The sequence below is a fragment of the Hippopotamus amphibius genome, chromosome 1 (assembly GCF_030028045.1).
Source record: "Hippopotamus amphibius kiboko isolate mHipAmp2 chromosome 1, mHipAmp2.hap2, whole genome shotgun sequence".
Classification (NCBI taxonomy): Eukaryota; Metazoa; Chordata; class Mammalia; order Artiodactyla; family Hippopotamidae; genus Hippopotamus; species Hippopotamus amphibius.
Window position 1 is genome coordinate 12,298,824 of NC_080186.1, and position 51,907 is coordinate 12,350,730.

Consider the following 51,907-nt stretch of genomic DNA (forward strand, 5'->3'; position numbering starts at 1 on the left):
TCGCAGGAGGGTCCTTAGCTTAGAAAGTTTGAGAGCTTAGCAAGACTGCTCCCTTGTCTCAAGATCTGTGACAGATCTGAGCCTGTCTGACTCCAAAGCCAAAGAAATTCCTTCCTTCCCTCACGATGCCAAGAGATAGCTTCTCTTTCTACTCCACCATGATAACTTCCTGTCCAGGGCAAGACACTGTCCCGGCTGTCCCTTGGGGGCAGGGATTAAAGGTACTGCAGGGTTCAAAGCGCCTGGCCAGTAGGCCCTGCCCTCTGACGCCATGCGATCAATTCCATAAACATTTATCAAGCACCTCTCTTAACCACCCTGAGCCTGTGTCTTCAGCTGCAAAACGAGGCTCATCTACCTGACGGCATTCATTCATTCATTCGCCCATCCATTCATTCAGGTAGTGGCTCCCATGTGCCAGTCAGGTAGTGTCTTGGAAAGATTGGGATTCGCATTCCTGTTCTGAGTCCTGGCTCTGTCACTGCCTTCCTGTGTGACCTTGGCCTCGGCCTTCCCATCTGTACTTTGACATCGTCTGTAAGGGTTTCTTCCAACTCCTCCCCCATCTCAGGGGGTGTTGCAGGGTCCCAGGAAAGGCTGTTGGTGAAAGCAACTGGAAGCCATGGTCCTTAGGATAGCGAGCCTGGCAGACACAAAGGCAGCAGCAGCTCACGCCCCAGAGACAAAACACCCGTGTAATTCACACCAGTAATGGTCCCTGTTTCCGTCTTCTTGAGTGGACAGTTCAGAGAGCAGGGAGGCGTGGGATACTCGGGCAATGGGGTAATAACACAGGAACAGGGAACATGTGATGAGCACTTACTGTGAGTCAGGGTCTGTGCTAAACACGCGCTCTAGGTCTCATTTAACCTTTACAGACTCGCAAGGTGGTTACTCGTGTGACACCCATTCTGTAGATAAGGAAGCTAAAGTCCAGAGCAGGGAGGTGACCAAGAGCACCCTTTTATTAAAAAAATATTTATGTATGGTGAGTTATTGTTTCATAGAGGGCAGAGTTTCAGTTTGGGATGATGAGAAAGTTCTGCAGATGAAGAGTGGTGATGGTTGCACAATGATGTGAATATACTTAATGCCACAGAGCTGAATACTTAAACATGATTGATGGTCAATTTTACATTATATGTGGTATATTTTACCACAATAAAAAATCAATTAAAAAAGTATTTATGGACTTCCCTGGTGGCACAGTGGTTAAGAATCTGCCTGCCAATTCAGGGGACATGGGTTCAATCCCTGGTCTGGGAAGATCCCACATGCCGTGGAGCAACTAAGCCCGTGAGCCACAACTACTGAAGCCTGTGCATCACAATTACTGAAGCCTGTGCATCACAATTACTGAAGCCCATGGGCTAGAACCCGTGCTCCGCAACAAGAGAAGCCACCACAATGATAAGCCCGCACACCGCAACGAAGAGTAGCCCTAGCTCACAGCAACTAGAGAAAGCCCTCACGCAGCAACAAAGACGCAACACAGCCAAAAAAAAAAAAAAAGTATTTATGGACGCCCAGCTATGTTCCAGGCACTGTGCTGTATGCCTTGGACAGCAGGAAATAAAGTAGATGATTATCTCTGCCTTCGTGGACCTGACATTCTAGAACAGTGCTGTCCAAGAGAACTTTCTGTGGATAGAGTGATGGATGGATGGCAGTGTTCTATATCTGCTTGGTCCCATGTGGTGGCCACTAAGCGCCATGGGGCTACTGAACACTGGAAATGTGGCCAAAGCCCCTGAGGAACTGGTTTTAATTTTATTTCATCTCAATTAATTTAAATGTAAATAGCCACCTGTGGCTAGTGCCAACTGAACTTGAAGGTACAGCTCTCGAAGGTCGATCATAGGACAGGTAAACGGTAGAGCTGGGGTTAGAACCCACGTTTGCCTAACCTGGCTTTGTCTTCTTCGAGCTTTTTTCACCACTGTGTCAGGAGTGTGGGCCTCCTGCACCTGGATTACCAGGGAAGCGTGCTCCAAACTCAGATCCCCAGGCTCTGCCTCAGATCTACTGAATCAGAAACTCAGAGGATGAAGTGCAGGAGTCTGTATTTTGTCAAGGTTCCTGAGTGATCTTGAGGCATGAGGGTTCAGTTTTGAGAGCCATCACCTAACTTCTTCAAGACTCCCAGCTGGGGAGAATTTGAATTAGATCTGACCTGTGCTGGGCCTCCTGGGCCAGGGCCAGGCCTGCCCAACCCGGCTAACGCAGCCTTGAAGATAACTTGTCCTGGCTACCAGCCTGTGATTCCCTGAAGAGCGAAAAGATTTGGCTTTTCCATACTCTCTGCAGAGGAGCTGAGGAGGGCTCCTGAGCTCCCTATCTCGTGCCCCAATCTCTGGGCTCCCTGGTCAGCCAACTCAAGACTCAGGCCCTCGCTGGTGGGCAGCAGGAGAGACAGGCTTGGCCCAGAGCCCCAGGGCAAACCAGCCTGGTCAAGCAAGGGGAGGAAGGAAGCAAAGCCAGGCTGGGGGCCAGTGGGGACGGGGTGGGAGGTGACGCAGCCCTCAGGAATTTGAAAACAAACATTTAGCCAGCAAAGGAAGAGGCTGCTGTCGGTTGCTGAGCTAGGGCGGGCCCAGTTCCCTCCCTCCCGGGGCAGGGGTGAATCCCACCCCTGCTGACCGTGCCCCCGTGGCCCGTGGCTGGAACCAGTGCCTGGGGAGTTTCCACTCACTGGGAGGGTGGGAAGGCCTTTGGGGGGGTGTGCCCAGACACCGGAGCATCCTGCCTGGAGTGAAGACAGGAAGCAGCAGAGAGCAGGGCACTGGCAGTACCCAGGAGGAGGCCCAGCAGCCACAGGGTGACTCATCATGCTTTTATTGAGCACCCATGGTATACCAAGAATTCCAAAACAAAAGCACTGCCCAGGTGGAGAGGGAAGCAGGCACAGGGGAAGATAGTACTGAGGGAAGCTCAGGTGCCCATGGGCCCTCTGCAGGAGAAATCAGAGAAGGCTTCCTGGAGGAGGCGGCACTTGAGCTGAGCCCTGAAGGACACATTTTGGCAGGGCAGAACAGAATCATTATTCTCACCCCTCCCTTTCCCAGAGCTAGCACCCAGTGAATGGATGCATGAGTACATGAGTGAGTGAGTGACCAGCAGCTGTGTGGAATGAATGACCGAGTGAATGAAGGGGTGACCCACCAGATAATGTGAAGTCTGAAGTCTCAGGGTCTAGACTGCAAAATCCAGCTTCCCACCACTCAGCTATGAACTCTCCTCCTGGCCCAGGGGCTGTGCTCCCATTTGGTACCCAGAGACTCTGGAGCCAGCCTGTACAGGTTCAAGTCCCGACTCAGTCACTCACCAGCTGTATGACTCGGGATCAGTTACCTAACTTCTCTGAGCCTCCGAGGGATGGAGGTAATAAAACAGCTTCCTTTTTGCGAACACTGAGTGAGTTCAGACAAGTGAAGGGCTTAGAACAACATCGGGCATGTAGCGAGAGCTACAAAAGTGTTTGCTAATACGGCTTAGGCGCTCGCTTACTCATCCATTAATTCACTCACTCATTCGTTCACTGATTCACTCCTTCATTCAGTCTGCCACTCACTTCCCACTCCTCCCTCTTCACCTGTCATTTGTTGAGCAATCCAGGTTCCCAATCCTTCCCAGCCCCTATACAGTCCTGGATGGTGCCCACCACGCTGCTAATTACATAACAATTTCATTAATTCCTCCCAGACCCGAAGCAAACAAGAAGACGCTGTCTGGAGCAGGGGTGACGTGCTACAACCAGGACCAGGGTGTGGGCGCCAAGCCTCCAGCATGGGCTCTTTGGCGGGGGGCCATTACCCGTAGCTGGCCCGGAGAGGACCAGGCCTTCCCTCCGGCTCTCCTGCAGGGCAGCCTTGCCCACTCCCCTCTCAGACAGGCTGGATTCTTCCAAGTCCTAGCCTGGCTCAGACGGTGGCCCCTGGCCCTGCCTACTCCCTACACACACCTCAGGCTCCGCTACTGCCCGGAGCCCAGAGCCGGCCGAGGTGGGAGACGGAAGCTCGAGCCCATTTCACCAGTGAACCATGGAGCTGTGTGATGGGCACGGTGATCACATGCTGATGGATGTGAGGTGGGCGTGTGGAAGATTCCACGGCTTCCTTCTTCCCCACAGGCCCTGGGAGAACAGGTCATGCTAGGGGAGAGTCTGTAAAAACCATTTCTTGAACACTTCCTGCCTGCCGGCACCCTCTGGACCCTTTCTATCCTTTGAACAGCAAGGCCCAGTGGGGTGACAACCTGCATGTCATCAATGAGGAAACTGAGGCTCAGAGAGGTAAAGGGACTTGCCCAAGGCCACAGAGCCGGTAAGTGTGGTCCTGAAATTCAAGCTCAGGTCTCCCAACACCCCTCCTACTCCAGGGCCAGCAAGTCTGGCATGTGGGAAACTGGAGCGAGGCTGCTTTGGGCCATGAGGTGATGTTTGGGCTAGAGGGTGGGGCAGGAGAGAGGGAGAGGGAGAGAGGGCCGCTTGCCAGGTAGGAACAATGGCACAGGGCAGGTAACAGGAACCTGGCCAGGTCCGGGGCTCCTGGGCAGGCCCTGCTGGGCCCTGCAAGCAGCAGGCTCATCTCGTAGAGCTGCCAGGGTGATACCAGCCTCAATCCGCCAACTCAGCAATTGCGTTGGCCTTTTCCTGGAAAACAGCAGACGTGGCGGGGGTGTCCGGGAGGGAGGTACCTGTTTGGGAAAAGGGAATGTGGGCACCCTGTCCTGTCCTGTGCTCCTCCCCTAGCCTGTCCCCATGTCCCCACCTCCGGGTGCTCTGACTGCATGCCAGGACCCCAAAACCACCCCATCCCATAGCCAGAGTGGCTGTGGGGCTGAGTACAGGATGACGCTGGGGCCCTGAGTGGTCAGTGCCACCGGCCACCACCTCAGCCAAGCAGTACAGCCTCCCAGGGCACATCTACCCCTGCCTTCCGCAAAGCCTTGCTTCACCCCACCCTGCAGCGGGCAGGAGTAGATGGGCGTTGAGGCAAGGTGGATGTGACACCATTTGGTGCCTTTCTTCTTTGGTGGATATCAGTGCCACTCTGCCATGGGTCGCAGCTTGAGGGGCATCAAAGTCGGGTCCGAGGCATCCCACTGCCCGCTGGGCACAAGACTTCACCTGCAGCCGAGAAGAGGGGTCAGGAGCACCCCCAGTCCACTGGCAGGAGGAGGGAGGGGCAGGGGGCCCAGCAGGGCCAGTCGCAGGCACTTGTCACGCCCTGGAGGGGATAATAGGATCAGGGCCGCAGCTGCTGCAGACTGCATGGTTCCCACACCCAGGCCGGGTGTGAGCAAAGAGTGGGAGGGCAGAGCCTCTGGGAGGGCCAGGCAGAGGGGCTGAAGCCCGGCTGGGAGGGGCCTGTGGGCATCTCAGCATCACCACTCTCCTCTCTAAGGCTCCATGTGCTCCTAGTCACACAGTGCTGTGCTGGTGAATGACGAACAACCAGCTCTGATGTAGGGTGGTGACAGGGGTGGGGGGCAGCTGGTATCTGTCGTGTAAATATGCCTAGCATGGCGAATTTCCAGCACCAGCTTGACCTCACTGAACGCAGAGCTGGAAAGAGCTGCTCTTGAGCACCAGTCTTTTTATTTATTTATTTGTTTATTGGCTGTGTTGGGTCTTTGTTGCTGCGTGCAGGCTTTTTCTAGTAGCGGTGAGCGGGGGCTCCTCTTCACTGCGGTGGCTTCTCTTGTGGAGCACGGACTCTAGGCATGCAGGCTTTAGTGGTTGTGGCACACGGGCTTAGTTGCCCTGCAGATGTGAGATCTTCCCGGACCAGGGATGGACCCGTGTCCCCTGCACTGGCAGGCGGATTCTTAAGCACTGCAACACCAGGGAAGTCCCTTGAATGCCAGTCTGAGTGAGCCCTGGTGTGACACTGGCTCATGCTTCCTGGCCCCTCCTGCCCACCTTGCAGAGCTGCTGTGAGAACTGTGGTGGCTGGTGGACGTGCATGGGCTTCCTGAGTTGGGAATTGCCGCAGAACTGGGAGGAAGTGGCTGTTATAGCAAAGGGCTTCAGGGAGTAGGCCCTGGGTCAGGCGAGTCTGTGTTCATAAAGGCTCTGACTCTTATTTGCTGTGTGACCTCAGGCAAGTCACTTCCTGTCTCTGAGCCTGGGTTTCCTCCTTTGGAAAATTTGAAAGGTATATGTAGAACCTGTTCAGAAAGTTGTTACAGGAGTTAAGGAGGCAATCAGTGCTGATAAAATGGCAAACAACATTTAGTACCTGGTGGTGGTGATTTTATTGTCCCATTATACAGCCAAGAACTTGGCATAAGGACTTGGACATCCCAGGGCCAAGGGGGTGGTCTCCAGAGCCTCTGGGGATAAGCATCTTTCAGTCTTAGGAATTCTCCCTTCCCCTTCACTCCATCCTCGGGGCAGTCTCAGAAGGAAGGGGCTCTGGATGCAGCTCGGACACCCCCTGCCCACATACATGTATTCAATAAGCCTTACGCACCCCTGAAGGAGCTGGAGAGCACTGCCCTCAAGGTGCTGACTGTCCAAAGGGAGCACGGAGAAAGTGGCATACGCTGTGATGCTGAGGCCCTCTGCTCCAGGGCTGTGGGGGCAAGAAGAGGGCTCCTGACCCAGCCCTGGCATCAGTGGGGAGCTTCCTGGAGAAGGATGCCACCATCGACCGCCATCTTGCTTGTCAGATGTTTTCCTCTCAGAGCTGAGGTCAGGACTGGGCATGTGCTCCGATTTTCCAAAGGCTGTGCCATCTCTTGCCCCCTGCCCAGCCCTCTGCCCTGCAGCACGCAACTGAGCATCAGGAGGGCTCAAGCCCCAGGGATGTGAGAAGTGGGCAGGGCCTCACCCTCAGGGCCCCAGGGTCCCAGTCCGGGGCTCTGCTGTCCCCTCGTGGCAGGACTGAGAAGTACACCGCTCCCACTGGAGGAAACTAACGAACAGCAATCACTTTAAAAAATAAAATGATTAAGAAATAATAAAATAAAATAAAATGATAATGATGATATTCATAACTTTACAATTTGGCAAGTACCTTCTCCGTCCATCATAGGCGGCAGGGGGAGGGTGCAGGGTACTGGACTGAAATTCAGTCCTGAGTCAGGTTCCAAGTGGTTATGTGACCTTGGACAAGTCACGTCACCTCTCTGAGCCTCAGGCTCCTCATCTGTAGAATGGGTGACAACAATAGGGTTGTTGTGGGAATTCCCTGGCCGTCCAGTGGCTAGGAAGCCATGCTCTCCCTGCTGAGGGCCTATGTTGGCGGGACACAGGCCAAAAAAAAAAAAAAAAGGTGTTTTAAAGGATTAAATGACCTTATGGGTGGCGCATAGTTTGAACTGAAAACAAAAACACCATTTTTGTTATCATCATACACTTGCCCAGTCTGCTATGGATCCTGCACCTATCGGTAATGCTCTTTGTAAAGTCCTTTTTCAAAATGTCACCTCCTTTAATCTGCATCATTCCAGTTTAACAGAAGAGGGAATGGAAGGTCAAAGAGGAGAAGTAACTTGCCTAGAGCATCATGGCTTATAGGTGGTGAAACAGGACGCAAAGCCAGGTCTGTCTGACTCCAGCTCCAGTGCTCACTTCCCCACACCCTGCTTTGTCAACTCTATAGCACCTTAAAATTCCCCGAGTCCTTATTGCCTCCTTTTTTAAAGATAATTAATTAATTTTATTTTTGGCTGTGCCAGTCTTAGTTGCTCAGGATCCTCACTGCAGCACGCGGGCTTCTCTCTAGTTGTGGCTCATGTGCTCAGTCGTTGCGGCGCACGGGCTTAGTTGCCCCATGGCATGTGGGATCTTAGTTCCCTAACCAGGGATCGAACCCGCGCCCCCTGCACTGGAAGGCAGATTCTTAATCACTGGACCACCAGGAAAGTCCCCTTATTGCCTCATTTAAATAAACAAGCACAGCCTCTGCCCTCTTCAGCCTCTTTCTCCACCTTCTTCCACACCCACACCAGCTTCCAGAATGCCGGGCCTAACAGCTGAACCCTCCTCTCCTTCCTGACCAGGTCCCCAGCCCTCAAGGCAGCTCATGAGCCAAGAGCTTGAGAGTGGCTTCCAAAGTTCATCGTGCCCGCACTCCTCCACTCCACCCAAACAAATGACTGTGCATCCTGTTCTTCATGCTGCTCAGGGGAGGAGATTCCGTAACTCCACTTCCTCCACCAGCCCAGCTGTTTGTTACAGGTCCCACAGTTGGGAAGTTCCCACTTTATGTCTAACCAGAGTCCTCCCTGCTGCAGTTTCAGCCCATTTCCTTTTGTTCTTTCTCTGAGGAGTGTCAGAAATGTAATCTTGGGAGGACACCTGAGGCCCAGAGAGAAGGACCCTGGAATGGGGAAGAGTCACTCGGGGACAGGAAGTGAGAGCTGAGCCCAGGTTCAAATCCAGGTCAGGGCAGTAAGAGTGGCCGCACTGGTCTCCTGGTGCCCAGGGCAGTCTCGCCCAGGCTGAGGTGGGGCAGCCTGAGGGCACCTGGGCCCAGCCCCCACCACACTGCCACCACGTGGCTCCTGGCGAGGGGTGGGCTGGCGTGGGAACTGAGGGGCAGAGCTGGTCCAAGGGGACACGAAGAGCTCAGGCTCAGGAGTCGTGCGGAGCTGTGTTCGCATCCCCTGGAGCCCTTCAACAAGCATTTGCCGAGTGTCACCTCTGTGCCAGGCGCTGCATGCAGCACTGAGGCCGCAGCCAGGGTCCCTGCCCTTGTGGAGCTCACAGTCTGATGAGGGAATCCCAGAGTGGCAAGAGAGGAGGTGGGGAGACCACGTGGGCAAGGGTGATCACCGAAGGTCTCCTGAGGAGGTGGCATTTGAGTCAAGGCCTGAATAACAAAAAGGGGCCAAACTCTACTCAATACTCTTTACTGGCCTATGTGGGAAGAGAATCTAAAATAGAGTGGATGTATGTATAGGTATAACTGATTCACTTTGCTGTACACCTGACACTAACACAACATTGTGAATCAACTACATTCCAATAAAAGTTTAAAAAGGGGACTTCCCTGGTGGTCTAGCGGTTAAGACGCTGTGCTCCCAATGCAGGGGGCACAGGTTTGTTCCCTGATCGGCGAACTAAGATCCCACATGCTGCATGGTGCAGCCAAAAAAGAAAAAAATTTAAAAAATTAAAAAAAAAAAAAAAAAAGGCACCAGACCTGAATATCTGAAGGGAGAACATGCCAGAAGGAGTGAGCTGCCGGGGCAAAAGCCCTGAGGTTGGAATGAGCTTAGAGTCTAAAGATCAACTAGAAAGATGGCCAGGGTAGCGAGCCTACATGGGGCTCTTGTGTGTGGACTCACATGGTGCCATTGTCTTTGAGTGTCAGTCTTCTTATCTGTAAAATGGATCAACAATACCCACTTAACACAAAGATGGACATACAGGCCTTATCCCAGGGCCTGGTAAGTGAGTAAATGGTACCTGGTATTTTATCATTGCTCTAATAACAGGTCCATCAGCGGCATCCTTCAGGGTTTAATTTCTTTTTCTTTTTGTTTTGTTTTGTTTTTTAAATAATTAGTTAATGTATTTATTTTATTGGCTGCATGTGTCTTTGTTGCTGCACACGGGCTTTCTCTAGTTGTGGCAAGCGGGGGCTACTCTTCGTTGTGGTATGTGGGCTCCTCATTGTGGTGGCCTCTCTTGTTGTGGAGCACGGGCTCTAGGCTTCAGTAGTTGTGGCACATGGGCTCAATAGTTTTGGCTCACGGGCTCTAGAGAGCAGGCTCAATAGTTGTGGCACACGGGCTTAGTTGCTCTGTGGCATCTTCCTGGGGCAGGGATTGAACCTGTGTCCCCTGCATTGGCAGGCAGATTCTTAACCACTGCGCCACCTAGGAAGTCCAGGGTTTAATTTCAACACCATGCCCCAGCCCTAGCCTATCCCCACCACGCACACATGCTGCCCAAGAGTGATGTATTGAAGTGTTTTAGGTCTGTCCAAGTGCACTGCACCTCACAGTTTATAAAGCATATCCTCCCATCCTTCCATTGCCCTGCAGAGTTAGGTGGCTGTGGAAATCTTTGGAGTCACTGGATGGCAGGGTGTCTGACTGTCCCTGGCCCACAGCAGATGCTCAAAGAATTTCAGGTCCAGGTCCTGCCACCCCTGTCTCCATGATGAACTTTCAAATTCCAAAGGCCCTTCTTACCAAACTTCCTTCATCTGCAGAAAGGATCACTTTCCAGCCATATAGATTCTTAATCCTGGGAGGGTCTGGCTCACAGCTAAGCTCTGTTGGAATCAGAAGCCGAGCCTCCATGTGAACCCAGAAAAAACACTGGAGCAAGAAGAATCCTTGGACCCTCTCACATGGAAGCAAAGCAGGAGCAGGCCAAAGGCAAGGTCAGGTCAAGGACTCCTTCTCTCTTCCTGAAGGGAAAGAGCTTCTCCTCAAGCTGCTGGTTCCCAGAGGAGGGCAAATCCTGGGTCTCTCTGCTCTGCTGTGTCCTTGTCCTGTCACCTCCATTTCGGCTTTCAGGTTGTCGCTTGGTTGACACCACTTCCAGGAAGCCTTCCCTGATCCCTTGTAAGAGCTGCCTGCTCCCTTATCTGTCCACCCACAGCCCCAGGGTTCCTCCTACCAGGGTAAAGGTTCTGTTGAGGTTTAACTCATGGGTATAAAGTACACAGATCTTAAGTGGGCAGCTGAACGGGTTGTCCCCAGATGGACCGCCTGTGTAAACAGCATCAGCAGACTCCTGCCCCACCAGTTACTAGTCCTGCCCCAGGGCGTTCCCACCCTGACCGCTACCCCGCAGTTCGTTTTGCCTGTGTTTGTACTTTGTGCAAATACAATCATCTAAAAAGTCCTCTTTTGTGTCTGGCTTCTCTCTCTCCTTACGCAGAGTTGCAGATGATTTATTCTCATTACTATACAGCGTTCCCATGTGGGAATAGACCATATTTTATCCATTTACCATTAATGAGCATTTGGGTTATTTCTAGTATTTTTGCCAATTAATGAATAGTACTGCTGAGAACACTCTAAATAGTTCATGTCTTTTGGGGCACATGTATACACATTTCTATTGGGTGTATATACAACACGTTTCTATCGGGCGCATATACAAAGAAAGAAGTGAAATTAGTGGATCGTAGGGTGGGCATGTACTCGGCTTTAGCAGATGCGGCCAAACTGTTTTCCAAAGTAGTTGTGCCAATTTACACCCTGCCAGTAGAGTAGCAGAGTTCCCACTGCCCAGCATCCTCACCTACTCTCAAAACTGTCTGGAAAAAAACAACAAAAAAAACTGTCTGGAAGTCCCCGCATTTCATCTGTTCACTTGTCTGTCTCCCTGATTAGAGTGAGAAGATGCTGTCCAAGCCCCCCCAGCCCACAGGAGACACAAATGAGAGAGAGGAGAAGGAAGGGGATTAGAAAGAAGCATAGAGAGGGAGTTCCCTGGCTATCCAGTGGTTAGGACTCTGTGCTTCCACTCCTGGGGACCCAGGTTTGATCCCTGGTTGGGGAACTAAGATCCCGCAAGCCGTGTGGTATGGCCAAAAATAACATGAACTCTGAACAGACTGCAATAAGTTAAAATACATTAAAAAAAAAAAAAAAAAGGCACAGAGAAAGAAAGAGGGAGAAAGGGAGAGAGGGAAGGAGGAAGGGAATGAACAAAGAAAGGTGAATATTTCTGTGCTGTAGGCTCCAAGCTGGCTGCCCCAGAGGTAAGTGCCTGCTGGGGCTGAAGCTTTGGCTCCTGGTTCACCCTGAAACCTCACTGGGCCCTATAAATGAACGATTGAATAAGTTTCTCATTTCAGGATAAAGTCTTCTAAACAATAGGTTCAGAGTTTGGGAACTATTGGGAGGTGGGGAGAACAGCAGGACCCCCTCAGTCCCTGCAGAAGGGGCTTGGCACTGGGTGGGAAGCCTCTGAGATGAGCTCCTGGAGGCCCACGGCTTGGAGACTGGCTGAGCAGACAGCCTCAGGGGGCAAAACCCCTGCCCCAGACATGCCCACCCATCTCCTGTCCTGGCCAGCACCACCTCCAACTCCCTCTGTCTCCTGTAGCAAGCAGGGGCAGGGCCCTGGGTCCTTGGCCAAAGCCAGATACCAGGGCAGAGCCTACTGCGCAGAGGTACCACTGAGAGAGGGGCTCCCCCAAGGTGCCTTGCCCGGATATACCTCCTGAAGTAGACCCCATGGGACCCTGTGCAGCCTGGTCTCCCTGCCCAGAAGCACTGCCCCAAAGAGAGCCACCCCTCCACCCCAGACCCCAGCAGCCTAGCCCAGACTCAGGTGCCAGCCAGAATCCAGATCTGTCAGGGCAGGTGGAATGAGGAGAGCTTGTTTCCTCTGCTTTGCCAACCTGGTGCCAACCTTGGCTCTCTCCATGCAGATTCAGCACTGGAAGAAGCAGAGAGACCGTTTGGTCTTTACTCAGTGCAGCAATCCCACTCCTGGGCTTTCTGAGTTCCTTAAATCCTCAAGAAACAGAGGCCTCACCACCTCACAAGGGCCCCCATGTTTTGGCTATGCAGCTTTGACAATAAAAGCCACCATTTCTTGCAGTTTCTTAGGGACCAGGCACTGTGTTGACCTTACATACTTTATTTCACAGTGGCTCCATGAAGTAGGTACTTTTATCATCATTCCCATTTTGCAGAGGTGGGAACTGAGGTTTCGAGCCATTATGCATCTTGCCTAAAATCACATTTTGTGTGTGTGTGTGTGTGTGTGTGTATTTTTTTCCTACCGCTGTCTGATGGGAGGGCCTAGAAACAATGACATCTCAGTAGCAATGAGCATATCCAATGCCCAGATCTTAGTTTCTAAACATCACTCTCTAATGAAAGGAACCATGCTCTTTAGAGAAATGGCTGATTCTGGTGCTGAAAGAGGGAAAATACAAGATGAGCCTGGCGCATCGTGTTGTGCCAGAAAATAAGAAAATGCTCAAAAGTAACAAAAGGATGGGAGATGTTACAGACACAGGAGCTAATCTGAAAGAGTTCCCAATGGCCAAAGCTGGAACAATGTGAACAATCAAATAAATAACTTAGTATTGAATTATAGGGACTTCCCTTGTGGTCCAGTGGCTAAGACTCTGCTCTCCCAATGCAGGGGGCCTGGGTTCCATCCCTGGTCAGGGATCTAGATCCCGCATTCTGCAATTAAGAGCCCACATGCCGCAGCTAAGACCTGGCACAGCCAAATAAATAAATAAAATGAATATTTTTTTAAAGTATTGAATTATAACCCAAAGAATAAGATAGATAAAGGCATGGGTCCATGCTGATAGAAATAAATGGGGGGAGGGGGGAATATCTTCCTTACAGAAGAATTCAAAATAATACATGTAGATATAGCTTCCAGGAGGTGGAGTATGCCTTCCCCCCAACTTGAGTGTGGGCTCCACTTGCTTCAAATAACAGAGTATGAAAAGGAGAAAATAGTAACTTCCCAGTGGAAAAGCCTGGCAGACACCAGCCCAACCATGTAATCAAGGTTAACATAACCAGTAATAAGTCATGTGGACATCATGTGCCTCCCGGGATGATGTGACAAGAAGGGTACTTCACCTCTGTGGTCTTCCTCCCCCAAACCCACAACTCCTGCCTAGTCATAAGCAAAACATCATACAAACCCAAACGGAGGGACAGGCTCACAAAATACTGACCAGAACTCCTCAAAATTGTCAAGGTCATGAAAAACAAGGAAAGACTAAGAAATTGTCATAGACCAGAGGAGTCTAGGGAGATGTGACACTTACATGCAATGTGGGATCCTGGATTGGCTCGTGGAACAAAAAAAAAAAGGACATTAGTGGAAAAACTGGTGAAATCTGAATAAAATTTAGAGTTCAGTTAATAGTCATGTACCAGCGGTTTCTTAGTTTCGACAACTGTTCCACGGTCATGTAATATGTTACCATAAGGGGAAACTGGGGAAAGGAGTGTACAGAACTCTCTGTACAATCCTACAACTTTTCTGTAAACCTAAAATTATTCCAAAGTAAAAGCTTTATTTTTAAAAAAATCATACAGGGGACTTTGCTGGCAGTTCAGTGGTTAAGACTCTGTGCTCCCACTGCAGGGGGCGCGGGTTCGATCCCAGGGGAACTAAAATTCTGCGTGCTGCTGACATGGCAAAAAAAGCAACAACAATCATACAGGGTATAAATGTATGAACCAGAATTCAAAAACAAATATGTCGAGCTTCCCTGGTGGTGCAGTGGTTAAGAATCCACCTGCCAATGCAGGGGACACGTGTTTGATCCCTGGTCCAGGAAGATCCCACATGCTGCGGAGCAACTAAGCCTGTGCCCCACAACTACTGAGCCTGCACTCTAGAGCCCGAGAGCCACAACTACTGGCCCACAAACTGCAACTACTGAAGCCCGCACCTAGAGCCTGTGCTTCACCGCAATAAGAAGCCCGGGCACCGCAGTGAAGAGCGCCGGCTCTCTGCGACTACAGAAACGTAGCAGTGAAAGACCCAATGCAGCCAATAAATTAATTAATCCAAAAACAAAAATAAAAAACACACATGTGTTTGTCTCCTTAGCCCATATACTCCACCCTCCCCACACCATCTCATGTTAGAAAGTCATTCCCAAAGCCTTCTTTGTGGGTCTGAGCTTCTTCCCATCTGCCCATATTTGCCCTCTCAAACCACTCTAATTCATCTGTTTTCTTTGCCCCATGACCTCCTCTTGAGAGATGAAGGATGCTCCCATCCCCTCAGGTGTGCACACATCTCCAAGCTCATTATTCCCAGGTCCTTCCACTCTCTTGGGTGACTTGGGTTTCAGTGAACATTGGCTTCCCTAGCACCAACCCGTCCTCTGCAGCAGCCATCAGGTTCCACTTGGGGATCCATGGGGTTCCAGAGAATATTACCTGGTTCCAGAAATAATAAAGTACCTGACTTAGGCTAGGTCTATTAGCACACACCATCATCTGGCCACTGTGATCAGCCCAGAGGTAGCCATGTGACACAAGCAGGTCTAAAACATTCCAGAACTTTGACAGGGAATGCTAGGACAAAGACAATTCTCTTCTTCCACGTTGGATGTAAATTAAGAAGGCCCTGGAAGCCTTAGGATGAAGCCAATCTTAAAGACAACAGAGTACAAAAATGGAAAAAGCTGGGTTGTGAGTGACATCGATGAGCCACTGGATCAGGCCTTACCTGAAGCCCAGTCTGCCACTACACTTCTCAGTTGGCTGAGAAATGCTTCCCCCTTGCCCCCCACCAAGATACCCACATCCTAATCCCTGGAACCTGTGAATATTATCTTATAGGACAAAGGCAGGGGAGGGGGGTTCTTTGCAGATGGGTTAAAATTAAGGATTATGGGATGGGGAGATTATCTGGGCGGGCCCCAAATGCAACCTTAAATGCAGAGTATCCTTATAAGAGGGAGGCAGAGGGAGATTAGACAGACACACGAAGAAGGCAATGTGACCACAGAGGCAGAGATTAGAGTGGTGCGGCCACAAGCCATAGAATGCTGGCAGCCACCAGAAGCTGGAAGAGGCCAGGAACAATTCTCCCCTAGAGCACATCTCCTCCACAAGACAGAGCACAGCCCTGCCAACAGCTGGATTTTGGCTCAATGATACCGATTTCAGACTTCTGGTCTCCAGAATTGTGATAGAATAAATTTTTGTTGCCTTAAGTCACCTAGTGTGTGAAAATTTGTTAAAGAAGCTGTGAGAAACAAATCCAAGAACTAATACATTCTCTTTAATAGTTCAGCCTATTTGAATCTGATATTTCGTTAACTGCAGCCAAAAGCAGTCTGATATACAGCCCCTCTCACCTTCTTCTGGTTAAGAGGTGAACTCTACAGAAGGGCCAATCTCCGGTGGGAGGGATCCAGAGACCCTCCTGATCTTTAGCTGGGGAAATGGGGCTCGGGTGGAGGCTGCACCAAAAGGCTCACAGACGCTAAGCAAAGGAATCATGGGAGTTTATTTACAGACAAGTCACAGCAACCAGGGCCCACACAGGCTCAGGCCAGAAGGCTCCAGATGCATGTACATATATAGGTCCCAGCACCCATCAGCACTGGAGTAATTGCCAGCCAGGTCCCTGCCAGAGGGGCTAAGAGTCAGGACAGGGTCAAGGGCAGGAAAGGGAGAAGGCTCCAGTCCTTGCCAGATATCAGAAGTCACAAGTTGTGGCCCCGAAGCCAGAGGAAGAAACTACCCTCGTCCCTGAACTGTGGACACTGAGGAGTATGAGGACAGGGGAGACTCTTTGGAGGCAACCCCCTCCCGTGTCCAGCCTCTACCCTCGATGCCAGCCCTCGGAACAAAAGTCCCAGCAGCAGCAGCTTGGGGCATGGAGACACTGCAGGCCCCCTCCAGACCTGTCCAGGAACCGGGCGTGGAGCTGGTGTCCCAGGCCATGGCTGCCCATCACATGGGGGGCTCCCCCAGTTTGCTGGTGGCACTTGTGATCCGCTTATTTTCCCGGAGGTTTCGGAGGCGGGCACTGAGACTGCTGATCTCTTCCACGTAGGCCTGGGGCACCCACCCCTTCTCACCATCTGCCAGGCGGACCCCCTCCAGCCAGCCTAAGGGCACATAGGCCAGGAGCAGCATCAGTGGCATCAAAGGAACACCTGGGCTAGGTCTGCGAGGGAGCACCTAGGCCCTGATACAAGCCTCATCTGCACCCCTGGGGCCGAGGTGACATCATCTCAGCATCCCCCAGGTCCAGGAAGGAGCATAGCTCAAGCAGACTTGCAAATGAGCTTCTGACCTGTTTTCCCTGACATCCTCTGAGAAGGGATTTCCCACTCTCCCATCATTTACTTTCAATCCTACATCTTTGCAAGCAGGAAGTTCCTCCTCTGGTCTAACTTGATCCTTGCATGCTGTGGTTGATCAACACTTGCACAACCTTTTCCCTGTGAAGTCTTAGCTATCTAGCTACTTCCTGCCCACCGAAGCCCCATCAGGGCGGCCTTCCCAGGAGGCCCCTCTCACCATCACTGGTCCGGGTCCTCACTGCCAGGATGTCAGTCTTCTCCAAGGTCAGCTCATCTGGCTGCAGTGCCTTGTATGTCCTGACACACTGAACCTGGGGGCGGTCTGAGAGCCCAAGGCAGAGTGAGGGAGGCCCCAGGGTAGGATGGGGCAGGGGGAGGCAGGGAGAGGCAGCAGGAGGAAATAAGGGGTGGGGGGGTAGCCTCTGCTACTGCTCTTCCTCTGTTCACCCTGGCCACTCTTCTTTCTGACCCTAAACACAAGTTCTAGGTGAATCCAGTCCCTCCTGGCTTCAATTACTCCCTCTCTGCCTGGGCTCTCAGCTCCCCAGCTCAAGTCATTACTCTGCTCCTGACCTCCTGGTCTAAGTGCCCCCAGACAGTCCCCACAAAACAGTAATGGTCCCTTTGTACGCCCCCTCATGCTACTCTGGTGCTCCCTCCAGCCCATCCTTCTCAACTGGGATTCAAGCCACATCGCACCCCCATTTAGAACCCTCCAGGGCCTTCCCCCCGTCTTAGAAAAAAATATGAAGTCTCCCCCACAGCCTACAAAGCCCTACACAGTCTAGAGTTGCCCCTTTGCTAACCTCCTCGCGTCCCTCATCTTCCTCTCTCCTCCTCGCTCATGAAGTTCAGCAACACTTGTCACCCTGCTGTTCCATAAACACCCTAAGCTCCCTCTTGCCTCAGGGCCTTTGCACTGGCTGTTCCCCTTCCCAAGAATGTTTTTCCCCAGATCTTTTCATAGCTGCCCCTCTCCATCCTTCAGGGGCCTTCCCTGACCACCTCCTAGGGGTGGGAAATTTACCCTCCAACCCAAAGGGGACCTCTAGCTCAAGTCAGAGAATCAGCTCCAGTCCAGGCCCTCAGCCCCTTCTACCACACTAGGTAGGCTGGGAGTATCAGGAAAACCACAGGCCTTGGGGCCAGACCAGCTTATTGGCTGTGTGACCTCAGGCAAGTTACCTAACATATTGGGCCTCAGTGTTCTCAGATATGAAAAATGAATCTAACTAATAGGGATGTTATGAGGATTAAATAAAATGAAGGCATATATACACAAAGCCCCCAGCACCCTGGCACATGGAAGGTGCTGGGTAGAAATGAGTTCCCTAACTTCTGCTTCCTTAGCTCAGCCCTAACACCCACCCCCCCAAAACCTTCCCTAGCTACCTGGTACCCACCTTACCAAGATGCTCTCTGATTGGGCTCCATTCTGGCTTACCAGCCTCATTTCACACCCAGAGAAGCCTCTGGATGAACAGCACAGATCCCCCATCCTGCCGCCACCACCCCACACCCCGGCCACTCTGGTTCCTGTCCTCTTTGCAACTGATGCAAAGCTAGAGGCAGATCTGGGTTCCAGTCCCAGCTCTGCTGCTTACTAGCTGAACTTGGACAAGTCACTTTACCTCTCTGAATCTGTTTTCTAACTTGCAAAATGGGCTTCTGTGGGGATGAAATGGAAGGATGTAAAAGGCTATGTCATCTCCAGGGTGCTGCCTGTGCACGTGGAGGTTGGTCCGTCCTACGTCAAGCCTGCCCATCCTTCAAGCTTTCACAGAGCTGCCCTCGCCAGCCCCAGGCCAGTTGATCTCTCTCCCCACTAGCCCTGCTGGCAATACAGCACCCAGGATTTGAAGAAAGGGGAGGGCAGCGAGGTACCCAGCCCAGTGAATGTGCCCCTAGTGGGGGTCGGGGGCAGGCTGCTACCTTTCCCCTCGCTGATGACCTCCTTGTCCTCCTGAGGGCTGGAGGGGCACATGGCTGAGATCCATCGCTGCTTCTCACTTCTAGGGAGAGGGAGGCTGAGCTGTCACACCCAGGGCCAGGGTGGTGCAACCGGGGCTGGGAGAACTGAGTATGATGCCCAGACCTGGGACCCAGGTCAGGTCTTTTCCACCCCAGGGCCCACCCACAGCCCTGTTCCCAAGCCGGTGCCTCACCCAGCTCTGAGCATAAGAACTGAACAGATCCAGGACACCCTGGATTCCAGCTCTGCCCAAGGCCAGCCTTAGGCCACCACCTTGAAGCCAGAGATAAAAGGCCTTGTGCCTGCCGGGGGGTGGGGCCCTCTCCCCATACCCCAGCCCACTCACTCTGTCCGCGCCCTCAGTAGGAACTGGTGCTTCATGTGCTGCCCGTGGAGGAGCTGAAGGAGGAACACATGGCCAGGGATGCCCTGGAGCTTCAGGCTCAAGTCCTTCACCTGCAGCTCGGCCATCTTGGCATGGACAAAGACGGCGAACTTCCCCAGCCTGCAGGACCAGGGCAGGCGAGATCAGCCTGGCCCCCACCCTCAGGACGAGGTGAGTTCTGATTGAAAGAGAGGAGAAGGGGTCATCTGTCCCTCTAGGACCCTCCTGAAGGAATCTTGGCTGTACAGGGCACCGCTTCGCTGGCACCCAGCAAAGTCCCTAAAAGGAACAGGGGCTCCATTCACGCTGGCTCCCTAACAGATGCGGAGGTGATGGAGACCAGTCCCTGTCCCCTAGGCACACTTTCCACTTCTCTCTGAACCTCTTTCTAGAGCCTCTGTTCCAAAGAACCAACTGGGCAGCTCCCCTGATGAGATCTATGGACTGTTTCGTGTCTGACTCTCTAACCGGTATAGAAGCTGAACTTTGTCTCGTTGCCTGCTGTATTCCAGCACCCAACACTGCCAGGCCCACTGTTTGGGTCTGATAAACCCTTGTGGGAAGGATGGGTGGGTGGGTGGGCCGAGGATATTCCATAAGTTCCTTCATCTCAACCCATCTAAACAAAACCAGTATCTCCCACCCCAAACCAGGTCCCTTTACTGTTCCCCATTCCAGTGAAAGAGGCCACCAAGTTGCTCAAGAGGAAACAGTCCCCATTCTCACCTCTTTCCTCCCTCTCCCCCAACACCCAACCAGCAGCTGTGTCCTATCTATCTCCTTATTGTCTCCAGAATCCACTTATTCCCAAGCTCATTACCACTTCTGGAGCATCTACTCTCATCTGGCAATTACAAGAGTTTCTGCTCTCTCCCTTTCCAGCCCATTCTCCACATTGGCCAGGAGTAAATATCACTCCTCTGCCTAACTTTCCATGTTCCCTACTGCTCTCAGAAAGTCCAACCTCTCTGCCATGACTTCAACATCCCAAATTCCTTCTCCTGCCCTTCCCCCCTACAAATCCAGCTGTACTAGGCTCCATCATCTCCCAAACTGACTCTGCTCTTATACCCCTCTGAGACTTGGCTATATCCCCCCCAAACTCTTCTACCTGGAAAACTCCTACTTATTCTTCAAAACCTAACTCAAATGTTCCTTCCTCAGTGAAACTTTACTGATTCTCTTCTCACACCAGGGGATACTACAGTACAGTACACCCTTCCATCAAAACCCTGAACAGGTGGTTACCAGGATGTATTCTCACTGCTCTGAGAGCTCCTGTGAGCAGGGAACAAATCTCATTCATCTCTATGTCCCCAACAACATTTGGAGGGCCCAGTACAGGACAGGGATTCAGTGATGCTTCATTGAGTGAATGAAGAAATCAGAAATGAATTCATCCCATCCAGCCTTAAGGCTTACTTCATTCAGGAAGTCTCTCCCTCATCCCAAACTTATAATAATCACAGCTAATACTGTGTGAGTGTTCACTATGTACCAGGCACTGTGCTAAACTCTTCAAGTATTCCTAGCACATTAAATCTCCCTACATGGTAGGCTCTATTTTACAAATGAAAGACGGATAGCACTATAGTTAAGAGCCTGGGATCGGACCGACCTGGCCTCCTCCTGGCTCCTGCACTTACTAGCTCCATGATCTTGCGAATAACAAGGGAGGGTACTTCTCAGAAAGATGTTTAGAGGATTAAAAGGAACAATCCCCATAGCATGCCTGGCACAGGCTAGGTGCTCAGTAAGTGTTGGTTATTACCATTATGAGTCAGGGGAGGTGAGGACGCTAGGGGTGTGCTTTTCATCTCTGCTCCTTTTGGCTTAAGCTCAGAGCACCTTCAAAGTTCTTGGCACACAGTTCATCCCTTGATTCTCAGGTCCAGAAGATGGACTTGCCCTAGCTCTGCCTTTCCTAGGGGAGTCTCCAAGGCTCAGGGTGCCCTGGCAGCACAGCCTGGCAGATGGACTGGTTGTGAGCCCACTGGTGGGGAAGAAGAGGGCTCCACTCTCATCTACACCCTCACCCCCTGCCCCAACTCACTCCTTCCTCCGGGAGAGCAGTAGGCAGTCATTGAAAAGGTGCAGGTAGACTGCCTTGCTGGACAGCTTCAGCTTGGCAGGGGGTGCTGCGGGCAGGGGTGCCAGCTCTACCAGCTCCCCATGCCGAACCAGCCAGCGGGCCTGAGAGATCAGCGGGAAGATCTGGGAGGATGGAGGAGGCAAGGGGAAGCACAGGTCAGGCTGGGGGCAGCAGGGCAGAGAGCACAGGGCAGGGGATGGGAGGGTTGGACAGTGATGAACTGGCCTGCAGCCCCCAGGGAAGGAGGCGACAGGGCTGCCCCCTCCCATCAGCTGAGGGCGTGCACCTTGCCCTCAAAGTGGATCTTCTTGCTCAGGTGGATGAGCTCCTCTGTCCTCTTCATGGACTGCACACTGGCGTTGCACTCTTGCACCAGCTGGGGAGACCAGAGGTGCGTCACCTGCAGACCCCGCCTATCCCGGCTCCCAGAGCCCAGCCTCAGACTCCCACCTGGGGACCAGAAGCTCTGAAGGCTGGAGTTCCTTTAGATACACACAGGGATTCCAGGGAGGCCCTTGGGAGCCAGACATCCCCTGCCCTGCAAGGCTTACCTCCTTGAGGGCATTGAAGGCCTTGGTGGCCATGTCTTCATCTTCAGAGCCCTGTGCTGTCCGCTTCAGGATGTTCTGGATGGTGGAATAGGGCAACGAGGCTGGTTGTGACCTCTCCCAGTGACTCTGCCCAGCCCTGGGTGCCCAGAAGGGGCTGTGGAGGGCACAGAGACATCTCCCCCACCAAGCCCTCTCCAAAGCCTGGTGCCCTCTAGGTACCTCCACCAGCATCTTGAGGCGGGTGATCCTCTGAAATGGCAGGATGAGGAAGGAGGTGAGGGGCAGACGCTGGCACACGGGAGACTCCTCCAGGCGAGCCAGGATGCTGGGGAACTTGGGGTTCTCCAGGCTGGAAAATAGGGAGGGGGGGAGGGCCTGCGATCACAGGTGGCCCTGAACTCCTGGATCCACGACTCCAGCCACCCCATTGGTCCTTCAGGTGCCTTCTCAGGTCTAGCCTTCTCCTGGTCACAGAGCCATTTTCAAGTACCCCTCCCCTCCCAGGTCACCCTTCCTCACCCAGTCCTTTGCACCTACTGCTGCCTGAGACTCCCCTATCCTCCCCCATCTCCCCTTTCAGAGCCCCCAGCCCTACAGCAGGCGCTGGTAGGTGCGCTCCTGGTAGGCCTGGTTGGTAACATAGGGCAGGTAGACGCGACGGAAGGCTGGACAGTTGTGCAACACAACATCGCACACGCTGAAGCGCAGGACATCTGCCTCCAGCCGCTGCTCTAGGTCCTGGAGGAACCTGAAAAGTCAGCGAAGAGTCAGGACCAGGACCAGGACGAGACCCCAGACAGGAGAGCCCAGCAAACGGTAGCCTCGGTCCCTGACCCCCTGCGAGGCCAGACTACTCCCTCACCTCTCACTGGTGCTCTTGACCTCGGGCAGTTTGGAGAACAGCCACTGCTTGTCCTGCGCCCCAAGACACTCACTCAGCTCGGCCGAGCCTAAGAAGTGGCCCACGGCCACCGACAGGCTGTGGATGTATGAGGCCTCAGACGTGATCAGCTCGAACTTGGCCTAAGTGAGGGCGGATGCAGTGTTGAAAAGGCCGAACCAGCCCATCCTGAATGTCCTCGCCCCGCACACCGCGCACACCCCAAGCCCTGGACACCACCTCCTTACACTTAGCAGCGCTCACGTGTCTCCTCCCCTTCTCTAGCCCCCTGATCAGACGCCAGGTGGGGTTCGGAGACTCGCCTCCTCTGCTTTGCAAAAGCTATTGTTCAAAAGCTACTGCAGCCCTAGTTTGCGCCCCTAGCTCCGCCCTAGTCTCCACCCCTAGCTCCATCCCGCCGGGGCCTAGTCTTCTGATGGCCCTGCCCCTCCCTGGTGAGCCCTCCCATTAGCCCCGCCTTCCCGCCTTCCCGCCCCTGCTCTTGGCCTCTCCTGGTCCCGCGCGCACCTTGCACCTTGCGCTCCGCACGGCTCCCCATCCCAGTCCCTGCTTTCAGTGATCTTTGTCGTAGGGCCCAGTTCCTCTGGCCCTGCCCTATCCTAGGCCTTGTTCCCTTGACCCCGCCCCTGACCCCGCCCCTCCATCAAGCCTCCCCACTCGCCTTTGGCTCCAGGGCTCCTGCGTCCTCTTGCAGCCAGCCCCACCTTGTCATGTTCTAGAGCCACCTTCCTCATTGACAACCCCCCTTTTGTGGCTCCTCTTTCCTCGCTGGATCCCATGCCCACCTCCTTCAGTCTGTAGTCCGGCTGGCCGGGTACCCCTGGGGCCAGGGTCGCGGCAAAGTCCGCGGACCGCCTGCCTCTGACCCCGCCCACCACCTACCTCTGACTCCGCCCCTTCGGTTGCCCCGCCCGCTTCGGGCCCCAGGACCGCCTCTCACTGCCCGCAGTCCCGCCGGCCCCGCCCGCCGGCTCCCGGCGCCCACCTCCTGCAGTTTACAGTCGCGCAGGCTCAGCGTGGCCAGGACGCCGCTGCCGCGCACGTCGGGGATGTCCTGCCACAGCGAGAAGGTGGAGCCTCGTGCAGAGCGCTGCGCCCGGAAGGAGCTGCTCGGGGAGAGGTTGGCGCGCGGCGGCCCGGGCCCCTCCTCCGCGCCCTCGGCCTCGTCCCCCGCGCCCTCCTCCTCGCGCTGCTGCCGCCGCAGTTCGCGGGCGCTGGCCACGTCGCTGTATTCCTGGTAGAGGACGGCTGGGCGGGGAGAGGGACGGGGGAGGGCCGTGGGGCGCCCGCCAGCCAGGCCCGGCTCCTCCTCGGCTTCCCCGAGGGCCCGCCTCACTTAACCAGCCTTTCCGACGGTTTGGAGAGCGGGACTCAGTGAATTCATTCATTCATTCATTCACTCATTCCACAGACGCTGCTTGAGCACCAACTGCATGCTAACCCCGGGGCTGGATACTGAGAGTTCAGTTCTCTCGCTCTTACAAGAGCCCTACCTCTCAACTCTCCAAACCCCCGTTTCCCAGTACCCCAAAGCCCCCAGCCCCTTCCACGGTGACCCCCTCCCACGTACAGTTAAGGAGGAAGCGTGACTGGCGCCGCTCGCTGGTGCTGCTGGAACCCGGAGCCGGCTCTACCTGCGCATCCAGCCTAGGAAAGGGAGGGTCAGGGCCCTTCTTCGCCGGTACCCCGCCTCGGACCCAAGCCCGCAGTGGGAGGTGGTACCTGGGCTCCGGCCAGCTGCCATGGCTCAGGTCAACAGGAGCCGGCATCGCCATAGCGTCCACCCTCATCTCTACACTGCGTGACTCTCTTGCAGATGCTTTCCCTGGAGGGGGTGATAGCTGAAGGAGGGTGGCCCCAAGAGTGGCGCTGGGCACTGGGGCACCACACTCCAGTTGACCAGCCCCCAGTCTCAGCTGTCCAGTGAGCGTGAGCCGTGCCCCACCCCACGTCTGGCTCTTGGGCTGCTCTCAGGGCCGAGGGGAGGAGGCTGTACCTTCTCGGGCAGCTCCAGCGCCTGACCCTGGGTTCAGTGCCCTGGCTGCCGAATTCCGCCCCAGGCGCAGAGAAGAGTGCAGCCGGGTCATCAGTTCAGAGGCTGAGAAGCGCCTCCGCTCAGGTCCCTCGAGGCCCGCTCGGGTGGACCCAGGCAGCTCCAGCGGCCTAGGCTCCTCTGTACTCAGGGTCTGCTCTGTCGCCTGGCTTGGCTCCAGGAAGACAGCATGGGCCTCGGGGCTGCCAAGGGCCTCTTCTCGCTGGTACACCCGCATCTTGCGCCCTGAAGGGGGGTGGGGTGAGAGAGCATAGGCTGGCATCCATTGGGGTCTCTCCTCTCCTCCCTGCTGCTGCCCTGCAGCCCTGAGCATCCAGGGGACACGTCCAAGAGAAAGGCCAATGTTTTTGCCAGGATCTTTCCAGAGTAACGGGATCAGCAAGAGGTGCAGAGAGAAAGCAAGGTGCCTGACTGTAGTGGGCAAAGGACCAGGGAGCCTAGAACAGCCACTCACTGTGTAACCTCAGACAAGTCACTTGCCTCCCCTGAGCCCCCGTTCCCTTATCACTAAAATCTATCACTTGTCCCACCTATGTGGGGAACTCTGGGGCTTAAGGTTCTAAAAGAGCCATCCAACCTTTCTCCCATCCTCCCCACCATGCCAGCACCCCCTCACCCAGAGTGACTCACAGGCAGACTTCTTCTCTGAGCCATGGCTGGCCCGGCGCTGTGGCTGTGGGTGCTGGGGACTCCAGGGTCTCTCCAGAGCTGGGGGCTGGGCACTAGGACAGTGTGGCCAGCTGCCAGCCCTGCTGGGCCGCATTCCCCCACTGGTAGAGATCTCGGTGTCTGGGCCTCCTGGGGATGGTGGCCATAGCAGCCCTTGGAGAGGAGCAGGGGTCCCCAGAGACCAGCGGCTGCCAGATGCCCGCAGCTCCTCTGGAGTGACGGGGAAGAGATCCAGACACACAGGGCTCGGGGGCTGCAGGGGGGGTAGCTCTGCAAAGGACAGACTCTCCTGCTGGCACACAGCTACTGGGCGGTGGGCAGTGCCAGGTGGCCCAGCCAGATGGGACTGGAGGGTGGCAGGTGGCCCACAGTCCATTCCTCCTCTGCTCTGCCACCCACCTGGGCCTGCAGGGGAGAAGGCATCAGAGCGAGACACAGGACAGCAGGGCTGGCCAGGAAGCACCATGTCCTGGAGGCCTGGACAAAGCTTTGTGTACACACATCTGTACAAGCACACTCACACGCCTTATTATATAGTAATAGCTGATGCTTACTTGGCACTTACTGAATGACAGGCCAAGTACTTTACACATAGTATTTCATTTAATCCTCACAACAACCCCAAGCTGAAGCTATTATTAGCCCCATTTTACAGGTAAGGAAAGTGAGGCACAGAGGTTGTATTTTGGTAAATGATGGAGCCAGGACTCAAACCCAGGCCGTCTAGCTTCTGAGACTGTGCTTTTAAGCACCTTGTACATTTCCTAACTGTCAGTGACATGTGATCAGACATCCAGATATATACATTGTCACACAAACCCATATCTGTTCCATGCACATCCACATGCATTTTCTTCCAAGTACAGACACTGACATTCATACTTTCACAGACACACAGATACACTCAGACATTTCAAATTCACAGGCTCACACATTCACACACAATTTTTTATACAAGTACATATATTCACTCAGACTTTCACACTCACACGCTGAGTCATCAGATATTTACATATCCACTCACATTCCTGTTCCATTCACACTCACACACCATAATGTAGATACAAATACACAGGCCCAGAAATCCCTGCTTTGGTGTTACCCAACCTCCCCCTGCCCCACACCATGCCCAGAGTTGTAGCCTTCAGCGCTGAGTGGTGCCCACACCCATGCCAAGCTGGCTGGGAGGGTCACAGACTGGCAGGCGGGCCACCACCCAGATCAGGCTGGGCCCTCCCAGGAGATGGGCAGGGAAGTGCCTCAGCCCCCCAGCTTGGGGTGAGAGAGGGGTTCTTCCCTACCCCGGCTCCCAGCCCCAGGATCGGGCCAGGCTGAAAGGGTCCTCTCTGGGCAGGAAGTCATCCCCAGGGAGGCTGCCGGAGCCTCAGGACAGACCTACTGATCAAGGGGTCTGAGCCCCCAGCGCTTGCCCCATGGCCCTCCGCTGGCTGCCCTCCTACAGCCCCTCACCTCTCCAGCCGAGGCCCACTGCTGATGTTCGGCTGCTCCGGCAGGGGAAGCCCTCTCTCTGCCCAGCTGGCTGGGGGAGATCCCACCCAGACAAAGAGTTTGATTCATCAAACCCTGTGGTGAGGCAAGCGGGTAGGGAGGGAGGGAACAGGCAGCGGGCTGGGCGGGGGCCTCCCCTAGCCTGGCCTCGCTGTGGGCAGGCTGGGCAGTGAGGACCCCCCCCAGAGGCCCCCTCAGGCCAAACGGGCAGTGACCAGCCTCGCAGGGCCAGGAGACGCAGGAGACAGAGACCAAGAACCCGAGGGACTGAGACCTGGAGAACTGAGACCCTTTAGATAGCAACCCAGAAACCAAGATCCCAAAGCACTCCAAACCAGAAAACCACAGACACTGAGACATTCAGGGACCCAGGGATGGAGACAGAGAGACAGAGACACTGAAAATTTCAGACAGACCAGATATTCAGAGACAGATGTGAAGCCCAGAAAAACTGTGAGGACAGATGGGCAAATGTTTCATGACCCAAGGGATTGCCCATCTCGTAGGGAAGCCAAAGATGAAAACAGTTACAATCCAGGTTGGCAAAAGCCAACCCAGAGGAACCGTCAGATTAGGGTGCTGGGCTCAGTTCAACCCGGGCATTCCAGGAAGGCTTCCTGGAAGAGGTAACAGCGACTGTTCTGGCTGAAATACCCAGGGACCCAATACATGGACATAGGAAGAAAGTCTTTGCGTGAGAGAAACAGTGACAGTGTCAGTGACCCTGGGAGAGAGGGAAGGAGGGGAGAACCCAGTGGGGGACGGCTAGATCTGTGACTGGGCCCCACTCTGTAGCAACCCCTCAACCTGCTTCCCCCTGCTTTCTTCATCCCCTGCCTGGAGTACTGGTGGGGTGGCTGCTCCTAAGGAATTCCTCCAGACCCTCCCCACAGGGAGCAAGTCTCTCTGTTTCCTTATCTGGTATATAGGATAGTCATGCTTCAAAACGCTAATATGAGAATTAAGAATACTTCAGGGGAACTTCCCTGGTGGTTCAGTGGTTAAGACTCCACACTCCCAATGCAGGGAGCACAGGTTCAAATCCCTGGTCAGGGAACTAAGATGCCACATGCCACACCCCCGAGGCCAAAAAAAAAAAAAAAGAACAAGAATAATGTATATAAATCACCTTGCACATAGTGGGAGCTTTGCAGTTGATAGCCATTATTCTGAGTGTTATTGTAGTCAGAGGGATGGCTTGGGCCATCCCAAAGGTAGGGAAACTGAGGCAGTGAAGGTAAGACACAGCCTATTTTGTAGGAGCATGTGGCAGGAGACATAAGAGACCACTGCCCACCAGACAGTTTTTCTCTGCTGGAATCAGAAGTCCTCCACACAGAAGTCCCACTTGCTTCTGTGGGTACACGTGTGTAAGAATACACACGTGCCTCTGCTCCCTTGCATTCTGGGAGATTCTCTCCACCTGGGTTCTAGAAGCCCCTAGAGGACAGGGAGGAATTCCCTACCCTTGTCAGTTGCAGGGATAAATGAGCAAAACATGGAGTCCTTGGGACAGGAGCACCCCCAATTTTCTTAAAAATTTTTTTTGTTACACGGCATGCAGGATCTTAGTCTCCCAAACAGGGACTGAACCTGTGCCCCCTGCAGTGGAAGCACAGAGTCCTAACCACTGGACAACCAGGGAATTCCAAGTAGCACCCCCTATTAAGAGGAGAAGGCTGGGTAAATGGGGGGGGGGTATAAGGCTTCCTTGGGGGAGACAAGGCTGGAGGCAGGTCCCTAGGAAGGAAGTCAGGGGTGGGTCAGCCTCCACCTCTGTCCAGGCCAAGGGACAATGAGAATGACCCATCTAGCCAGGATGCCAGCGCTGTGGCCTTCCATGGATGTGGTCCACTCAACCTCATTGCTGGGGACCAAGGAGGGGCAGAGCTATGTTCATAGTGTTTATAGCTTATCTCTGCTAGAAAAAAAAAAAAGAAAAAAAACCTTAGGAAGAGACTGGCCCCAGGTAACAGGGACAATACCTGCCCAAGATTTTGTCACAGGATACTCTAGTGCCCACTAGGCAAGGGTCATTGTGGAAGCCACATGGGAAACATTGTTCAAGGCCCTGGGTTGACGCTGACCAGCTGTGTGGCCTTAGGCAAATCATAGCCTGGGCCTGGGCCTGAGTGTCCCCATCTGTAGAGTAGCCCCTAGGGCCCCTCTCAGCTGCCCCACCTAAGAAACACTTGTCATCGTGAGTATCTCTGCAGGCTGAGAAGGATGGGCAGGGCCAGGGAGGGTCCCATCCAGTGGGCACTGCCAATCACATAGACAATGGGCCCCCTGGGCGAGGCTGGCAGGCGAGGTCCCTGGACATTACTGTGGTCCGGAGAAAGCATCTCTGACCTCCTGTGCCCAGCTTTTCCCTGCCCCCTCCCTAGTGCTCCCTGCCCTGCTGCCCGAGGAATAGGGCCCTGCCAGGGCCCCTCTTCTCCTTAAGGGACAAGGCCAAGTAGGAGGTCATGACGGGGAAGGGAATACAGGCCAGGCAGGCTGCGGAGCCCCAAGAGGCCATAAGTGTGGGGGCCAGGATCAGAGGCCAGGCGGGCGGCACAAAGGACTCACTTGGGAAGACTGGCGGGAGGAGGATGGGGTTGCTGGCAGCCAGTGGGGGGCCCTACCTCAGCCAGGGAGCTCCGTCCAGCCTCCAGCACGGTCCAGGACTCCAGGCCACCCTGGGGGCTCTGGGGTTGCAGCCAGGTCCTCAGGGGGCGATGTCAGCATGGCCCCTGAGCCAGGCAATGCAAGCTCCTGGGTATTGTGTGGGGCAGAGAGAGGGGAGGCGAGGGCGGAGGGAACCTCGCGGGCAGGCAGGCGGCTGTCTCAACGTGCCTGCTCCCCGCCCCCCTTTCCCAGAACCGGTTTGGCTAGTCTGAGGTACAAGAGGGGGGCTGGAACAATGGGAGTCCTATGCCCAGGAGAGGCTCGAAGGACCCCAGACCGACCTCCTAAAGATGGGGAAGTCACTGCTTTTCCTCCTGGGGGATAGACAGGTCACCCCTCTTCTAGAGCTTCCCAAATGTGAGACATGGTCAGGGGGCTTCTTGGGGCTGCGGAGCATCCTGGGAGTTTTGCAGAAACTCTCAAGCCTTGGACTCCTCAGGGACCCTGAGAATTCTGCAGTGTGCTGATCCTCTCTGAGCCTGCTACAGCATCTATCAAGGGAACATTCATCTCTATGGTTGGGAGACGGAAATCGTGAAAGCTGGTGATGTGACACACCTGGCACCATCCTGGCCATCCTCCCAGCATCACAGCTCCTCATGAATGATCTGTCCCCCTCTGCTGCCTGTAATGACCCACCTCACCATCTCCAACAGCCTCCTCCACCAGACTTCCCAGACTCTGGTCCACACTGAATGAGCCCTCAAAAAACCAATTCAAAGAGCCCAGTGGCATGCAATGGAGGCTTGTGGAATCTTAGTTCCCTGATCAGGGATTGAACCCTGGCCCTGCCAGTGAAACTGCAGAGTGCCAATAGACCACCAGGGAATCCCCTTCACATGCCATTTATTTGAGCACTTGGTAATTGCCAGACACTTAATATGAATATGTATACAAATACGAATACCCGCATTGCTGATAACTCTTATTATACACTTACTATGTGCCAGGCACTGTTCTGAGCACTTTACACCTATTTGTTCATTTAACCTCCACCACAACCCTATGAGACAGATACTGCAATTTACCAGATGAGGACATGAGACTTGCACAGGTTAAGTACACTATCGCATTTAAATCTCTCATCAGCTCTACGAAGTCCGTATCTTACAGATGATGAAATTGAATTTGCCCAAGGTCACACAGCAAACAAAAGTCAGAACTAATATTCAAACCCTGGTCTGTGACTCCACCACCAATCTGTGCCCTTAACTACTGCCCAGTACTGCCTCACCAGGCTTTGGGGAGGATCTGGTGAAAAGTGTGAAAGTCCATTGGGAGGCGTCTCAGCTAACCTAGCTAAACCCTTTTATTGTTATTGACACACTATAGACCTTGATGAGCATACGGGGCAGGAGGTCCACACCCAGACCCTAATGAGCTCTCCCTTAGCAACTGCTGACCATTCAGTTCAGAGAGGTTAGGTCCCTTCACTCGTTCATATTCACTTCAGCCCCCCCAGAGCATCATCACATGATGAGGAGACTGCACAGAGTGGTTGGGGACCAGGTGTCCATGGAGAGGTGGCACGCTGGGGCACAGAGAGGTTTATTGTCAGCGCTTCACATAGGGCAGGAGCCTGGGAACATGGAGAGGGCGGCAATGCAGTACTAGGGTCTTCAGAGAACCCTAGCCCTCTCATCCCAACTCCACGGCCGATCTTTGGGGCCGCTGGCCAAGGTACTGCCCAGACCCCTAGCTGGAAGCAGAGGGCCCCAAAGGAGGAAGGATCCTAGGGGAACTAGGGTCTTGGAAGGGCAGTCTCGCCTCACTCGACCCTGCGTCCTGGGCTCCGGGGACAGCGCCCCTGCTGCAGCGGACCGAAAAGCAAGGCTAGGTCAGGCTGATCAGTGGGGCCCTCCAGAGCAGAAGCGACTCTGGTGGAAATAATGTAAAAGAAGGGGCGTGGCATGGGCGGGGCTGGATGAAGGGCGGGGCCAGGCGGAAATTTGAGGGCAAGCGGCCAATCCTCCCTCTGGGCGAGGCCAAACAAGAGGGCGGGGCAAGAAAGCTGAGCCTAGGCCTGGGGGCGGGCAGAGGGGCGTGGTCAGAGGGGTGGGGCCTGGGTCCGCGGGCACCGCCGACCGAAAGCAGCGCCTCCCGGTTGTCCGCCAGGGCCTGCTTGGCCAGGTAGCGCTCGCGCTTTATCTTGGTAGGCAGGGCGGCTGGCACGTTGGGCACGAGCCAGGTGATGAGGCGCAGGAAGAAGAACATCACGTGCTGGGGAGAAGGGGGGCCAAAGAGAATGATTGCTTTAGCAATCTTAATCTGCCGAGCGCTTACTAAGTACAAGGCACTATTCTGAGGGTTTCCGGGTATTCACTCAGTTAATCCTCACAACAACTCTAGGAGGTGAGTAAATTACTTCTCCTGTTTTACCTGTAAAGAAACCGAAGCATAAAGACGTTGTCATTTGCCCAAAGACACAGAGGTATACTTCGAACCCCTTAACGCTAGGAACCCTGTTAGAATCAGAGCTAGGAGAAAGAGGTTCTTGAGCAAAAGTGCAAGGAGCTCCAGAACTGTTGCCAGGAGATAATAATATTAGTAGCAGTCGTGATATTAGTTCATTGAGCACCCACTATGTTGTGCAAGTCTTGCCACTGAATCTTCATAGCGACCCTAGGAAATCGATCCTATTCTGTAATATATCCCATTTACAGCCAGTCGGCGGCACAGCCTGAACTTGGACCCAGGTCTGTCCGACGCACAGATGGCTGAGCCTACCTCGAAGGCGATGGTGAAGCTCAGACGCACAGCCAGCAGCTTCCAGTAGAAGAGGGTGAGATTCCTCTGCGCCTCGCGAAAGCCCTTGTACCTGGGTTGCGGAGGGCGCGGTGTTCCGCGAGGCTCTCGACTCCGCGACTGGCACTCCCACCCCTCCCTACCCTACAGCCTGGCCCTGCCCGGTTAGCAGTACCCTCAGCCAGCTCTGCCCTCTAGTCCGCCCCCTAGACTCAGCTTCCTGCCCTCCCAGTTAGGCGCCGCCCCACCCCTCCCACAAGCCCACTACCACGCCTCCAGATTCAGCACTCCGCCCCCAGCCAGGCCCAGCGGGTCCACAGGCTCAGGGCCCCTCCCCTCCCAGGCAGGCCCCGCCTCTCCGCGCTCGGCCCCGGCCGGTGGTTCTCCCACCTGCAGGGCGTGTGGTTGCCCTGGGCAAGGTTAGCAGGAGGTGTGGGAGCCAGCTTGAAGCTGAGTAGCCGCGCAGCTGGCTGTGGTGTTCGTACTGGTACGGGAGACGTGGCAGGAAGTTCGAGGTGAAGGCGGTGAGCATAGCTTGCAAGGGGGCTTCAGGCAGGAAGACCCTCCCGCCTTTCAGGGCCCAGTCTCCTAACTCATCCCCACCCGGGTCCAGTCCCACTCCCGCAGGCAGGAGCCTTTGCCCGAGGATTCCAGGCCTCTGAGTCTGTTTCCCAACCTCTGACCCTGATTTCCAGCCTCAGCCCCCATTTCCCTATTCCTGAGACCCCTCCCAGTCTCTGATTTTCATTTCCCCCTCCGACCTGTATCCCCCCACACACACCGTCCCCCCCCCCGCCCCCCCCACCCCCCCCGCCACTCACGATGATGGAAATGTAGGCAATGGCTTCAGGCAGGCGCAGCCAGATCCCAATGCCCTGGGTGGGCTCCGCCACCAGCCACCAGTACTCGCACAGGAACTTTTGGGTGTCCAGTCAGATCTCCACCCAGCTGTTGAGCAGAGCGAACAGGGGTGCCAGTGGGAAGGCCGCCATGAAGATGGTGATGACCCCAAACTGCAGCACTGGGAACTGAGGAGCGTCAGGCCTGGGGTCACCTCCCCTGCTGGGCCAGGCCCCCAGGGACCCTGCTGGGCCTGGTACTGCTGGGCCACTGCTCACCCATCTTCAGGTATTCGTCAAACAGGCCCTGAAACCCAATGAGCTCATAGTCCTCCTCCCAGCGCCGCTGCTCCTGCCTGATCTGGGTGTCCCGCAGCCCCACTGGGTGTCTCCTCTGCCACCAGGCCTTCAGCTTCCTGGGACCAGACAATGTCATTTCTATCTTCCCACTCCCTTAGAGACAGGAACCATGATCATTCCCACTTTACAGATGAGGAAATGGAGACTCAGAGATCTTGCCCAAGGCTCCCCAAGTTGTAAATGGTGGAAACAGAGATCAACTCCTGTTTGTTGGACTCCAGAGTCCAGGGCTCTTAAACTGTGCTTCCAGGACTTCCCTGGTGGTCCATTGGTTAATAATCCGCCTCACCATAATGAGGATGGCTGCAGAGCCAATGAGTAGGTGGGGAAGATGGGAGCAGGGTGGGAAGTAGGGCTCCTTCAGGCCTGTCCCTGGGTTCTGGGCCATCTGTAGGGCCTGGGCAGCAAATTGTGGATGTGGGCACTCCTGTCAGAGGGGGCTACAGAAATGTGCAGCCCAGGGCCCAAGAGGTTGGGTGTCATGAACCTGCCTCCTGCCTTTTCCTGTTTGCACAGAGAGCTCTGGTAGTGCAGGAATGAGATCTGATTCATTTTTGTTTCTGCAGGGCCTTTTTGCCCTAGGGCCTGGCTAAGAGCCTGTGGATGGATGGATGGGTGAGTAGATAGAGAAGTAAACAACAAATGGATGCACATGTGGGAGAGGGCTGGATAGTCTGAAGGATGGGTGGGCAGTAGGTGGACAGGTGGGTGGGCAAACTAGACGGGCAAACAATTGGCAAATCTTTATAAGTGGGTGCACAAACGTGTGGGTAGATGGGCAGATGCATGTATGGATGTATGGGTGGCTAGGTGGAGGAGCAGATGAGGGTGTGGTTGGATGGATGATGGACATGAGGATGGATGGGTAGATGCGTGGATGGATGGATGAGTAGATAATGTAGTAGTTTATTCAATAACTATTAACTGACTGCATACACTCTGCAGTAGATACCTGATATGACATGATGAACAAACTGGACAAAATCTAAGTCCTAACAGAGTTTACAGTCTAGTTGGGGAGATGGACATTAGATAAATGAACACAAATATGTGAATAACTCCTATGAAGGAAAACTAGTTTTCAGGGATAGCCACTCAGAGGAAATGACATTTTAGCTGAGACCTAAAAGATAAACAGGCACTAAGTCAGGTGAGAGTGGAGGGGAAGCATTCTGGGGGGTGGGGAGGAGACTGTGTGCAGAGGCAAGGCCACTCTTTGCGTCACATGAGTTGTATACTTCACTGCTCTAAGAGATGCAATTCATGAGTTTGTTACTTCAGTGTTACCCTCCTGCTTTTTCAGTCCTCCAGAACCTGTTTAACTAATCAATACCTTATATTAAATTCTCTCTGTTGAAATACCTAGTCTGGTTTATATTTTCTTAACTGTTGGATGGATTACATTATGGATGTTTGGAGAGATAGATTAGTGAGTCTCACCCAACAAATGTTTAATGAGCACCTGCTATGTGCTAGGGATTGTTCTGGGCCATGGAGATACAACATCAAACACAAGGTCTCTGGAGCTCACATTCTAGTGGCAGAGGACAGACAAAAAACAATAAACAATATGGGACTTCCCTGGCAGTCCAGTGGTTAAAAGACTTCACCTTCCAATGCACAGGTGGGTTTGATCCCTGGTTGGGGAGCTAAGATCCCACATGACTCGTGGCCAAAAAACCAAAACATAAAACAGAAGCACTATTGTAACAAATTCAATAAAGACTTTAAAAATGGTCCACATCAAAAAAGAAAAAAAAAAGGAAAAAAAAAAAAAAGAAAATATAGCTATAGATGCTGTGATGAAATTAAAACAGTGATAGGGAGCCTCTTTTGATTAGGTGATCAAGGAAGTCCTCTTTTAAAAGGTGACATTTAAATTGAGATATGAGTGACAAAAAGTAGGCCATATAAAGTCTGGAGGAAGGGGATTCTAGCAGAGAACAGCCAGTGCCAAGGTCCTGGGGTGGAAATAACCTTGTCCTATTCAAGAAATAGCAAGGAGCCAGTGGGGCTAGTGGAGAACTAGGCAGAAGCCAGATCACACAGGACTGCTGTGAAGGGCTTGGATAGTTTTCCAAGTGCATCCCACATGAGAACTCACTAGAAGGCTTTGAGTAGGATAATTCAGGATGTGATTTGTATCTTCAAAAGATGGCCCTGGAAGCTGGGAATAGACTGAATGGGGGCAAACACAGGAGCAGGGAGATGTATTAGGAGGCTATTGCAGGGGTCCAGGTAAGAGAAAATGGTGGTCTGGACTGGGGCTAGGGAGTGAGGGTGGGGGGTTGGGGTGGCAGTGGAGATGGAGAGAAGCAAACAGATTCAGGATCAACGATTAGATGTTTGGATGGACAGGTGGGTGGCTGGATGAGTAGGTGAATGGAATGCTTCTCTCCTTCTACCCTGTTTCAGGCAGGGTTTCTCTTTGAGCCTCTAAATGCCTCCAGTGTTTAACCTCACCAAACCTTATATCATCCTGGTGTCAGGGGACGGTGGAAAAGTGACCCAGGAACATTGTAGGGAAGAGCCAGATTTGGACCCTGGGATGTTGGACTCCAAATTCTGAGCTGTTCCCAGCATGCCTTGTGGCCTCTGAGAACTGCAGGAAGCAGATTTATGGGCCTGGAGGGCTGAGCTGGGCATCACCTCTTCTTCCTGGAAGTCACTGCGGTCCCAGCGGTGGGCCAAGGTGGTGCTCTTGTGCTTCCAGTGCTCCAGGAAGGCCATGGCCCAGAAGGACATGAAGATGCTCAAGAATACAGTTTGCGGATGGTCAGAGAGATAGCCCAGCTGCAGAGGAGGGAGAGAGGGCACACTGCAGGGCACAGCCCAACACTTCCTTCCCAGCAGCCAGGCCCAGGGTGCTGGGTCCTAAACACCTACGCATTCCCTTGATCTCTTCCCGGGCTCACCTTGGGCATCGGGCAGATCTCAGAAATGTTTCATGTGGCACAAGTATCACAGAGTGAGCATATGAGGAAGGAACTCCTGCTAGCACAGATCTCCTCCCTATGAGCAAAGGGTACCCATCCTCAACCAGCCAGCTGACCCAGTCCATGCAGCTCATCCCCCCACCACTCCCAGTCACTCATGCTGGTACATTGGTGCCCATGTTGATTAGGCCAGAGATAAAGACCAGGGTACCCACAAGAGCAGCAGGCAGCACCAGTCTGTGTAGAAACCTGCAGGGGTGGCAGAATGCTCATGAGCCTCTATCTCTGTGCTCAGCCCCAGCTCCCAGCCCTCACCCCAACACCAGAGGCACTTAGCCAGGCAAAGCAGATAGCCACCTTCTCACCAAAGTCCTCTTGTATGTGGTGCAGGGGCTGGTACTTGTGCCAGCATCCCCAGCAGGCCCAGTATGAGTACAGCAGTTGTCAAGGGTTGAGGTCTGCACCAGGCACCTGGTACCTGGGCAGATCACAGGGGCCCTAGGGAGAGGAAAGGAGGGAGGGCTGCAGGGAAGTCCCAGAATTCTCTCCTGATGCCCCTGCAGTAGAAGGTGGGTTTGTGTCATCTCTACCTCACTCAGTGGGAAGGCTGCAGTGTAGACTCCCTCGGCCATCAGAAGGACAATGCCCATCTCTGTGAGTTTCTGTTTCCCACAGATTGTTCGGGCCAGGATCTCTGCCACCTGTCAGAAAGAATTCTGGCATCAACTCCGCCCCCTTAAGGCCCCAGCTGGACCCTCCCCAGGCAGTTGTCTCACCACTCGGTGCCCCTGGGTGCTAGAGAAGTAGGAGTCCTGGGAAGCGCTGCCCGGAAATCTGTGAGCAGAGCAGGTGTCAGCAGCTGAGCCCTCCGCCAAATGCGAGACCTAACACAACGGGAGTGCAGTCTCTAGGCTGGGGACAGAGGGATAAAACGTGCCATCTTGATAAAACCAGAGAGCACTTCTCCCCACAAAGCTCAGCCTGGGCTGGGTGTGTTCCAGCCAGGTGAGCCTCTGAGAGGGGTGGAACGAGTGGGAATCAGGGACGGGGAGCCGCTAGGGCACGGCCTGGACCCCAGACTATGAAAAGGACATGCCTGAGACCTAAAGTGAATTAAGCAGGAGCTGCCTCCCTGGCAAACCAAGGAGGAGCGAAAGAGCCTTGATTTGGCTAAGCCTGAGGGTGGCGCCCCTCCGCCCTGCGGGAGGCCCCGCCCACCCGACGCCACTCGCGGGCTCACAAGATCAGCTTGGAGCGGGGAAAGGTGCTCTTGTCCAGCGGCTTATTGGGCAGGTGTTGCTGCAGAGGTTGCGCAGGCGCAGGCGCCACAGTAGCGCTGCCTACTGGCCGAGTCCGGGTAAGGTCGGGCCTGGGGGACCAGGGCAGGGTCATCAGTACCTGGGAGGACTCCGCCCCCAGGCTGACCCCGCCCCGCCCCTCCTACCTGCCCCGGCGCGCGCAGGCGCAGTTCCTCCGCGTAGAACGCCGGCGGCTCCCAGGGCGCACAGCTTGGCGAAGTACGCGGCGCGGGCGCGGGGCTCCGAGGGACTGCACTCCTTGGGGGCGGGGGGGCCGAGGTCTCCGGATGGGCCAGAGCCCGGAGCTCCTCCTCTCATGATCCCGCCTGGAGTGACAGATCCCGTTCTGCGCGCGCGGGCCCTTGGCCGCCTTCAAAAGCGCTTTGACCTGAATTTCCTCGTTTGAAATTCAAACGAGGGGGGAACTAGCACCCTCAAAATGAGGAGCCAGACCCTGAGTAGGCCGGCGTCCTACAGTAGGGACTGCTGTCTCCCAATTATGGGGCATCTCCAATGCGTGGGCCCTGGGCTGGCGCCGGGGTCCTCTTTACACACTCGCCCGTTTCATCCTCACAAGCCCCTCTTTGGGGCTGACACTACGGGAAAGCCCGTTTTACAGATGAGGTGATGAAGGCGCTCGCGCAGGTCAGGGGGCTCGTTAGGGGGGCCCGCGCTCGGCCCAGCCCCGCCACGCTCGCCTCCTCCAGAAGCATCCCGGCCGCACGCACGGCCCGCTGGAACTTCCCGCGCCAGCGCCGCTGCGGTAGGCGCTGCCGCTGGGCCTGCCGCGGGCTTCGCAGCTTCTCCTACGCGAGCACGACGTCTGTCCCGTCGCGGGGGCAGCAGGGCAGTTAGGAACGGTCTGCCCCACGCTACCCCACTTCCACCCTGGGTGAGGAGCTGGGGGCTGGTTTTATCAGTTCCAGTAAAACCCAAATTAAAGGAAATAGTTCTCGCCGCAGCAAGAGGGATTGGGCTTAGTTCGAAGGCGGAAGTGCCCATTGCAGGGAAAGGACCAGAGACGTCACGGGATTCCTCGCGGGCGTAAGTCCTCTCTTCCCTCCCTGTAAGAGAGGCACTGTGTGTTGGCTACTCTGGCAGCCCGGGTGAAATGGGGGTGAAAGTCCTGTCTGGCCCGAGTCACCGATTTTGGTTTTTCCGTCGCGGAAAAAGTTGCCCCCGGAGGGAGTCTGGGACACAAACGCTGCCGCGGGACGAGCAGACGATCGTCCTCCGGGTCCTTGTCCTTGGTACCATCGCCATCCTGGGCGCAACAGGACCGGAGTGAGGGTGTGAGGACCCCGGGGCAGGTGCAGGTGCCCGGACCTTCTCCACCGGCGCAGCTGGGCCGCCCCTCGCTCTGCCCACCCGCCTGCCCACCCCTTGCTAAATATGAAGTGCAATGGAAGCGCAGTCTGCGCCATCTGCGACCCTTCTCCCTCTTCTCCACTGGCTCCCAGCCCCAGAAAGACGGCCACTACCGTAAGTAACAACAGCTACAAACGTAGTAGCCAACATTTGCTGGGCCCTTAATTCAGTGCCTGGCCCAGTGCTGAACATTTTACACGCATTTACTTGTTACAGCTCCAAAAGAAGTGAGTGGGTGCTATTGTTATCTCCGTTTTACAGACGAACACAAAGGAATTAAAGTGAACCATCCAGTCACAGTTCTTCTTCACCTTCCTTCTGGACCACTGTCCCAAGCCCCAGTTGGTCCCCTGTGCTCCCAGGAACCACCCCTTCTTTCTAGAATCGAGTTGGATACCAGCTCTCCCCCCTTCACCTTGCCCCCACTGTCCCAGCCCCTAGGTCTGAGGTCACAGGCAGGGAGGGCCCCCCCCCCCAACTTGGACCTCTGGGGTTTTGTCCAGAACACAAGTCTGACTTGTCCTGGGCCCTGAGCCCCATGCCTCCCTCTGGGTACTGCTCCCCCAAGTCTGTTGCATGACACGGGGTGGAGGTCGGGAGTGGGGGTGTTGTCACAGCTGGCACCAGGCTGCCCGGGGAGTAAGGAGATCCAGGGCAGGACCAGGAAGACCCACCCCCATTGTGAACTCACCCAAGGCTCTGGAGGCCTGCCCAGCAGCCTTTGTATGTCTGGCTCCTGCATCCCCTTCCTCATCCTGGGACCAGGCACCTTGCCTGGGGTTCTCCTTGTCGGCCACAAGGCCACGCTTGGCTGGCAGCAGGCAGCAGGTTCACTTACCGACTCAGGGTGGCTGAGGAAGGGCGAGCGGAGGAGAGAAAGAGAAGGAGAGGGAGGAGAGGGGGAGGCACTGGCACTGGAGGTATTTCCTCTCCTACAGGCAGCCCCAGGCTTCTGGTTGGAAAAGCAGGACTAGGTGGGATCCTGTGAGGGGCTGGAGTCAGAAGACACCATTGGGGGATGAGGGGGAAGCACAGTCCAGGGGAGAGGGATAGGGAGGGCTAAGAGCATCAGGGCTGCTCCAAGGCTCTGCAACCTTGGAAAAACGCCTGACTCTCTCTGGACCTCAGCCTCCCTATCTTAGTCCATTGGACTGCTATAACAAAATATCACAGCCTGAATAGCTTATAAACAACAGATATTTATTTCACATGGCTCTGGAGGCTGGGAGTCCAAGATCAAGGTGTCAGCACTGTCTGGTTCTGGAGAGGGCCCTCTTCCTGGTTCATAGCCAACGCTTTGTGTCCTCAGATGCTGGAAGGGGCTAGAGAGCTATGCGGGGTCCCTTTTATAAGAGCACTAATCCCATTCATGAGGGGGTGACACAAGCATTCGGTCCATAGCACTCCCCATCTGTAGGAAAAGAGTTTGGGGAGGGAAGAGGAGGGGTCTGGGATGTCCTGACTCTGGGACGAACAGCACCAGGGCTGGGTTGCAGCACATACACACCCCCACCCGTGGAGAAGCTCGTCCCTCCTCCCACCAGCTTCCCTCTAGAGCCCTGAGGTCTGTGGGCTCCGGGGCCCTGAGCCGCAAACATGGCTACACTCTTCCCAAGGATCCCCTCTAAGTCAGGGCTCAACCCTGAACCAGCCTGGGGGCGTAGTTACCACCCCTTCCCTCCAGGCAGCCTCAGGGCCCACAGAGGGAGCTGCTGCGAGGCTTAACCTGATGGTGGAATTTCTGGCACCAAAATGGGGGGAAGGCAACTTCCCGACTTCCAGTGGCCTTCTGACTCCACAGAACGGCCTCTGTCTCCAAGGCCCTGAGAGAGAGGCTTTATCTGGAGTCCAGACCTCTCCTGTGCAGGACCTACCACGCGATTTGTGGTGTCCAGTGGAAAACTATTGAAAAATTATTAAGAATTTCAAGATGGCAACCGCAGAGCATTAAACCAGGTGTGGGGCCCTCAAGTGCAGGGCCCTGCAGACTGCTCAAGTGCCAGGCCTATGAAGGCAGCTTGAGTCCGTGTGTGTGTGTGTGTGTGTGTGCGTGTGCGCGTGTGCGTGTGCGCACGTGTGTGTGTGCGCGCGCGCACGCGCACATTCTCTTCTCATTCACTCTTCACAGCCCTGCCCAGAGTCCACCCTGCAGGGACAGCACCAGCTATTAGAATTATGGCTCTGCCACTCCCTCCTCCCTCGGGCTCCCAGTTCTACACTTTGGTGGAGGCCTCTGGGGGGCGGGTAGCCTAATAAATACTAAAGTGGCACTGGGCTTGGGCTTGGAGGGGCTGAGAAATCAGCGCTCCACGTCTCTGCCCTGTTGTGGTCCCCACTTTGTTCTTACTCAGGGAGAAGGGAACTGTTTACCCCTTGGTTTGGGATGACAGTGGGTGAGGGGTTGATTCTCTGACTGGAGCAGTGCTAACCAGTGCCAGCCAGTGCCAACCAGTGCCCTGCTCTGCTGTGGGGAAGATCTGGGTTATTTCTCCAGAGCAACCTCTGGCTCTTGGCTGAGCTGGTGCCGAAGAAGGATGCTGAAGCTTTAAGGCCAGAGATAACTGGCTGGGATGTGGGGTAGCTGGTGCCCACAACACAGGTATCCATAGCCGGAAGGTCACATTCCAGGCCAGAGGACACCTTTGCTGGGTCCTGCCTTGCTCTGCCTGGTGGGTAAGGTCTACTGGGGCTAAGAACAGAGGGAAATGGGCCAACACAGAGCTGAAGGCAGCAGTGGGGCACTCTGTGGCCTGGGAGCAGGAGTTGGCCTGTGGGCTGTGCAGGCTGTGAGGCTTGGGTCCTGCCAAGTGACATTCCTTCTCTGGGGCATAGGATAAGCTCAGGTCTCTGCTCTGAACCTGAGTTGGGGGTAAAAAGGTGCTAAAATCAATGCTTTAGGACCTGGGTGGGTTGACAAACCTACAGGCAGTGCTCAAGGTAGACAGGCTGGCAAACAGTGCCATGCAGGCCATCAGTACGCTTAGGAGCGGGAGCCAGGGAGGGCATGCGGGAGCCTCCTGTGTATGTCAGCAGGGAGGAGTGGGGCAGCATTGAGGACAGATGCTGGTGTGAGTGGGCACACGATCATGTGTGTGCACGTGGAGTGTGCAGAGCTGCTTTCTCAAGAGGGGGCTCCGAGGGTCAGCTGGCTGACCTCGGCATCCAGGGCCCTTCCAGCTGGGTCAGACTCAGGACAGCCCTCTGCCCAGCAGTCCATCTCTGGGGCTGGAGAGGGTGTCACTGGGGAGGGAGAGAGAGTATCAAGGCCGTTGTAGGCACCTGCCCCACCCCCACACGTTAGCTTGCATTCTCTAGTCTCTGGCTGATGGGGCAGAGGCACAAGGTCACTCACCTTCCTGCTCCTGTCCTTGCTGGCCTCCTGCCAACTCACACCCTGACCCCGACCTGGCCCAGTCCCTGGCCCTGCCCAGTGATGCTTTCTAGTTCCCCTAGCGTGGCATAAGCATAGCCTGACAGCTTCATGGTCAAAAAAGGCACTAGAGTGAGGGGCTTGCCTCCTGGACACACAGGTGGACTACATTTCCCAGCCTCCCCCTCAGCTCTGTGTGACCATGTGATTAGGTGTTGGCCAATGGAATGTGGGCAGAAATGAGTCACACGGCCCTGGGCCAGGTCCATAGAAACCTGCTGGGTGACCTTGCACGTGCACTCATCCCCTGTCTGCTGACTGGATGTGGATGCCCCAGGATGAATGGGAAAGAAACTCACTGAAGATCTCAGAGCCTGGGCCTCTGAATGAGTGTATAGAGCAGAGTCCCCACACCCACTTTCACCTCCACCTGGGGTGAGATACAGGAAGAAAAAAACTTCTGTTGAGTTAAGCCACTGAGAGTTCAGGGTTTATCTGGTACAGCAGATGGTGTCACCTCAACTAATACAGGCTCCTGGTTGAAGTCACGTGAGGTCCAGGGCCCACCTGAGGCACCCCCTCTCCCCAGTCACCCTCGTCGGTTGCTGCAGAAGGGGGAAGGGCAGCGGGAGGCTGGGGGAGACACTTGAGCCCTCAGGCCCTGCAAATACAGCTCCTCAGTTTCCAGAAGCCCAGACTCCTAGGGCAGAGGGAGGAGGCCAGAGGACATGCAGACGCCCTCAGAGGCTGCGCCCCAGAGCCTTGTGCCCCCCTCCCTGGCATGAATTCCACAAAGAAAGTGCTGCTGGGGCGGAGCCTTCTCAGGCCACCATCCTCCCTGACCAGCCCCTCTGGCCAGTCCTCGGGATGAGATCAATATTCCTGTCCCAGTCTTGGGGCCTGGGGCCTGTTCTGGGTCACCTGAGGGTTGGGAGTGCCCGCTCATGAGGCCACCACCCCTCGGCTGGGCCGGTCCTCTGGGCGGTTGGGGAGCAGGCCAGCTGCCACCTGGTCCTGGTGCCACAACTGCTCTGCCAGGCCGTTGAGCACATGGGCAATGTCAGCCAGCCCAGCCCGCCCATCCAGCGTGCGCCCATCTGCCAGCCGCCGCCCCGGCACGCTCTTCACCCGCAGGAGGGGCAGCTCCCAGGCCTGCCGGAAGGCTGTGAGGTCACGCTCGGGCACGTCCGTGTGCATGTACTGGTCAAATCTGGAGGAGGGTCAAGGAGCCTGTCCGGGCGCCTCTGCTTACCATCCCATCAAACGCAGCCTTCTCTCTCCTCCCTTGCCCCCCAGACCCAGGGTCTGGGGGAGGCCCTGTTGCAGCCTTTAAGATAAAGCCCATGGGGCTGGACCCCGTAGCTGGGCAGAGGCAGGCTGCCTGACCCCCTTGCTCCGTGCCTTGCCAAATGTGGCCTCTGACAGTCCCAGGGACCACCCAAAGGATACTTGGAGCCGATGACCATCCTGACCCCACCAGGGGTCTCGCCTGCTACTCGGGCCAGCTGTCCAGGGAGGTCTTCAAAGGAGGCACGGTCAGTGAAGGAGAAGAGGAAGAGGAAAGCATCTGTTTTCTCCTTGCAAGCCTGGACATGGAGAGGCTGATGAGAGGCTGATGTGAGGCTCGTAAACTCGGGACCAGAACCTATCAGCTGCAGGACTCTGAGAAGTCTCAGCACCATCCCTCCTTTCACAGACTGGGAAACTGAGGCCCAGAGCAGGAAGTGGCTGGTCCCAGGGCAGAGCTAGGGCTGGGACCCAGTCCCCAGTGACGGCTCAGAGCTCTCCCAGCCGGGGCAGCATCCTCAGTCCATTCAGGCCCACTCCTGGCTCCTGCAGACCAGGCAGGCCAGGCTCAGACACCTGTGCTCAGAAGCCCACCTCAGACAACCGGCCCCTGCTGGACCCACCCAGGCCCACCTGCCTGCTCACCGGCAGCATGTGATCAAACTTCTTGAGCGCAGACTCCCCGCAGTCCCAGAACTCAAAGCGGAACATGACGACACGGTTGCTGGCCTGCAGCTTGGCTGGCCAAAATACCACGGTGGTCTGGATGCCTGGGGAGGCCGGGGTCAGTCACTTAGCGTGGGAGAGGCGGAGGTGAAGAGGAGGAGGGGGCCCGGAAGGAATAGGAAGAAGAGATCCATCCCTAGATTGGCGGGACTTCAGTCTGATGGGGAAGGCATAGCCCCTGACGTGGGAGAATTCTCAGCCCAGTGGGGGAAACTGCCCTGCCCCAGAGGAGCCTCCAGTCTACCTGGGAGATGCAGCCCTAGCCCTAGTCATGACAAAGCAGTTTCCCTCTTGTGCACAGGGGACCCAAAGGTCCCGGAATACTCTCAGATGTTGCAGTATGATGGTCAGTCAGCATCCAGTGGAAGGAAACAAGAAGGGAAGATCAGCGTTTCCTGAGTACCTACCTTGTGCCAGCTCAGTGCCAGGCATGCTACCACCACTGTCTCTTGTATGAACCCCACCACAGTCCCAAGGGGTTGGTACTATTATCCCTGTTGGACAGAGGGGCCAGTGTAGGCTCAGAGGGGTGAAGTGACTTTCCCAGGTTGCAGAGTAAATGGTGGGGCTGGTTACAAATCCCAGGGCGAGTCTCTTCTCCATCCCTGGGAAGGCCTCCTAAGAGGGACTCACCAGTGGTCTCGTGGTGCACCATGGGCACCTCCAGGCCAGCTAGCTTGGCCACCAGCGCTGTCTTGCCCACGCCGCTCTTCCCAGACACAAAGATCTTGTAGCTGGCGGTGTCAATGGCCACAGGTGGGGGCAGCACTGGTCGCTCGAGCAGCCCTGGGGCAAGGAGGGAGCCAGGTGGGGGCAGGGGGTCAACTTGCACTTGCCACATCAGACCCTGGCTTATACAACCTCATCTCTCAGGGCTTTTTCAGTGCCAACCAACCATTCTCTACTCATGACAGAGGCCTGGGATATAAGCAGCACCCCCGGAGGAGAAGCTTTGCTGGGAACACCTGTGCTCTGCGAACTTGGCCAGTGCCTACCGCAAATATTTTTTTGTTTGTTTGACGCGTGAGATAATTTTTATTTTTTAATTTAATTTTTTTTGCACACTGCACGGCTTGCGGGATCTTACTTTCCCAACCAGGATTGAACCCAGACCCCAGTAGTGAAAGCGCCAAGTCCCAACCACTGGACAACCAGGGAATTCCCTGAGATGGTTTTTATTAATACTATTATCACATATCCTAGATTTCCCATAGGTGAAAGCCAGGTTTTTCCTAATTCTTTCCTCAATGGAGAAATATGAGCAAAAGCATTTTTTAAAAAATATTTATTTATTTGGTTGCACCATTTCTTAGTTGCAGCAGGTGGGCTCCTTAGTTGCAGCTCACCAGCTCCTTAGTTGCGGCATGTGAACTCTCAGTTGCAGCATGCATGTGGGATCTAGTTCCCTGACCAGGGATCGAATCCGGGCCCCCTGCATTGGGAGTGCAGAGTCTTAACCAGTGTGCCACCAGGGAAGTCCCAGCAAAATTATTCTTAATTATTATAAATAAACTCCTAAGAATCAATACAGTGAGATCTTTATGAATGTTTTTAATTAATTACTTTATACACATACACACATATACACCTTTTTTTTTTTTTGGCTGTGCTGTGTGGCTTGTGCAATCTTAGTTCCCTGACCAGGGACTGAACTCAGGCCTGGCATGAAAGCCCCAAGTCCTAACCACTGGACCACCAGGGAATTCCCTGAATGTTTTTAATTTAAAACTTGCCAAAAAACAAAAAAGTCTAAACTATGATATATTTATAGGCGTAGGACCCAAAAGTCCTAAATTTTGGGTTGCCCTATCATTCTCGGGTCTTAAGCCTTCTGGCGATTTGTCTCTCCCGGCCAGAGCTGGACTCCTGCAGCCAATGCCAGGCCCCTCTGCTGGCCTGTCAGCTGGCCCTGCCTGGGTGAGTTAGCTTCATCCTGGGGAACATGAGCGTCTTATCCTGGAGACAGCAGGATGTGGAAAAAACTTGTCTCTACTCACTAGGGGATCTTGGACAAGTCTGCAACATGCTGAGAAGGTTAAATTGGAGTCCATTGTATAAAGTGCCCAGCAGAGGGCCTGGCACTGGGTGAAGGCTCAATCAACAGCTTCTCTGGTAACAGTGGTTCCTGGCAGGGTTTTGGCTGTTTCCATGTTCCTGGCACTGATGATGGAATTAGCTCTAAGGAGATTTGGGGGTGGGGGCCCTGGGATAGGGCTTCTGGGGTCCCCAAGGTTGAGGATGGCAGTGGAGCAGGCCCTCACTGCCCTGCTTCTTTGCTTCCTGCCACGCCCCCTGCCCCCCAACACACAGAGGACACTATTCTCCACACACAGGGAGTGGCAGGTGACAGGCTGGGGGAGGGGGGCACTTACCAAACACCCGGCGGCAGTTCTTGCGCAGGATGCAGGCCAGGTACTCCTTGCCCTCCGTACTCTCGTGCCAGTCTGGGACAATCACCGAGCCCGGGGCGGGTGGTCTGGCCATGGCTGGGCAACCCGACAGGAAGGGGAGATGGAGAATGCTGAGAGTAGGGCATGGGAGAGGGTAACAGTTCCGAGCTGTCCCTGTGATCTCTCTTAAGTAGCCCTCGGACTGTCCCCTAGAGCCGCAGCTCCCTCCGTGGAGGATGCAGTAATTATGCAGCCCCACCCTTATTATTCCGACGAACATTTTTGGAACCCAAGCTCGCTTTCAATATCCTGAGGGGTTACACACCCCCGTCTCCCTCTTATCACCCAGAAGGTGCAATTCCATAGTCCTTTCTCCTCCGTATTGCTCCCTGGGGGACAGCCATCCCATTGTTGCCCCAGAGGGCATTTACACAGCCCCTAGCTCCCTTGTCACCTCCGCGGTGGGGGGGGAGTCACACAGCCCTGCTTCTCCTCTGCCTCCTCGATCCCGAATCCCAGGGCCACCCAGCCCTCACCATCGGCAGTCCCCGCGGGCGAATGGGCCCGAGTGGAAACGGTCCCTTTAAAAGCCCGCCCCGCGATCCCGCCGCCCAGCCCGCCGGGCCAGCTTCCGCCCTGCCGGGGTCGGGCTTCGGCTCTGGCCGCCAGCCCTGGCGCCTGTGCTTGAGGCGCATGTGCGGAGGCTGTTGTCATGGAGAGGCGGGGGGCGGGGTTGGGCTGCCAAGTTCCAAGTAGGGTTGATCTCTCCGACGTCTGCAGCTACCTCGGCTCAGAGACACCCTGGACAGGGACTCGCCCACTGGGCCATGGATGCTCTTCACCTTTGCTCAGTTCCAGCCCCAGTCTTTCCTCCAAAACTTGATCAAATCCCCTTCTCCAGGAGCCTTCCCTGCCTCTTTGCTCCTCAGTTTCTTCTTCTGTAAAGTGGGTGTAAAATACTATTACCTCCTGGGGTTCTTTACAACAGCGCCTGGTGCATAGCAGGGCTCAATAAGTTCGCTTATTATTGTTGTAATCACAGTAACAGTAATAATAATGATGGTGATGATGATGAAGTTATTGTTCCTGCTCGGCAGGAACTCGGTATGAATTAAACACCACTGGCTTCACACGTGGGGAAAAAGCTGCCCAGAGAGCTCATGGGACTGGCTCAAAAATGAGTCAGAGGCTTTCCAGTCATTCATTTATTGATTGATTGATTTATGTGACTCATTCAACAAATAATTACTGAGTGCCTACTATATGCCCAGCCTGTTCCCGCTGCTGGGAATACAATGGCAACAGGAAGTCCCTACCCTCCTGGAGCTGACATTTCAGCGCTGAGGCCGTGAGCCCCTCTCCAGTGTTCCAACACTGGGCACCAAACCTGTTACCCAGAAGATGGGTGCTCAGTAAATGCCCGTTAGTTGGACAGGAAGCAAAGTGGGTCATTACTGAGAAGCTGTCTATTACATTTTTTACCAGTATCTTCCTGCCATGTCTTCGAGTGGGGCAAACCGCTGTTTTGTAAGGAATATTCTGTGAGTTAACCTTTAGTGAAGGCCAGCTCAGTGCCAGACAGTGAGGGCTTTACAGAGGTTAGCTTGTTTACTTCTATAAACAAACATGTCAGAAATATTATCCTTCTTTTTTCCTTTAATATTTACTTATTTTATTTCTTTTTTGGCTGTGTTGGGTCTTCGTTGCAGCATGCAGGATCGTTTGTTCTGGCACACAGGCTTCTCTCTAGTTGTGGTGCATGAGCTCTAGAGCACATGAGTTCTCTAGTTGCGGCACACAGGCTCTCTAGTTGTGGCGTGCAGGCTTAGTTGCCCTGCTGCATGTGGGGTCTTAGTTCCCTGACCAGAGATTGAACCTGGAGTTCCCTAAATTGGAAGGCGGATTCTTAACCACTGGACCACCAGGGAAGACCCATTCCTTCTTTTCTTTTACAGATGAGGGAACTCAGAGACAATGGGATTGTCTGAAGTAATACCACGCAGGTGGTCAGTGGGAAAGCTAGACCCAGAACCCAGGGTTCCTCGACTCTGAAGGATGTCTCTGTTCTGCCAGATTGGATATTGTGTTTTTAAAACTTTGATCCCAGCCACTAGGAGGGACATTCCTAGTTAAGCTGAACGCAACCAGGGGGACATGAACCCACAAATCATTGAAGCCCATTATGAGGTCCCGAGGGAGTAGAAGGGATGAGGATGTGTAAGACAGGGCAGTTGCCCTCAGCTTGCTTGTGCTGAGGCTAGGCAGAAAACAAAAAATTAATAACCATTCCTACAAGATTATGCAGCTTGAGACCATCGCCCACACTCTCAGGTCACTCAGTTCCCCTTCCTGCAGTTCCTAGCACATCCGCCAGTGCTGGGGTTAATTACAGCTGTATGGAGTTCTCACCATGGACCAGGAGTGCCTCAGTCACAGGGCTCAGATCTGATTTATCTCTGGGTTTCCAGACTTCACATATAGCCCTGCCCTGGCTTGGCTTGTGGATGGCTCAGGAAGAGTGTGAGGAAACAGAGCAAGTTGGCAGAGTGAGCTTGCTAGTTAACCTGGAGTCCTCTTGGGCACAGAGAGGGAGGCTGGTGGCCAGAAGAGCTAGTGGCCAGAGGGTTGGGAGAATCAGTCTTCACTGCCCTCAGGAGCTCGTGGAGAAGCCGCTGCAGTGAGCATCAGAAGCCTGTTCAGAACATGGGATCTCGGGCCCTGACCCCCAGAGATTCTTCTTCAGCGGGTCGGATGGGTCTGTGGGCCTGCAGATTTAACAAGAGCACTGGGCAGTTCAGAAGCTGGGCTCTGCATAGTCTGCTTGGACACCACAGACTAGGGGGCATAAACAATAGAAAAATTTTTCTCACAGTTCTGGCAGCTGGAAGGCCAAAATCAATGTGCCAGCAGGCTTGGTTTCTGGTGAAGACTTTCTTTCTGGTTTGCAGGCAGCTGCCTTCTCACTGTGTCCTCACAGGGCCTCTTCCCTGTTCACACACACCCTTGGTGTCTCTTCCTCTTTTTATAAGTACACCAGTAATATTGGATTAAGGCTCCACCCTTACGAACTCATTTAACCTTAATTACCTCCTTAAAGGCCCTATCTGCAAACAAGTCACATTGGGGGTTAAGGCTTTAACATATGGTGGGGGTGACACAATTCAGTCCAAAACAAGGCCCAAAGACCTCACTTGTGTAGTCACCACTGCCAGGGACAGGAAGCCAGTCAGTAGTCACAGCCTTGGAGTGGGGTGGTTGCAATTGCGTTTCAGAAGGATGCTGTTTACACAGTCTATTGAGTTCCCCTCTCTTGTGCCTATTTGACCACTAAACTGTGTGTCCCCAAGGGTCTCCTCTGTGGGTCTCAGATGAAACAGGTGGACCATCTACCTAAAGGCCCTTCTAGTGTAGAACCTTCTGATTAATCCACTCATTTCTTCATGATTTGGTCTTCTCCGCAGATTGAGCACCTCCTGGACAAGGCTCCACAAGGCCTCAAGAGGAAGATTTGTCAAGGCAGGGACACAGGTGGGCAGACACACACAGAGACCTGAGGACCTGGAGGTCAGGGGTGGGGGCCGGCGGGACGCACAGGGAGTGTAAGTGGAGAAGGGACACTACCAGCTTCGTGTTTCCAGCTGTCGATTGGACGCTACAGTGGCTTCCTTCAGGGCTTCCCTGCTCGCCCTTGGGGACACCACACAGGCACCAGAGTGACCTTTTTACAATATAAATCCACTACTATCATACCCATGATTACAGTTTTCCGGTAGTTTTCACTGCGCTCAGAGTAAAATCCAAACTCTGTGCCTTCAAGGCCTTCCAGGACTGGCCCCGACCACCTCTCGCTTTTATTTCAACTGTCACCCTCTTCCCCTGGCCTGCTGCACGCCAGTGATCCTGGCCTTCTTCTGTTCCCTTAGGGCCTCTGTGTTGCATTCCCCACCCCTGGAGCTCTCTGCACCACCCCCAGTGCCTCAGGGATGCTGTTCCCTCTCAGGTCTCCTGCACAGAGGTCTTCCTCCTCTACCACCCAAGGATTTGCCCCTCCACCCCAGGCTCACTTTCACATCATCCTTTCTTGATCTGGAAATTTTAAAATGTATAGTCTGTCTCCCTCACCTAAGACATAAGCTAGGATTGGGGCCTTGTCCTTTTGTTCTGTATATCCCTGTATCAGTTTCCTAGAGCTGCAGTAACAAAGTACCACAGACTGGGTGGCTTAAACAACAGAAATGTATTTTCTCAGTTCTGGAGGTTAGCAATCTGAGATCAAGGTGTTGGTAGGGTCAGTTCCTCGGAGGGCCAAGAGGGAAGGATCCTTTCCAGGCCTCTCTCCACAGCTTGTCAGTGGCCATCTTCTCCCTGTGTCTTCATATCGCCTTCCCTCTGTGTAAGTCCCTGTCCAATTTCCTCTTCTTATAATGACACCAGTCCTATTGCTCTAGGGCCCACCCTAATGATCTCATTTTAATCACAGTAAAGACCTTGTCTCCAAATATCACATTCTGAGGTGCTGGGGGTTAGGATATGAATTTTTGGGCACAGAGAGCGAGGCTGGTGGTCAGAGGAGCTAGTGGCCAGAGGGTTGGGGGAATCAGTCTTCACTGCCCTCAGGAACAGTGAGGGCATATGAATTTTATCCAGGGTCGGGGAGATGTAATTCAGCCCATGATCCCTACTACCCAGAATGTTTGAAATACAGTAAAAACAATAAAAATGTGTTGATTGATTGACTGCCTGTGGCTACAGCGTAGAGAATGGCTTGAAGAGGGTGAGCCTGGAAGAAGGACCAGTTAGGAAGCTGGGTGAACAGTTCAGGCACGAGTGGATGAGGATCTGTACTTGTCAAATATTTATGATCACTCTGGGTGCCAGGCCAGACACTGGGAAGACAACGGTGAAAGAGATACAAGCCTTGCCCTTGAGTATTCCACATTCTGGAGGAGACTGAGAAGCAGGGCAGTAGGGTAGAGAGGATTCTAGTTGGCAGATTTGAAATGTCCAGATTCCCATTAAACACAGGATTTGGGGCTAGCTGCCAAAT

At 54.4% G+C, this 51,907-nt stretch overlaps 2 protein-coding genes and 1 pseudogene across 19 annotated transcripts; all 3 read right to left on the reverse strand.

Moving 5' to 3' along the window:
- Positions 1-4,534: 4,534 nt before the first annotated feature.
- ARHGEF19 (Rho guanine nucleotide exchange factor 19) lies at positions 4,535-31,591 on the reverse strand. 12 transcript variants are annotated; one of them, XM_057697552.1, is made up of 19 exons: positions 29,499-31,591; positions 26,833-26,902; positions 25,324-25,767; positions 24,637-24,918; positions 24,363-24,465; positions 24,211-24,287; positions 23,626-23,888; positions 22,602-22,762; positions 22,335-22,487; positions 21,959-22,088; positions 21,740-21,814; positions 21,475-21,564; positions 21,150-21,310; positions 19,058-19,216; positions 18,672-18,751; positions 16,957-17,061; positions 7,023-7,241; positions 6,837-6,920; positions 4,535-4,695 (listed from the first exon to the last, which is right to left on the reverse strand). In XM_057697552.1, the coding sequence occupies exons 3-19, from the start codon at positions 25,736-25,738 to the stop codon at positions 4,616-4,618; spliced, it is 2,637 nt and encodes an 878-aa protein (XP_057553535.1). In that variant the 5' UTR covers positions 25,739-25,767; positions 26,833-26,902; positions 29,499-31,591; the 3' UTR covers positions 4,535-4,615. The 12 variants fall into 12 exon arrangements, 9 of the variants coding, with proteins under 9 accessions (XP_057553535.1, XP_057553526.1, XP_057553554.1 ...); XM_057697543.1 differs by lacking the exon at positions 26,833-26,902; XM_057697571.1 differs by lacking the exon at positions 29,499-31,591 and having other exon boundaries at positions 26,833-27,159.
- LOC130852262 (anoctamin-7-like) lies at positions 31,559-39,841 on the reverse strand (annotated as a pseudogene).
- A 2,183-nt stretch (positions 39,842-42,024) lies between these two features.
- Positions 42,025-47,460, reverse strand: CPLANE2 (ciliogenesis and planar polarity effector complex subunit 2). Of its 7 annotated transcripts, none has more exons than XR_009055081.1 (7): positions 46,843-47,460; positions 45,104-45,256; positions 44,878-44,964; positions 44,390-44,514; positions 43,907-44,043; positions 42,975-43,667; positions 42,025-42,887 (listed from the first exon to the last, which is right to left on the reverse strand). XR_009055081.1 is itself a non-coding variant. In XM_057745337.1 (7 exons), exons 2-7 carry the CDS (start codon positions 46,952-46,954, stop codon positions 43,400-43,402), a joined length of 882 nt encoding a protein of 293 aa, XP_057601320.1. In that variant the 5' UTR covers positions 46,955-46,956; positions 47,315-47,460; the 3' UTR covers positions 42,935-43,399. The 7 variants fall into 7 exon arrangements, 6 of the variants coding, with proteins under 6 accessions (XP_057601320.1, XP_057601329.1, XP_057601339.1 ...); XM_057745337.1 differs by lacking the exon at positions 42,025-42,887 and having other exon boundaries at positions 42,935-43,667; positions 46,843-46,956; positions 47,315-47,460; XM_057745346.1 differs by lacking the exon at positions 42,025-42,887 and having other exon boundaries at positions 42,935-43,667; positions 46,843-46,991; positions 47,315-47,460.
- Positions 47,461-51,907: the final 4,447 nt, after the last annotated feature.

Bases quoted from the DNA above. Each gene is read 5' to 3' on its own strand.
- ARHGEF19 (XM_057697519.1), bottom strand. From the start codon at position 25,828: ATGGTGCTTCCTGGCCAGCCCTGCTGTCCTGTGTCTCGCTCTGATGCC. The intron at 18,752-19,057 runs GTGAGTGGGCTG...CCCTCTCCCTAG, and splicing joins CTACTGAGGGCGCGGACAGA to AAGTGAGAAGCAGCGATGGA. The intron at 17,062-18,671 runs GTAGCAGCCTGC...TTGGGCTCTCAG, and splicing joins GGTCATCAGCGAGGGGAAAG to ACCGCCCCCAGGTTCAGTGT.
- CPLANE2 (XM_057745316.1), bottom strand. From the start codon at position 47,140: ATGTTCGTCGGAATAATAAGGGTGGGGCTGCATAATTACTGCATCCTC. The intron at 44,965-45,103 runs GTGAGTCCCTCT...TCTGTCCAACAG, and splicing joins GGTGCACCACGAGACCACTG to GGATAATAGTACCAACCCCT. The intron at 43,668-43,906 runs GTATCCTTTGGG...ACCCTCCTCCAG, and splicing joins AGGATGGTCATCGGCTCCAA to ATTTGACCAGTACATGCACA.